Source organism: Quercus robur, chromosome 4 (genome assembly GCF_932294415.1).
Source record: "Quercus robur chromosome 4, dhQueRobu3.1, whole genome shotgun sequence".
Taxonomy (NCBI): Eukaryota; Viridiplantae; Streptophyta; class Magnoliopsida; order Fagales; family Fagaceae; genus Quercus; species Quercus robur.
Genome location: NC_065537.1, coordinates 52935584 through 53007350, shown reverse-complemented (window position 1 = coordinate 53007350; position 71767 = coordinate 52935584). Strand labels below are relative to the sequence as shown.

The 71767-nt window shown below is 34.7% G+C and overlaps 4 protein-coding genes across 7 annotated transcripts in view; 3 read left to right on the top strand and 1 right to left on the bottom strand.

Moving 5' to 3' along the window:
- The window catches only part of LOC126722966 (methionine aminopeptidase 1A-like), a 17154-nt gene extending 7870 nt beyond the window's left edge, over window positions 1-9284 (top strand). Inside the window, exons 8-16 of one of the 2 annotated variants that reach the window (XR_007654088.1) lie at window positions 6089-6140; window positions 6234-6275; window positions 6726-6787; window positions 6873-6971; window positions 7301-7374; window positions 7468-7566; window positions 7746-7811; window positions 7902-7990; window positions 8870-9284. Coding sequence is in view for 1 of the 2 variants with exons in the window: in XM_050426133.1 (XP_050282090.1) it covers window positions 6089-6140; window positions 6234-6275; window positions 6726-6787; window positions 6873-6971; window positions 7301-7374; window positions 7468-7537; window positions 7746-7811; window positions 7902-7990; window positions 8870-8947 (632 nt within the window). In the remaining variant the exon portion in view is untranslated. The remainder of the gene's footprint in view (window positions 1-6088; window positions 6141-6233; window positions 6276-6725; window positions 6788-6872; window positions 6972-7300; window positions 7375-7467; window positions 7567-7745; window positions 7812-7901; window positions 7991-8869) is intronic. The other variant, XM_050426133.1, reaches the window with a different exon arrangement.
- A 5984-nt stretch (window positions 9285-15268) lies between these two features.
- LOC126722965 (methionine aminopeptidase 1A-like) lies at window positions 15269-29821 on the top strand. 3 transcript variants are annotated; one of them, XR_007654087.1, is made up of 17 exons: window positions 15269-15639; window positions 16231-16281; window positions 17453-17638; window positions 18905-18980; window positions 19262-19309; window positions 19427-19471; window positions 20172-20271; window positions 21823-21876; window positions 23355-23406; window positions 23500-23541; window positions 25195-25256; window positions 25342-25440; window positions 28305-28378; window positions 28471-28569; window positions 28749-28814; window positions 28905-28993; window positions 29414-29821. XR_007654087.1 is itself a non-coding variant. In XM_050426131.1 (17 exons), exons 1-17 carry the CDS (start codon window positions 15566-15568, stop codon window positions 29489-29491), a joined length of 1266 nt encoding a protein of 421 aa, XP_050282088.1. In that variant the 5' UTR covers window positions 15270-15565; the 3' UTR covers window positions 29492-29821. The 3 variants fall into 3 exon arrangements, 2 of the variants coding, with proteins under 2 accessions (XP_050282088.1, XP_050282089.1); XM_050426131.1 differs by having other exon boundaries at window positions 15270-15639; window positions 28471-28540; XM_050426132.1 differs by lacking the exon at window positions 21823-21876 and having other exon boundaries at window positions 15271-15639; window positions 28471-28540.
- Window positions 29822-32999: 3178 nt separating this feature from the next.
- Window positions 33000-52927, bottom strand: LOC126722964 (tubulin-folding cofactor D). The gene is made up of 17 exons (XM_050426129.1): window positions 52627-52927; window positions 50748-51295; window positions 49632-49734; window positions 48596-48772; window positions 46112-46303; window positions 44997-45113; window positions 44800-44904; window positions 43812-43982; window positions 43495-43710; window positions 41032-41230; window positions 40250-40455; window positions 39931-40155; window positions 39268-39837; window positions 38917-39186; window positions 35681-35725; window positions 33813-33998; window positions 33000-33507 (listed from the first exon to the last, which is right to left on the bottom strand). The coding sequence occupies exons 1-17, from the start codon at window positions 52825-52827 to the stop codon at window positions 33220-33222; spliced, it is 3819 nt and encodes a 1272-aa protein (XP_050282086.1). The 5' UTR covers window positions 52828-52927; the 3' UTR covers window positions 33000-33219.
- A 14446-nt stretch (window positions 52928-67373) lies between these two features.
- Window positions 67374-70952, top strand: LOC126722173 (uncharacterized). The gene is made up of 9 exons (XM_050425322.1): window positions 67374-67799; window positions 68580-68769; window positions 68873-69006; window positions 69481-69593; window positions 69724-69970; window positions 70079-70234; window positions 70343-70422; window positions 70553-70602; window positions 70816-70952. The coding sequence occupies exons 1-9, from the start codon at window positions 67374-67376 to the stop codon at window positions 70950-70952; spliced, it is 1533 nt and encodes a 510-aa protein (XP_050281279.1).
- Window positions 70953-71767: the final 815 nt, after the last annotated feature.

The window sequence follows — 71767 nt, the reverse complement described above, 5'->3', positions numbered from 1 at the left end:
GTACCATGCTTGGTGTGAACCATTGTTCTCCAAAAGGACTACTTTTTCATAACATCTCTCCAAAGCCATTTACCAAATAACACCTTATCAAAGAGCATAAGATTCCACACTCCCAAACCCCCAGATTGCATTGGTTCACACACTGTCTTCCAATCAACCAAAGAATTTTGAACTCATCCCCGAGGCTACCCATATAAAATCCCTTTGCAACTTCTCCATATGATTTTCCAAACTAGCAAGAATCGGAAATAGGGATAAAAAATACATAGGCATTCTTGGGAGAGTACTCTTAATTAGTGCAACTCACTAAGAGGCGTAGGAAAATGTGGGAGGAGCTGACAGGACTGATTAGTTGGTGGGACGTGCCATGTTGTCTAGGAGGTGATCTCAATATAATTTGTTTTCCTTCGGAAAGATTAGGGCTTGCAAGTCATATTTAGGCTATGTATGGATTTTTTTTATTTTATCTCTCTTCATGGGCTAATGGATATACCTATGGAAGGTCTTTATACTTGGTCCAATACTTCCTCCACTTCTAGATTAGATCAGTCTCTTTTTTCTCTGCTCTTGGCGGATCACTTCACTCTATTTTCACAAAAAATGCTGTCTGGAGTACTTTCAGACCACTACCCAATTCTGTTGGAGGGAGGGAGTCATCGGAGAGGTAGAACTCCTTTTCATTTTGAAAATATGTGGTTGAGGGTGGAAAATTTTGTTGATAAAGTGAAAGCTTGGTGGTAATCCTATTTGTTCCAAGGAAATCCTAGTTTTATACTAGCTAAGAAATTGGCAACTTTGAAGTTGGATCTAAAAAAATGGAATGAAGTAGAATTTGGCAATGTCACTTTTAAGAAACAGCAGCTCTGGAACAAAGTGAATGATTTGGATGTTAGAGAGGAGACTCATCCTTTAATAGCTGAGGAAAAGTTAGAACAAGTTAATCTTCGTACTGATATTGAAAAGCTCACCCTTTTTGAAGAGATTAGTTGAAGGTAGAAGTCTAAGGTGCTTCACTTGAGGGAGGGGGATGCAAATACCAAATTTTTTCATAGAATGGTTAATTCTAATAGAAGAAATAACGGTATTGAGAGCCTTATGGTTGATGGAATCTTGTCTTCTGATCAAGGTATGATTGCTGATTGTATTACTCAATTCTTTATGAATTTATACTCTTGAGCAGCAAATTGTTCGACCTTTCCCAGAAGTCTTGGTATTTCCAAGATATCCGGTGATAATGCAAATTGGCATGATAGACCCTTTGAGGAGGCAGAAATCTTTGATGTCATACAGAATTTTAATGATGATAAATCGCTTGGACCGGATGGGTTTCCAATGGCTTTCTTCCAAGCTTGTTGGGGAATTCTCAAACCTGATCTTATGGCTGTATTTCATCATTTTTTTGTTAAAGGTCAGTTTGAGAAAAGTTTGAATGCAACTTTCATCACTCTCATCCCTAAAAAAAAATGCAGCAATTGAAGTTAAGGATTTTCGACCTATTAGTTTTGTTGGGGGAGTTTATAAGATCATTGCTAAGGTCTTAGCGACTAGACTTCACATGGTTATGGGAAATATAGTTTCATCTTCGCAAAATGCTTTTGTGAGGAACAGGCAGATTCTTGACCTTGTGCTTATTGCTAATGAGTGCCTTGACAGTAGAGTGAAATCTGGTTTGCCAGGCTACTTTGCAAATTGGATGTGGAGAAAGCTTTTGATCATGTAAACTGGGGATTTCTTATGTAGTTACTAGAACGGGGTGAGTTCTCTGCTAAATGGAGGCGGTGGATTTTCTTTTGTATATCTACAATTCACTTCTCTATTTTGATAAATGGCTCTCCTTGTGGGTTTTTTGAGAGTTCTAGGGGGTTGAGACAAGGTGACCCATCGTCCCCTTTGCCGTTTGTTTTGGTTATGGAAGCCCTTGGGAGGATGTTGGATAAAGCTATTCGTGATGGTCACATGTCAGGCTTTGGTGTGGGTCGTTTAGAGGGAAGATCTTTGGCAATGTCTCATCTCCTCTTTGCAGACAACACTTTAATTTTTGTTATGCTGATTTGGATCAGGTTTTTTTTCTCCGTATGATCCTCATTTGGTTTGAGGTGGTTTCTAGTCTAAAGATAAATTTGGGCAAGTCAGAGTTGGTTCTTGTTGGTATGGTGCATAATTTTGACTTACTGTTTTCTGTCCTTGGCTATAAACAAGGTACTCTTCCTATGAAATATTTGGGTCTTCCCTTGGGTGCTAAATTCAAGGATAAGACGATATGGAATCCAATTCTGGAGAAGATAGAAAGAAGATTAGTAGGGTGGAAACATTTGTACCTATCCAAGGGAGGTAGAGTTACTTTAATTAAAAGCACTCTATCTAATTTACCCATGTATTTTCTATCTTTATTTCCTATTCCTGCTGCTGTGGCTAACTGAATTGAGAAACTTCAAAAGAATTTCTTATGGGGTGGCATTGGTGATGAACCAAAATTCCATTTGGTTAATTGGGCTACTATCTACAGTCCCATTGCTTCGAGAGGTTTGGGGATAAGGAAGGTAAGACTTCTTAATGAAGCTTTGCTTGGGAAGTGGCTGTGGAGATTTGGGATGGAGAGGGCTGCCCTTTGGAGGCAAGTGACAGCGGTGAAATATGGCTGTGAATGGGGTGGCTGGTGTACTAGACCTATTAATGGCCCATATGCTGTTAGCTTGTGGAAAACTATTAGTCGAGGATGGCCTTCTTTTTCTCGCCACATTCTACATGATATTGGGGATGGGTCTAGGGTGAAATTTTGGCAAGACCATTGGTGTGGCGAAACATCTCTTGTAGTTAGCTATCCTGAATTGTTTCGATTTTGCCGAGATTAGGAGGTTAGTGTGGCTGAGATTATGAAGTTTGATAATGGAACCCTATTTTGGGATGTCAGTTTCTATAGGGGTGTGCATGCTCGAGAATTAGAGGCGCTAGCTGGTTTCATGGATGCCATATATGGTGCTTCGGTGAGAGGGTTTGGGGAGGATAAGATGTGCTGGAAATTGGATAGAGAGAAGGGCTTCATGATTAAGGATTATTATAGTCTCTTAGTGGGCTCTAATGACTATTCATTTCCTTGGAAAAGCATTTGGAAACAAAATATTCCTTCTCGAGTAGCTTTCTTTGTTTGGATTGCTACTTTAGGAAAATGCTTAACGATTGACAATCTACGGAAAAGGAAGGTTTGGATATTGGATTGGTGCAACATGTGCATGTGTAATGGTTATTTTTTTTTTTTGGCATGATAAGTGGGCTAATGTTGTTCCTCTCAAAATTCTTTATTCTCAGTTATTTTTGTGTTCAGCTAATAAGGAGGCTTGTATTTTTGAGGTGTTAAGCCCTCCTGTGGGTGATAATGACAGAGTGTGGAGTTTAAGTTTTCACAGGGACTTCAATGATTGGGAGTTGGCGGCTTCCTACTCCTTTCTTCATTTCATCCAAACCCGAATTCCTAGGGGAGGAGGGTGTGATAGGCTTTGTTGGGATCTTAATGGCAGTGGGAAGTTTGATACTCGGTCCTTTTATCATAAGATTTGAAATGTAGCTCCTTCCACTTTCCCTTGGAAAGGAATTTGGAAAGTTAAGTTTCTTAAAAGGGTGGCTTTTTTTATGTGGATAGCATCCCATGGTCAGATTCTAACTTTGGATAACCTTATGCTTCATGGTCACCCTTTGGCGAATCGTTATTGTTTGTGTTGTTGTAATGCAGAATCTGTGGATCACCTGTTACTTTGTTGTCCGATAGCTCATTCTTTGTGAATGTATATGCTTCAGTTGTTTGGGATGGAATGGGTCATGCCGGGTTCAGTTGTGGACTTATTATTTTGCTGGTATCATTGGCTTGGGAAGTATAGTTCAGATATTTGGGATTTGGTTCCAGGATGTTTAATGTGGACTATTTGGACTGAACAGAATCGTCAGTCTTTTGAGGATGAGGAGAAAACGGTGGTTTAGTTATTAGAGGATTGCCAGCGGACCCTCTTTGATTGGTCTCATTGTTGGGGCTATTCGGATTGTTCTACCCTTTTGGATTTTCTTTCCTCTATTAGTATAGATTAGTGGCTGTTTTTGTTTTTTGTTTCTTTCTTCCTTTGTTCACTACCATGAACTTTGTATGCTTTTTTGCTTTTCTTTTTTTAATAATATTCTCTTCTTACTTATCAAAAAAAAAAAAAAAAAGTGTAATGATTAATTGGTTGATCATCTTTTTCTTAATTGTCCGGTTGCAATGGATTTGTGGGCTATGGTGTTTGGAGTGAGTTGGGTTATGCCACAATCCGGAATGGGGCTTATAGCATGTTGGCAAGGCAGTTGTGGTCGTCATCGAAATGGGTATATATGGTTGATGGTTCCCCATTGCTTATTGTGATGCCTTTGGAGGGAGAGAAATAGTCGGTGCTTTGAAGATAAGGAGAGATCTATATCTGACTTGAAACTATTTTTCTTTAAAACTTTAATGGAATGATTGGCTGCATTGCAGAAGCAATCATTTTTATCTTTTCTTGATTTCTTAGATTCTTGTAATTTTTGTTTTTGATTGTTTCAACCTTTGTACACTCCTTGTGTACTAGGATGTTCCCCTTTTTTGACATCAATAAACTTATTACTTATAAAAAAAAAAAATTTAGTGCAACTCACCCACCCTTTGCTAAATAAGTCTTTTCCTACCCTCCTTTCCACCTTCTCCAACAACAGGTGCCAGATTGCTTTTGACTTAAATGATTATATCTTTGCCCCCAATGGTAACCCCAAATACTTAATGGGCAGAGTAGAAAATTTTCAACCTAATAAAGCAGCCAAGGACTCCACCTTAGCAGCCTCCCCTATTGGAACCATCTAAGATCAGATACAGCTTCAAAACACAGTAATACACACTTAAAATAGCAGAGCTGTTCAGATCAGTTTCACAGAAAATCAAAGTATCATCTGCAAATAAAAGACGAGAAACTATTGCAGAAATAGAAAGGAGAACATAGGTGTAAAAATGTTGGCAGAAAGATAAAAAAATAAAATAAAAAAGCCAAATGGCTTTAGCCTAATGGTATTGCATCCATTCCTCTAATAACATGAATGGGTCCAATACATGGTAGCAGTACAACTACAACAACGAAGCTTTCGTCCCAAATTTTTGGGGTCAGCTATGAATCCTCAATAAAGTACTTGCCACATGTATTCTTTTCCTCCATTGGATTCTATTTGAAGTCATACTCTTTGTTACTTCCTTAATTGATATGTCCTTTTTTATTACTTCCACTAACATTATATTTGGTCTTCCTCTACCTTTTTTTTTTTTTTTTTTCCGCTCTCTTAACTTGGTTCAACTCACTCTTTAAGTTTGAATTTGTAAAAACATGTGTGCATGTAATTTGCGGACCAAACTTGATTCAGCTGCAGGGCTTATATTGGCATTATGCTAACCTGGATTTGATCAGCTTTTGATTGGTTTTACTTTCTTATTTGATCTTTTAATTGTAGTAAATCAGAAAAGTGTTTCACTGTTTCCTGGTCTGACCAGCATGTTGGTCTGATGTCCATTTCTGGTTACTGTGATTTTTATGGGGGCAATGACACAGGCTTGCATCCATCATCAGATTGAATTGGATGATATGTCAATACCTTTGATATATGTTTGGCAATGCTGCCTGCTTTTTGCCCTCTTGTAAGATGGCTAATGCTTCTACTAATCTTGTGAGTTTTCATCATTGTATTAAATGCTGGAGTCCAAATTGGTTTTGTGAGTTCATTCTTCAATTACATCAGTAGAGCCACTCATGTAGACTACCAAAATTTTGTGGGTGATAGTTTGTCCGAATGCTTTGATTACTAGGGTTATAATCTGTCATGCAGAGTGGCATGTTGTTTCTTGTTTGTAACTGTTTGGCTGTGCCTGTGGTAATCTAGTGAGACACATGTAATTGAACTCATGGTGATCTGGCAACTTTTTTACGTGCCTCTGAGGGTAATTGTCTTTGTGTGGTTTTTTGAAGTTCTAGATATGGCAATGTGAATTTTTTAAATATAATTAGTAAATGCTCTGCTAAATTATTCTTGAAATTTTACTTTACTGCAGGAGGATATCCTTCTCCTCTCAATTATCATTTCTTCCCAAAGTCTTGCTGCACGTAGGTACTTCTTTGTGTACTCTCTTATGAAGATTCTTGGGATTCTATGGTATTGATCGAGGAAATCTACTTCAATTTGTCTATTTGTTGCAGGTCAGTTAATGAAGTAATTTGCCATGGAATTCCAGATGCGAGGTATGTGTGTATCAATCAGGTCAAATTAGTATTTTTTAGTCCTGAGTGAATTCCTATGCTTTTTCATGTCTCACTTCTTTGACTCTCTCTGCAATCAATTTTTTTGAAACAATAAACATCTAATGATCTTGTAATTATCCAAAAGTATGTTATAGTTTTCAGTTATGTTGTAATTATTCTTTTTTTATGGCTCATTGGTTAATTTCTTAGCAGACTGACATGTATTGCTTTTAGTTACAAGTGAGTACTTAGGATTTCATGTCTGGACATTTGTGGTATAAGTCATGCCATATTTTTGTTATATATAGAGTGATTCTAAGTGGGTAGCAGAACTGTGCTTTTGTGTATACTTTCCTTTTGTGAGCTTTTGTAGTCGGCTCTGTATTTCTCATTGTCTAAGTGTATTCTAAAGAAAACTTTCCTAAGCAGATTCTGTTTTATTTCCTACAGGAAATTAGAGGATGGTGATATTGTAAATGTTGATATATCTGTGTACTATAAAGGTGTCCATGGTACGAAACATCATACCCCTTTGAAATTAATTCAAATATTGCCAAAGAAGCTCTGTATTTGACTGATTGGTGACTCTTTATGCAGGTGATCTCAATGAAACGTATTTTGTGGGTAATGTTGATGAAGAGTCTCGACGGCTGGTTCAATGTACTTATGAAAGCTTGGAGAAAGCAATAGCTATTGGTATATTCAAATTATATACTTATAGACCTGGCTTTAAAAAAAAATGATAGACTTGATCACTGTAAAATTTGGCTGAGTGATGTCAGCTGGGAAGAAAGTGCATGGGATAATTCTAATTCTTTTATGGAGGGGATAATGGAAATTGACCTTGTTCTGGATATGTCTAGTATGCAAAAGCTTATAGGGAATACCAAGATGTTTGTAGAGATCTACCTGTTTGATCTGGATTTGCCGAATTTATTGTTTAATACCAATTCAGCAAAGACTTTCAGTCTTTTATGTTGTATTAGAACTTAAAATCTGATTTATGTTTTTTTTGTTAAATTCAGTGAAACCTGGGGTGCGATTCCGTGAAATTGGGGAAGTTATTAATCGTCATACTACAATGTCGGGGTTCTCAGTGGTAATGTCTGGTCTGCAATTGTAAGATTTTCCCTTTCTATTAAAATGACTTACGGTATTTAATAATTTCTTACTCTTTCTGCTCTATGACTAGGTAAAATCATATTGGGGTCATGGTATTGGAGAGCTTTATCATTGTGCACCAAATATTCCCCATTATGGAAGTATCCTAAATTATTTTTTGCTGAAGGAAGTATCCTAAATTAGGCAGGCTTTTAAGCTCACTATTTTCTATATCAGTTAGATACTTTCAATTTCATGGGAAATTAAACAATAAAGTGTCATGAACTCTCTTTATAATACTGTGACAACAAAGAATTCTATTGCTTCTTTCTTGCGTCATTTGTGCATTGGTGACCTTAACCCAAGCAGGAAATAAAGCAGTTGGTGTAATGAAGGCTGGGCAGACCTTTACAATTGAACCAATGATCAATGCTGGTATTTTGAAAATTTGTTAAATTTGTGGGTATAATAGTTGAAAATTGATGCTTTATTTGCTAGCTACATTTAAAGAAATGTTTTGAATAGGGGTTTGGCGTGATCGGATGTGGCCTGATGGATGGACTGCTGTCACTGCTGATGGCAAACGCAGTGCTCAGTTTGAGCACACTCTTCTGGTACATATGCATCTTTTACTTCTTTCATCATTGTTTTTTACTTTTATTTGGCGGTGGTAATGGTGATTCTTTTCTGATTTTTGTATAAGAATATAATTCAAAAAAATTAAAATAAAATAAAACTATTGCCAGCATCTGTGGGAATTTCAAGCTTGTGTAGTTGTGTTCTTAAGGACCGACACTTATATATCCCCTTATATATCGATTGACCATCTATTCCTTCATTGTCCTTTTGCTTCGGATCTATGGTCTATGGTTTTGGGTCTTTTTGGAGTTTCTTGGGTTATGCCACACTCTGTTTTGGGGCTACTGCGTTGTTGGCAAGGCAGCTTTGGTCGTCATCGAAATGGTTTTATTTGGTCTATCATTCCTCATTGCTTATTGTGGTGCCTTTGGAGGGAGAGGAATAGTAGATGTTTTGAAGATTCTGAGAGATCTATTCCGGACCTCAAGCTTCTCTTTTTTAGAACTTTAAGGGATTGGTTGCTTGCTTTGCAAAATAAATCTTTCCCTTCTTTTATTGTTTTCCTAGACTCTTGTAATTTTTGTATTTGATTTCCTATCCCTTGTTCACTTCCGGTGCACTTGGGTGTTTCTTTTTTTCAATATATCTTATTACTTATCAAAAAAAAAATATATCCCCTTAGTGCAATCATTTTGTCACCGTTGGAAGAAAATATGTATTGCTGCTTTAAGGTTTATGTGATTTTTGTCCAATTGATGGGATAAGTATGTTCATGACTGATGCTAATACTGGGAAAACTAGCTTGCAATGTTTTGGTGTTTTGACTGATTATTTGATGTTAGTTCCAACGGAGTTCCCAGACTGCCTAACGGACTCTTGACACCTTTTTATTTTCTTCCCATATGAACATTTAGGTGACACAGACTGGAGTTGAGGTTCTTACAGGGCGGCTGCCTTCCTCCCCAAATGTGTTTCCTTGGCTAAATGCATAATAGTTGGCAACTATTGGCAATTGTCTGTATGGTGAACCTGCATCCACCAATATCATGCCATCAGTGAACAATCACTGATTATTGATGGAGGGTTTTCTAGATTCCTACCATTTCCTTTTCTGTTGGATGCGAATGTGTTATTGGAAGTGTGCTTTGGTGTTTCACACCTTTTAAACAATCTTGTAATTTTTTTTTTTTTTTTTTTTTGATATTTTTTGTAGTTGCTAACTGGTGTTTGTCTTGGACCCCAGTAAGTTATTCTAATAAACATTTTTAATTTTTGGATAAATTGGGAAAAAAATTGTTTAGATTTTATGTTATTGCTTATGTTTTTACTTGTTTAGTGCATAAATGATTGTTGATTAAAGTATGTTAAAATATCAATGGGACCTGAAGTTTGAACATGGATAAAAAAGAGACTACCTTCAAACCAACAAGGATCTGAATGTCAATCTAATGCTCAACCATTTTGCCCTTCTAGCCTTAAAACTTTAGGTTTAGGTATTTTAAGGGAATTTTGACAGAGTTTTGGTAAGACTTAATTTTTATCCCCCTTGGATGTTGAAAATGGGAGTTTTTATAGGGGATATTGGTATCTAGGGTTTGATGACACATTTAGGCAACCAGTTGGTCAGGTTGGTTACCCTAGCATCTCATCAAAATGGAAATTGAGTGATTTTAGGCTTTTTGTCTAGAGAGTGCGCATGTCACATATTGGGTGCGTACGCATACGCACTCTTTGTTAACCTTGGCCAAATTGGGTCAAATTGTCTTTTAGGCTTTAGGCTTCAAGCTTCTTACCTATTTAATAATTGGGCTTGGGCTTAGACTGTATTGGGTCATGTTTAAGCTTGTCATTCTCATCGGGTTCCACACACAATGCTGTTCATTCTGGTAGCGATTTGATTTATTGTTATTGGGAATGGGGGGCTTGGATATAGGTCAGAACGAAATAGGTTGTCTATAGTATCTACCAAGTCTAATTTTCAGTCATGGACGATTATATGTTGTAGTATCTAGAGTTACAAGTAGAAATGGCCTAAAGTTCCTCATCATCAACAATGAAATCGAAGAAGGGTCACATACAAAAAAATATTGTCTATAAAGAAGTTTTCACAGGTCTTACTTAATCCTTGATACAACAAATAATAGAATTCCTACTGTAGGTCTATCCCACTTCTCCTATCATTTATTTAGTACTATTTTGGTCATTAATGTTAACATAACTTGGAGAAATTACATGTTATAATGTTTTATTTTTTTGGCATTTGTTAACTTAAAATTAATTTGGAAGAGTGAGATGGAGTAGAAGGATTAGTTTGATATGCTCATGCATTCTCTCTACATTTTTTCTCTCTTAACACTTTCATTCTTTTGGATCAAGACAGTGGAGGTCCTGCAGGTCTGTACCCACCTCTCCTATCATTTATTTAGTATTATTTTGGTCATTAATTTTAACTTAACTTGGTGAAATTACAGATTATAATGTCTTATTTTTTGGCAGTTGTTAACTTAAAATTAATTTGGAAGAGCAAGATGGAGTTGAAGGATCAGTTTGATGCTCACGCATTCTCTCTACACATTTTCTCTCTAACACTTTCATTCTTTTGGGGAAATGAGTAACAAAATTGGACACACAAAAATATTCGGATCGACTAAAAAAACAGTTTTTCATGGAAATGAGAGGGTGTTGTTTAGTAATTTTTCATACTTGTACAACTGCCACTGTCCTTAAAAATTCCAATCACCTAAAATTACAGTCATTAATATCAACATCAGTTATTTTACCTTTACATATACATAAAACTATTAGGTTGCTTATGAGAAACCGATTCTTAGTCATATATATTTAAATTTAATATTGAAACAACTGAAATTACAATCATTAATATCCACATAAGTTATTTTATCATTCATGAGAGTAAGGGAAGGCATAGCAATGCTATGGACACATGTTAATTTATTCGGTGGGCTCATCATTCGCTGATCATTGGCATGAATGGAATGTGTGGTTGCTAATGAAAACACAATAATATTGATTAAGACATGGCTAGGTTGGCACTTCAGAATTATGCAACACAAATCAAAGCAAATGGCTAGATTGCCTGTTTTTGTAGTATACGGCAGAAGAGTCATAAATCTTGGTACTTAGATTTGATGGCCATTGATATGAAACTCTATCACACACACACCTGCCTTCCTTTAATGTAGTATACGGCAGAAGGGCCATATAGTTTACAATGTAGATATCATTTTTTTAATAAAGAACAATTTGTAGACTTAAAAGGGTATTGAAAATGGATTTTTTGAATTAAAGACCAAAAGAATATGAACTACTCTTAACTACTATTATGGACTGGCCAACATAGAAGGGGACAAAATGCAAAATGTGGACTGGTAATTGAACTGCTATGTGAATCAAATGATGAGGGAATATAACTATTATTATCAATTCTAAATCAACCATGAATCCTGCAATATATTGGTGATACGTAACGCAACTTGAGTTGTAATGACATAACAAATATTAATTATAATAAGACTATCCTTAAAAAATTATCATGCGCAATGCATAGATCTATGACTAGTTATATAGAAAAGCTAATTTTTATGAGAAGTTAAATAAGTGTAATGAGATGTGTTTGTGACAAATCTTATGATCCAACACTAGCATTTCATGGACTATTTGTTCATGATACAATTTTTTTTTTTTTTTAAATCTAACTTTTGCTAATTATAACTTTTCCAAACAATTTATTTTCAAAAAGCTGAAAAATTAGTTATACAAAATAATAAATTCGTTATATATTGGATTTAATATTTATGTAGATGAATGAAGGTGTCTTTTTGAAAATTCAAATCCTTACATGGTAATGCAAAGCAAGCATACCTTTTTTATCTTTTTCTTTTTTTAATAAAGAAAACTAGGTGACAATGTTGATGCAAATGAATTATAAATTATTGTGATCATGCCCTAGCATTATCATGAGCAATGGTACTATTTTAGATGGAAATCCGTCTCCAAGCATTCTTCTATATCATTGTACCTATGATAATATGGACTGTGAATAAAACAAACTGATCATGAACAACTCAATCTCGACTAAGTAAAATGCTCTTTTTTTTTTTTATTATAAATAAGCCAAGTTTGAGCTTTAGTTTTAAGCTCATTTAATAAACAAGCCGAGCCTAAACTAAAAAATCTACTCACGAATAAGCTTGTGAGCTATAAGCCTTGATACAAAACAATTCAAGTATAAACTCATTTATAAGTTTATATGCGTTAACTAAATATACTCATTACACATATCTTAATAATAACATGGCTAACATGGGACCACTATTCATTACTTTAATTTTTTTTCCTTCCCTCTAAACTGACTAAGAACCATTTAGACTTTAGTTACATTTAAAAATAAATTAATTAATTAAGTGGGTCACATAATGATTCTTTCCCATCAATCATTTAGCGTAATGTTATAAAACATGCTAGTATTTTCTCATTCATAATAGTTACAAACAAGTATTTTTTTAATTCTCCACCATCTAACATGAATGTAAGAGCAACCACATCAGTTCGTGCAAATTTTCTATCTATTTTGCAAGAAAAAACCTAATTTTTCTATTTTACACATTCACTTTTACAAAACACTCATATCAGTTTATCTATTCTACACATTTATTCAATAAAATATTCATTCTTTGTACATTTTTTATTATTTCCTTCCCTCTCCTCCTCTCTGGAACCCTCTCATAGACCCAACACATGTCGAGGGGCTAAACACCTTGGGGAGCTTCCTTAAGTAATTAATATAACATATAGAGACACACTTTAACCTAAAAGGCCTAAGCCCAATGGGTATGTGCTCAATTATGTTATATTAATCACTCATTCTTCTCATCTTTATTCAATGTGGGACTTCACTCACATGTGTAACCCAACAATCTCCCCCTCACGTGTGAGTCTCTGCTTCTCTGTGGGCTTCAAGACCTCTCTATGGGCCATGAACAAGTCCTACTCACTCCCCCTTGCCTAATGGGCTTTTCACTTCATCAATGCATCATCCATGAGTCTCTCGTATGCCATCCATGGGAACCACGTGTCAACCCCACACGCACATCCATGGGAACCCCGCACGTCCATGTCCATAGGAACCTTGCATCACACCATTATTTAGCACCATTAGCAATATTCATTTGTTGGGCTCTTTTTTTTCTTCTCCAAGATCTTTGTGTGTGGGTTGTTTAGGCTTTTTCTTTCCCCGCTAGGTAGGGACCATGAACACCTCACCACCTTCGCCGCACACCACCATGGGCTCTAATACCACTTGTCGAGGGGCTAAACATCTTGGGGAGCTTTCTTAAGTAATTAATATAACATATAGAGACACACTTTAACCCAAAAGGCCTAAGCCTAATGGGTATGTGCTCAATTATGTTATATTAATCACTCATTCTTCTCATCTTTATTCAATGTGGAATTTTACTCACATGTGTAACCCAACAATACAAACCCAAAATCACCCACACCTAGCCACCCAGCCACCACCATCAACCCACAATCATCAACAACCATCACCCCACAGAAAATCCAAACAAAAAATCCAAACCCCACAGAAAATCCAAACAGTAAATCGAAACCCCACAGAAAATTGAGACCCCTAAACCCCATCATCAACGACTCTCATCATCTCGATCCTCTGCGGCGCTAGAGTTCGAGACCTCGGCCCCACACAAAAACCCCTTGGCACTAAAGGAGGGGCTGGAGCTGTCTAGGTAGTAACGAGCTTTGCCCTCCATGTTTGATCAATTCTTTGTCACTGTCTCTGTTTCCAAACGGATTGTTGGATCGGAAAGGCTAATCGGCGTTCCCAACTCACTTGCCACCCAAACTCGCCAATCAGACTCAATCCATGGCGCGCGAGATCTTCGCCGAGCTATTGTCGTCTTCGTCTTCAAAACCTGAGATTTTGAAGAAGAAGGAGAAGCTAATCGGCTTTGCAAAGTTGAGATAAGAGAAAGAGAGAGTTGTGATAAAATGAGAAAGTGAGAGTTGAGATGAGAGTTAGACGTAGGAGAGAGAAGAAATTATTAAAATAGTAAATACACAAGTTACAGTGACCGTACATATATGCACGGTCACTATACCATTTGTAAAATTATGCACAACTTTACACAACTTCACATCCACTAATGTAGGTGTTTTTTTGGCCAAAATGTGTAAAATGAAGGAGTTTTTGTATTATATCCACCAACTAACGTGGATGCTCTAAAAATTGTATTTTGAACAATTGTGTGTTGAAGTTGTAGACAAGGAAGGATGAATGAATAAATTTAATTATGTAATTTTTAATTTGAATAATGGCTAATCATGAATAGGACTAGACATATGATAAAATGAATAAATTAATTTTTTATTTTTTTATTTTTTTTTATCTTAATTTTAGAGATTTAAGCATTTAATAATATAATTATCTTAGATCTCAAGCTCAAAAGTATGACTTGAGGTCGAGTTTGAACTTAATATTAAGCTTGAGCTTGGCTTGACTAATTCTCAAGCCAAGCTCAAACTTTTTGACTTTCCCACAAGTTCAAGTTTAAACATGATTTTTAGGCTTGTCAAGCTAAGCATGAGCTTTTGACTTTTCCTAACAAGCCAAATTTAAACATGTACTATTCGACAAAACTCGGCTCGTTTGCAATCCTAGATGCTTAAGACAACTTTATACATTCTATCTTCCCTTGACCAATGGTATTGCCACAGTCTTATATATATCTATTGTGGGTGGTGGAAACCTTGAAGGGAGGACGTAGCAAGATAGTACCATGACTTCATATGTTAGGTTTGACATTGGCTAATCCACCAGATTAAGTCTGACACCTACACAAGTCTGGCACTAGCATGATTTATTTGATAAGAAATGGAGCTTTGCTGAAGGTTGATTGATGGGTCATGAGTACTCTTTAAACACTACCTAGGTTGTGTTTAAAATTTACAATATAACTAACTTGTAATCTCATGCATATACATAAATACACTTAAAGATACATAATATAATTCCTATATATATATATATATATAATTTAAATAGCATTGATAGTTATTTTTATATTATGTTGACTCCATAAAAAATAATTGTAAGGATATTATTAGGTAAAATGTAAATTGTCTAATTTTTTTTTAAAATTATTATGAAGCACTTTTTTTTTATGATTAATTTATTTTAGACTTTTGGTTTTTGTACTTAATAACTCACTTTGATGAATATTTATGGTGTTCATCATAAATTACCAAGTATAAAAGGTAAAATAAAAAGAAAAAGAAAAAGACCCACCTCCTTTCCCTCCGTGTCCATTTTCTCTTTCTCTGCAACCCTAGCTCTCTCTCTCTTTCTCAGAAAAGCTTAAAAAAGCTCTTTTGACCGTTTTGTCGTCATCACATCAGACGGTCCCCTGTACTTCTCCTCCAATCATATTCTGATTCTATTAATCACTTTCAGTCATCATCATCGTCAAGTGACAGTAGTATTTTCTGTATTTTGACCACACTTAATACTTTGTTTCACACACGAATACAAATTAAAACAACAACAGCAAATTAACAAAACCGTGAAAACGATGTCCGGTGGTTCCGATGTGGCCGATACCACTTCCCTATCCTGCGCTCGCTGTGGCAAACCTGCTCGCCTTCAGTACGTATTTGCAATTTTCACTCTTTCTTTTTAATTATTATTATTATCATATATCAAAAAGACTATTTTGGTTTTATTAAATTTATCAATGAATGCAAAGAACTTGAGAATTTAAGCTATTTGTATGGTGATTTTGGAACTTATGGATAGGTGGTATTAGGGGAATAGTGGCTGCCAGTTTTGCATTTCGTAGTGATAAATTTTATGTTGTAAGTGCCCGCCCGGTGATTAAATGAAGCCGGCATTACTTTTTTCAATAGTTTAGAGACAAAAATAGGGATGGAAAAGCTTTTTTCAATAGTTTAGGGATGAAGAAAGATATTTTTTTTAAGTTCTGAGGACGGAAAGTGAAACATTTTCAATAGTTTAGGAGTGAAAGATGAACTTTTGGTGAAGTTTAGGGACCAAAAAATAGTATTTTACCCTCGGAAAAATGATTTTTGGCTCAACTTTCATCTGTTTTAAAGGTTGAGGTTTCGATTTCGTTTGTTGTGTCAGATAAATCTTCCATGTGATTTTGACTAGAAATGGAATTTGGTTAAAACTCTTATGCACTGCCGTTTACGATTGACGTTTTGTTTTTGTTTATAGGTGTCCCAAATGCGTGGAATTAAAGCTCCCTCGCGAAGGTGCTGCTTTCTGGTGTGTAATCGTTTCCTGCTTTTGTTTTACTTGTATGAACATTTTTATGCAATATGTGCTTTGATTTATTGGGATAAATCAAATTCATGTTCATGCCCTTGGGTTATTGCTGTCCCTTGGTTTTGGTGAATAATGCTCATACTGTCACAAATACTGTTTTCTTCAGTATTAATATTTTGATTTGAAAGCAAGCATTAAGGGTTGTCTTTGACTGTAAATTCTGATTTCTTGAATCAAGTGTTTTATGGATATTTTATTTGTGAAAAATTGTGAGTAGAACTTGCCAAATGTAGCATACAGTAGTAGAAAGTAGACGAGATTGAGACTTTGTAGGAAATTATGAACTTCACAGTATTATGGGAACTTCATACTTCTTAGGTTTGGAACAAGTCATCAAACAATATGCGTATCTGTATGCGTCCAAGGCCATATTGATCATTTGAAAATAATGGGTTATCATTATATCTGAGTTGATTTTTAGTTACAAAATTCTGGCAGAGAATTGCATGATGGAAGGCTAATTATTTTGTGTATTTAAACTTGGTTGCAGCACATGCAGGCTGGCTCTACAACTTATACAGTTTATTCATTGAAACATCACATTATTTTATTGTGCTGGAAGGGATCCATTATTTGACATGTTCTGTGTCTCCTATAAAATTTTATCATGGCATCTGGATATCTGATTGAGACTAACTTGTCCAGTTGCATTAATTGTAGAGGGGGGGGGGGGTTTGAAATGAGCGGTCGAGTTCTATGACACTCCATGTAAAACTTTCAAATATTACATTCAAATGCTATGTATGGGATATGCCAACTTGGTCCATGATACTGGGTTGTGGAGATTATGCATGAATTAAGCATGTTGAGTTAAAATGCAGATAACAAGAGGTGTCTTATCTTGGTGGTAATATACAACCATCATTGAACATATTTTGATGCCAAAGAATTTATATGCTTACACTGTTGGCTCTTAGTTTCATTTCATATACTTGTATGTATTAATATTGGACACAAGGAGAAAGGCTTCTCATCAATTTCTTTCAATATAATTTGCACATTGGCCCTTTGACATCAACTAAAATAGTGTATATTCCTTTAAATTTGGACCTAATATGCTTTTTTGTTTTGTGTTGTTGTTGTTCTCATATTATGGTTTATTTCTTATCAGCACTCAAGATTGTTTCAAGGCTTCTTGGAGCTCTCATAAAGCAGTGCATTTGAAGGCAAAGCTGTCCTCACTTGGGACAGGTACTCCGCATGAACAAAATTCAGACTTACTTAATGAAGATTGGCTATATTGCTTGAAGAAAGGACAGGCTCGAACTCCAAAACTTCCCCATTTTGATTGGACAGGGTATTTCTCAAGGATTATGTCTGCCTCATATTCTACATACCCTTCTGTTTATTCGTCAGGCATTTATGTCTGATAATTCTGATGCTACATTTAAGCTGGATAGGGATTTTTAGGTTTCAACACTGCCTTTCCAATTTCCTCGTTCATTTAATCTCCTCTTCTTCTCTTTTAGATTTTTTTTAGGGTATTTTTTTTTTGGGGGGGGGGGGGGGGGCAATTATTCGATTATACAAATCTTCAAGGCTGTGATATCAGATAGAGTATTGTTAGCTGGTGATATATGACTGAAGCATCTGTTTGGTTCTAAGTAGTCTTAGATATATATATAAAATTTCCTAGATTTATTTGTAAATATTAGGACTTATATCTACCAATTACCTGAATAATGGTTACTAAGGAAAGAAATTTAGAAACTTCCACCATTATGTGACATATAGAGAAGATGGAAAAGTCTGCCAGCAGTAGATTATCAAAATTTTGAATAGGCGAAATCAGCTAGCAGCTGATACTTTTTAAGGGCAGTGTTCTTTATTGGAATTTACTGAGCTTTATGATAATAATTTTTTTCCTAGCTTCTTGCACCTCCTTGATTTTTGTTAAAGTATGCTTCACACCATAATTTCTTGTTATTGTCAAAGCATCTTGAAGGTGAAGGACATTAATAAAGTAGCCCTTTACATGGGTGGCGGTTATTGAAAAGATTCTTAATATGGACAATTTGAGTAAGAGAAGTATTTGTATTGCAGACTGGTGTTCTACATGCAAAAACAGTGGGGAAATCTACGGATCACTTTCTTCTCCTCTGCTTATGCATAAAGTTTATGGTCCTTGGTGTTTTGTTTGTTCGGCATCACTTGGTGGTGCCTAAGCGAGTGGTGGACTTGCCGGCGTGTTGGAAGGGGTTTTTGGTGGTCATAATTCTGCAGAAGTGCAGATATATGGGGTGCTATCCCACTATGTATTATGTAGACTGTTTGGAGAACAGATTTAATGTACTTTTGAAGGGGTAGAATGTTCAATTGTGGAGTTGAAACGGTTTTTCTTGCACTCCTCATATGATTGGATGACACTTTGAGCAGTCATTCTTTTTCTTCACTTGAGGAGTTTCTTGACATATATAACTTTAGATGATTTTTGTAGCATCCCTAGTACACTACCTGTTTACATGGGGAGCAAGTTTCTTTGGTTTTTTTTTTTTTTTTAGTATTTCATTACCTATCCAAAAAAAAAAAAAAAAAATCATGTCTGTGGTCTCTTATTGTGCAGGGAATTAAGGCCATATGCTATATCTAGAAGACGTGCTGTACCTGCTCATATTGAGCTTCCTGACTGGGCAGCTGATGTGAGTTTTTCGACTCATTTCTTTTTACATGTTGAGTATCATTTTTTACATACATATGCATGTCTTTTTCTTCTCACTAGAGGATTTTTTGTCCGCAAATATGGATTCACTCAATATTTTAGATGGACTTTGTCCTTGCTGATTTGATTGTAGTTCAGCAATTGCTGAAGCTGGATTTTGTCTTATCTAGCCAGAGTGCTGTGGGCACTGTCCACACCCACACTCTTTATATTGAGTCAAATGTGGTTTTCATCCAGCTTTTCTTGCCGTTTGACTTGTAGGGTATCCCAAAAACTGAGCCCAATAGTGATCTGCAGCATGTTGTTGAGGTACACTTGTACTTAAACTTTTTAGTGGAATTTAATGTGTAATAAAATTGGTCTTTTTCTTTTGTTTTAGTTTACATATTAATTCCTCTTTTATAATTGATGTATTTTGTTTTGAAGATCAAAACACCGGATCAAATTGAGAGAATGAGAGAGACTTGTCGAGTAAGTTCTGTTTGTAATTATCTCTTTTCTTATGACATCATTTTTTTAATGCATGCCAATATTGCATCATCGTCTCATCCTTGGTCTTCCTTAAAGCATGCATCATTGTTGACAATATACATGTATAGGAGCACTGTGTGCTGCATGCATCCTAGAAGACGAATTTTGCATAATGATTTGAGTCTTCATTATTGTTAAAATTTTATAATTTTGTTTATTGCTTTATACAACAACCAAGTTTGGTTTAGTCCTTTTGGTCGACTATGAATTTTTAACAGATTAGTCAGGGTTGGCAATATATATTCTTTCTACAAATCTATTTTATTTGAAGTCATACTCACTATTACTTCCTTAATTGACATGTCCTTTTTTTCCTACTACAAATGTTATTTTTGGTCTTCCTCTACCTTTTTCCACAGCCTTAAATGAGCCTTTTGTTTTTCCTCGTGCAAATTAATCTGTAAGCATACCAAACTAATTGTGTAATGCTCTTTAAAGATCCTATATCAATAACACTTTCAATATTTTCTAAGCAAATAAGGATTCCATTTTACTTCTTGTAGTTGTCTCTATTTTTTATTATATTTTGTATACTGAACTTGGGCATGTTTGAGCATGATTTGAAACCTTCGCTGGTTTATTAAACCCTGTTCATTCAGATAGATTCTCAATTTTGTTGTTTAAAAATCATCATCCTTAGATTGGAAGGGAAGTTTTGGACGCAGCTGCTCGTGTAATACAGCCTGGTGTGACAACTGATGAGATTGACAGAGTGGTTCATGATGCAACTATTGCGGCTGGTATGAGCTTTTTCATTCTTTAGAATATGTTAGTACTTTTATTTTTCCATTTTTTAACCCTTGAATGAAAATTTCCTTTTAAGCATGCAATATATGATTGATTAGATAATTTTAGCAATGATATGTCTCTCGAGGGGTACTTTCAGATATGATCTTAAGGGTTGTCATTATTTTTGTTTAATTTACCTTTGATTGTTTTTTGAAGAGTGAAACTGAGTGGGGATTGATTTGTAAAGTCCTCCATCCTATATGACAAGGGTGTGGTGTTTCTATCTTTATCTTTTTGTTTAATTAGAGATTTTTTTTGGTGGGGAGGGGGGGTGTTGGGGGATAAATAAGAAAAGCTTTATTAGAAAAATAAAAATGAAAAGAAATTATGTAGCGTTCTTTGTACGCAAGCAGTGTACTTGGATTCCTACAAGAGCATCACCTAAAAGAACAAGCATCTAAAAACTTAAACAAATTAGCCCAAGAATGGCTATTCCAAATTGCCACTGACAAAGAACAAATTGAGAAAATGTCTTCCTGTGTTTGTGGTGGGCTTAGGGTTAGGAGAACTTGTGATCTAGATTTAGAATTGTTTAAGAAGGATTATGGGATTGTAAAGAAGAAGAAAAAAGAGGTTTTTAATGGTATTTTAGGGGTTGCATACCTGTGAACGGTAAATTGGAGAAAGAAAAGAAGAGAAGAAAGAAAGAAAGAAAGAAGAGAGCCTATATGCTCAAAACACTCAATTTTTTATTAATCAACTCTACATCCTTCAAGTACATTGAGCACAATATATATAGACTCTTTCTTGTACTAGTAGTATTAGGAATCCTACGAGCACTAGTCGTAAACTAACCTATTTGAATTAAACCAAAGCCCATACACAAATACTTGTAAACTATATAATTAGTGTTGTTATACCTATAAAAAACAAAAAAAAAAATTAGTGTTGTTATAAGCGCAAAGTGCAGAGCGCATAGGCCTTGGGGCTTTTTAGAGCTTTTTTATTAAACGCAAAGCGCATTTTTTTGAGCTTTTTGTATTTTTTTTTTTTTAAATCCTAATTTGATTTTTAGCCATTAGATCTAAATATGTTTGATATAAGCCATTGATTTAATATATAAAAATTAATAGTGTGGTGTGCTACCATAAACCTAAGCCTACCTCTTTTATTATTTTAGATCTTTTGGACCACGACCACACAAACAAACACTCAAGTCAGACAATTATGATGGTCCCTTTCTTAATGAGGATGCTGATTATGTAGATTAGGAATGCATTGCATATTTGCATTGATTTTGTTAGGTAAGGATAACATTACTTAACATTCTAGTACTTTTTAGCCATTGCCTTTTTGGTTCTATACTTCTATTTTGATTCAACGATTTTTTGTAATCATGGCCATCAAATATCATGTTTGCATATATTTTTAAAGCATAAGAGAATTATATAAATGTAATTATATAAAATGTTTTAACGTAATTTATAATTATTAATTGATCACTTGATTGTTGTATTGACCATTAATAATTTTTTTTTAAATGTGCCCTTCACATTAATCAGGTGCGTGCTTGCACTTTGCGCTTAGGCTCCAGGAGGCATTTGTGCTTAAATGCGGTGCGCTCAGCGCTTTTAACAACACTGTATTTAATGCTTATTAATAAAATAAAACTAATGGCCCATAACTATGGCCCTTACCCAACAATTGTAAAATTACTAGATACCCCTGACTCTAGAATAACCAAATAAAATATAAAAACCTTAATTAACTAGGATGGACACTTATTCTTGGGCTTTGCCTTAGCCTTAGGCCTCCTAAGAGAATATTCTTTCTTTAACAATGCTATGGTTGCACCATCAACCACCCAATCGTACAAGGTGCACAGCAAGAAAAGTGCCCCTTTCAGCAAGCCAGCATGTCTACCGCCCTCCCAGGCCTGGTCCAATGTAGGCCAAAGAGACAAAACACCAAGGACCAAAGCAGTACAACCAAAACAGTGAAGCTTTAGTCCCAAATTTTGGGGTCTGCTATGAATCCTCAATAAAGTACTTGTCACATGTATTCTTTTCCTCCATTGGATTCTATCTGAAGTCATACTCTTTGTTACTTCCTTAATTGATATGTCCTTTTTTATTACTTTTATATTTGGTCTTCCTCAAACCTTTTTTTTTTTTTTTTTTTTTTTTTCTCGCTCTCTTAACTTGGTTCAACTCACTCTTTAAGTTTGAGTTTGTAAAAACATGTGTGCATGTAATTTGCGGACCAAACTTGATTCAGCTGCAGGGCTTATATTGGCATTATGCTAACCTGGATTTGATCAGCTTTTGATTGGTTTTACTTTCTTATTTGATCTTTTAATTGTAGTAAATCAGAAAAGTGTTCATTCACCGTTTCCTGGTCTGACCAGCATGTTGGTCCAATGTCCATTTCTGGTTACTGTGATTTTTATGGGGGCAATGGCACATGCTTGTATCCATCATCAGATTGAATTGGATGATATGTCAATACCTTTGATATGTCAATTCTTTGTTTCTTGACCGTTGTTCTTTTGTTTCCTGATTTGTGCCCCCATAGCACATCCCCAGTGTACTCGGTTTGGCAATCTTTTTATTATTAATAATATTCTTACGTTATTTATCCAAAAAAAAAAAAACTGCTGCCTGCTTTTTGCCCTCTTGTAAGATGGCTAATGCTTCTACTAATCTTGTGAGTTTCATCACTGTATTAAATGCTGGAGTCCAAATTGGTTTTGTGAGTTCATTCTTCAATTGCGTCATTAGAACCACTCATGTAGACTACCAAAATTTTTTGGGTGATAGTTTGTCCGAATGCTTTGATTACTAGGGTTATAATTAAGACTGTCATGCACAGTGGCATGTTGTTTCTTGTTTGTAACTGTTGGGCTATGTGTGTGGTAATCTAGTGAGACACATGTAATTGGACTCATGGTGATCTGGCAACTTTTTTACGTGCCTTTGAGGGTAATTGTCTTTCTGTAGTTTTTTGAAGTTCTAGATATGGCAATGTGAATTTTTTTTACATATAATTAGTAAATGGTCTGCTAAATTATTCTTGAAATTTTACTTTACTGCAGGAGGATATCCTTCTCCTCTCAATTATCATTTCTTCCCAAAGTCTTGCTGCACGTAGGTATTTCTTTGTGTACTCTCTTATGAAGATTCTTGGGATTCTATGGTATTGATTGAGGAAATCTACTTCAATTTGTCTATTTGTTGCAGGTCAGTTAATGAAGTAATTTGCCATGGAATTCCAGATGCAAGGTATGTGTGTATCAATCAGGTCAAATTAGTATTTTTTAGTCCTGAGTGAATTCCTATGCTTTTTCGTGTCTCACTTCTTTGACTCTCTCTGCAATCAATTTTTTTGAAACAATAAACATCTAATGATCTTGTAATTTTACCAAAGTATGTTAAAGTTTTGGGTTATGTTGTAATTATTCTTTTTTTATGGCTCATTGGTTAATTTCTTAGCAGACTGACATGTATTGCTTTTAGTTACAAGTGAGTACTTAGGATTTCATGTCGGGAAAAATGCCAAGAGACCTCCTAAACTTTAAAATAGTGGATAGAACACCCCCTAAACTTTTATTTTGGCCAATTTTCTCCTTGAACTATACAAGCCTGCCAAATAAAGGCATCCGTTAGTCTATCTGTTAAGTGACTAACGGAGCTCACGTGCATATCATTTATTAAAAAAAAAAAAAAATTCCAAACCGATTGAGAGATCCCAACAATGGCGACTCGTTTGAAGAGGAATAGGAAGAAGCACGGACTTGTCGCATCATCTTCAATGCTGAGTCCACCTACCTTGGCAATATAACCATCTTCGTAACTACTGGCTTCTTCATTTAAATCGAAAGATAAGCACATTTGTGAAGACACTATATAGATGTGTTTTCAACATGTTCATCACTTCTGTCACTCTTTTCTTCATCATAATTCATAAGCTTCTAATCCTTCTGTCATGGCTACTTCAAAATTATTTATATCACTTCCCAGAATTGAGTTTCTTTTTCAATTGTTCTATTGCTGAAAGAAAAGAGAGTTTCAAATGATGTAAACTTGTTTGATGCCATAAATAGTGAGCGCCAGACATGGCTGTATTGGCAAGCACAGGAAGCATCGAGGAGGTTGCGGAATTGCCAGAGGTATGCACCACCATCGGATCATGTTCGACAAGTACCATCCTGGGTTTTGGCAAAGTCTCAAAGCCCAAACCAAAGCTTCTTTATGCAACTTCTCTCTCTAAACCCACAGATCAGCCTCTCTCTTGAACTCAAAGATCAGCCACCATGGCTGACTCAAGACCGCTACCACCACTGCCGGCTGTGGCTCCTAAGACCAAGCCATCTCTCTTCTCTAGCTTCTCTCCAGCAATTTCTTTCTCTTTCAATTTTCCCTCTCTAGCCAATCTGTAGCCTCCATAGCTAAAAACTCTCAAGCTCTAGCCTCTCAGAAGTTAAAACTAATCCCAAATCTAATCTCCACATCTCAAACTCTCTCTCCCTCTCTTAAAATTAATCCATGGATTTTTTTTTCTTTGATGTAAATGAAATGCACGTGTGTGTTGTGTTCCGTTAGTCACTTAACAGAAAGACTAACGGATGGCTTTATTTGGCAGGTTTGTATAGTTCAAGGAGCAAATTGGCCAAACTAAAAGTTTAGGGGGTGTTCTGGCCACTGCCTCAAAGTTTAGGGGGTCTCTTGGCATTTTTCCCTTTCATGTCTGGACATTTGTGGCATAAGTCATGCCATATTTTTGTTATATATAGAGTGATTCTAAGTGGGTAGCAGAACTGTGCTTTTGTGTATACTTTCCTTTTGTGAGCTTTTGTAGTCGGCTTTGTATTTCTCATTGTCTAAGTGTATTCTAAAGAAAACTTTCCTAAGCAGATTCTGTTTTATTTCCTACAGGAAATTAGAGGATGGTGATATTGTAAATGTTGATGTAACTGTGTACTATAAAGGTGTCCATGGTACGAAACATTATACCCCTTTGAAATTAATTCAAATATTGCCAAAGCAGCTCTGTATTTGACCAATTGGTGACTCATTATGCAGGTGATCTCAATGAAACGTATTTTGTGGGTAATGTTGATGAAGAGTCTCGACGGCTGGTTCAATGTACTTATGAAAGCTTGGAGAAAGCAATAGCTATTGGTATGTGTTGGATATTTTAATTAAGTAATACATGAACTCTCTCTCTCTCTCTCTCTCTCTCTGGTTAAGTGTTTTGGCTGGGACCTAGTTGAAACACTGGTACTTAGAAGAGGTGTCAGTGTTTCTATTATTCAAGTGTAAACTTGAAGCCAACTTCAGTAAAGATTAAAGATTGATGTCTGATAGGATTATGCTGATGGCCTGTTTTGTGTGCTTGTCAACCTTGATAAATTTAGCAAATCTTGGAATTAAAACTGCATTATGCTACAGTTTTTAGGGACTGATTAAGTCTTGTACATGAATTACAAGGGTCATTTATCTGACCAAGTCTCCAGATTTTTTTTTTTTTTTGATGATTAGTGGGGTTCCTTGGATTGTTCATCCATTATAGAGTTCCTAGTTTCTATTAGACTAGCCATTTGATTTTTGTACTTCTGTTTTCATTGTTCCTTTTTGTTCATCATTGTGAACTTAAAGGTTTTATTATTTTTTATTAATAAAACTGCACTAATTACCTATATATATATATAAAAGGAACTTAGTGTAAAAGTGATATACTAATTGAAGAAAAATCATGAAAAAGTAGAACTATCATTAATGTAAGTAAAGATAGAGAGGACTGAGCTGATGAAGCAGGCCGCCACATACAAAGTATGCAGCAAGAGCAGCTTCAGATCCGTTGGAGAATGTTCAACCTCCTCAAGTGCTCTTCGATTGCACTCCCTCCTCACCAACCAAAATAAACACAATGGCACTGCACTCCAAATCGTGTCATATCCTGTCCCAACATAACTTCCTTTTTAGCTGGCTAGGACTGCAGTGAGATTAGATGGCATAACCTATTGGACTCCAAAAAGATAGAATAATCAAAGACCATAGCTCACTAGCACAAGCACAGTGAAGGATCTAATGATCCACTCTCCCCAACTTTCTTACACATATAGCACCAATCATTAACACAAACCTTATGGAGTGGAGATCTATGATGCATGGACGCGGCAAAATGGGCGCCGCACCCGCATCCGACGCAGCGACGCCCAAGCGATGCCGCTGCCCACGCGTTGGTGCCGTGTCTGAGTTATTTATTTATTATTTTTTTTTTTACACGGATTCCCGCCTCATATTGGCCAAATCGGATCGTATCGACCAGCAGCCAAAATTGACCGAAACAGGCTGAAATCAGCCTTGAATCATGCTGGAACAGCCAAAAATCGGCTTTGAATGAGGCCCAAACATCCTAAATCTGTCATTCAATTTTATTTTGAATATTTGTTGCTTCTTTTGTGTTTTGTTTTGTGTTTCTTGCCTTCTTCTTTCTTTGTTTTGTGAACCAAGGACATATAATGTGTTTTTTAAGAATATTTTAATAGTAAAAATTTATAGAAAATATAAATAAAAATATTTTTAATAATTTTTTAATCGCCGCACCCCGTCGCACTTGCACCCTACTTTTTCAAAAATTGCCGAGTCCCGCACACACACCCGCGCTTCATAGGTGGAGATTATCAATCATTAGGACCTTACCCAATGCAGCAGTCCAAGTGAAAAAAGCAATCTTGGTTGGAACCTTAACCTTCCAAAAAGCAATCTTGAGTGATGTCTATTCTGTTCCGTTTTGGAATTGTTATTGTATTGGAATTTGGAAGGGACATTATGGAAGGAGAAGAAATGGGGAGATCTAGAAAGCCATTCCTTTGTGTTTAATGTGGTGTTTTTGGGGAGAAAGAAATGTCTGTGCCTTTGAAGAGAAAGAAATGATCCAGGAGAAGTTGAAGTAATGATTTTTGAAGACCTTTTTATGATCGGACTTCGACTTATACCTTTTTTAGAACACTCTTCTAGACTTCCTAGATACTTGAGCTTCTGTTAATTGTTATTGTATTTTTTTTTTTTTTTGAATTTTCTTTTACATTTTTATTGGGCTGTCCTTTGTATACTCCTTGTGCGCTAGGGTTCGTCCCTTTTGCACTTTTTTCAATTTTTTTTTTTACATAAAAAGAAAATTTTATTTAAGAAAACAAGAAATGGCCTTAAACTATATAGGATGTGTACGAAGGACCTCTTAACAATTACATTCTAAAGTTTTGAGAATTGAGGAATCCCTGAATGAATTGTTAATTTGGTACATCTATGAAAATTCATAAAGATGGTGTGAAAAGTGTATTGATCATTGTTCTAGTTGACAATTATATTTATCCTTTGGTGGCAAGTTAAGCCTGTGACTTGCCACTAGCATGGCATAATTGACCTGCTAATGCCTTGGACTGGAAGATCACTTGGTTGCTCATTAAATTTGATTAATCAAATTCTTTTTTAGTGGAATTTGATATCTTGCTAGCCATATTTTGGGTATCAATGAGCAATCTTGGTAATGGATGCACACTCCCTTTTTCTATTTATTTTTATATCTGGCTCTTCCTTTGTATATTACTTCTGTACTAGGGCTGAATTCACTTTTTTGTGGTTTTTGGTGATATTGTTACATATCAATGTTTTCCTTTTAAAATTATACTGCTTTTTTGTTGTGTATGTAATATTCAAATTATATACTTATGGACCTGGCTTTAAAAAAAAAAAAATGAAAGACTTGATCACTGTAAAATTTGGCCGAGTGATGTCAGCTGGGAAGAAAGTGCATGGGATAATTCTTTTATGGAGGGGATAATGGAAATTGACCTTGTTCTGGATATGTCTAGTATGCAAAAGCTTATAGGGAATACCAAGATGTTTGTAGAGATCTACCTGTTTGATCTGGATTTGCCAAATTTATTGTTTTATACCAATTTGGCAAAGACTTTCAGTCTTTTTCGTTGTATTAGAACTTAAAATCTGATTTATGGTTTTTTTTTTTTGGTTAAATTCAGTGAAACCTGGGGTGCGATTCCGTGAAATTGGGGAAGTTATTAATCGTCATACTACAATGTCGGGGTTCTCAGTGGTAATGTCTGGTCTGCAATTTTAAGATTTTCCTTTCTATTAAAATGACTTACGGTATTTAATAATTTCTTACTCTTTCTGCTCTATGACTAGGTAAAATCATATTGCGGTCATGGTATTGGAGAGCTTTTTCATTGTGCGCCAAATATTCCCCATTATGGAAGTATCCTAAATTATTTTTTGCTGAAGGAAGTATCCTAAATTAGGCAGGCTTTTAAGCTCACTATTTTCTATATCAGTTAGATACTTTCAATTTCATGGGAAATTAAACAATAAAGTGTCATGAACTCTCTTTATAATACTGTGACAACAAAGAATTCTACTGCTTCTTTCTTGCGTCATTTATGCATTGGTGACCTTAACCCAAGCAGGAAATAAAGCAGTTGGTGTAATGAAGGCTGGGCAGACCTTTACAATTGAACCAATGATCAATGCTGGTATTTTGAAAATTTGTTAAATTTGTGGGTATAATAGTTGAAAATTGATGCTTTATTTGCTAGCTACATTTAAAGAAATGTTTTGAATAGGGGTTTGGCGTGATCGGATGTGGCCTGATGGATGGACTGCTGTCACTGCTGATGGCAAACGCAGTGCTCAGTTTGAGCACACTCTTCTGGTACATATGCATCTTTTACTTCTTTCATCATTGTTTTTTACTTTATTTGGCGGTGGTAATTGTGATTCTTTTCTGATTTTTGCATAAGAATATAATTCAAAAAAATTAAAATAAAATAAAACTATTGCCAGCATCTGTGGAATTTCAAGCTTGTGTTCTTAAGGACCGACACTTATATATCCCCTTAGTGCAATCATTTCGTCACCGTTGGAAGAAAATATGTATTGCTGCTTTAAGGTTTATGTGATTTTTGTCCAGTTGATGGGATAAGTATGTCCATGACTGATGCAAATACTGGGAAAACTAGCTTGCAATGTTTTGGTGTTTTGACTGATTATTTGATGTTAGTTCCAACGGAGTTCCCAGACTGCCTAACGGACTCTTGACACCTTTTTATTTTCTTCCCATATGAACATTTAGGTGACACAGACTGGAGTTGAGGTTCTTACAGGGCGGCTGCCTTCCTCCCCAAATGTGTTTCCTTGGCTAAATGCGTAATAATTGGCAACTATCAGCAATTGTCTGTATGGTGAACCTTCATCCACCAATATCATGCCATCAGTGAACATTCACTGATTATTGATTGATGGTTTTCTAGATTCCTACCATTTCCTTTTCTGTTGGATGCGAATGTGTTATTGGAAGTGTGCTTTGGTGTTTCACACCTTTTAAACAATCTTGTACTTTTTTTTTTTTTTTTTTTTTTTTTTTTGTTGATATTTTTTGTAGTTGCTAACTGGTGTTTGTCTTGGACCCCAGTAAGTTATTCGAATAAACATTTTTAATTTTTGGATAAATTGGGAAAAAATTTGTTTAGATTTTATGTTATTGCTTATGTTTTTACTTGTTTAGTGCATAAATGATTGATGATTAAAGATATGTTAAAATATCAAATCTTTTTGTAAATATTGGTACAATTTGTCAAGCTTAATATATATACTGTTGTAGTACATATGCTAGGTTAGAAGTAATTAATATTCATTGAAAATTGTTTTATAGTATTGTTTTATATACGCAAATCCTCAAATTTTTTTATGGCCTCTTCATGGACAATTTCATAGCTTTGCCACTATATATAGATTATAAATACATACTTTAATTCACCACTTTACAATATTAAACAAAACAATAAAAATAAACCCAATAGCCAACCAACCCATTCAATCTGAATGAGATTCAACTCACCTATTTACCTAAATATTCACATGTATAATTATAAATCATTCAAACCTCTGAAAGGGCAATTGAAAGATGTTTTTGTGTGACTTGAAAAAGGTTTGGGGGTGATTCTTAAAGCCGAGGAATTTTGTCGTCATTTTAGAGGCTTTAAGTATGTTACATGATCTTCATTGGTTTTGGAAGTTATTTTTATTAGTCTGGTGACTTCTAAGGAGTTCAAATCTTCTGTCTCATTTTTCTTACTCTACTCTATATTCTACCAATAAAAACTTGTCATGTGTTCATCTAATTAATTAAATATTATAACCAATAAAAACTTGTTATGTGTTCATCTAATTAATTAAATATTATCATTAATTAATAACAGTAGTATTAATAAATCAATAATGATAGTATTTAATTAATTAGGTGAACATGTGGCAAGTTTTTATTGGTGGAGTATAGAGTGAAGCAGGAAAAGTGGTACAAAAGATTTGGACTCGGCTTCTAAGTGGTATTTTACTCATATTGAAAACATTAAAGGTGTTTTGATCATTTTAAGGTTATTTTTGTCATTTTGTAAGTTAAGTATTTTAGCCATTGTGAGGGTTTTTGGTATATTGTACAAATTTTGAAGATTTTAAGGATATTTTTATCATTTTAGAGGTTTTTTTTTTGGGATATTTTTGTCTTTTTAGATGTCTTTTTGGAATATTCTTATAATTTTGGTTTTTTATTTGTTTTTGGAGGGCGGTATTTTGTTCAATGAAAAATGTTTTCAACTTGACAACACCCCCCCCCCCCCCCCCTCTCTCTCTCGGCACCACAAATGCTTGAAAATGAGGAAACATAGTCTAGAAAATGTTTTTGCTTTGAACTAATGGAGCTTGTGGGCTCACTGTCATACAAGAGGCGTTGCTTTTTGAAGTATACCAAGATTGAGTGGACCTGATAGGTGTAGGGTTAAGAGTTGTCACCCGGTTGAAGTCCAGGAAGAACTTGGACTCCTTGCAGACCTTCAAACCAAACTTTGGGTTTGGAGATAGGAAGTAGGGGTTGATGATACCTTTGTGTCAATGGTGAGTGTGTTTTTTTTTTTTTTTTTTTTTTTTTTTTTTGGGATGGTGAGTTGGATTGAGTTTTGAATAAATTGGACACATGGCTTCATATTATTGAAGAGATGACTACTAGGTATTACTGATGTGGTTGCCAAGAGAAGTGAATAATGTCTCCTATAGTAGTAAAATACTAATAAAATTTAATAAGAAATTAACAATAAAGTGTTGTGAATTCTCTTTATAATGCTGGGACAAAAAAGAATTATATTGTTTTGAAAACACCCCCTAAGATTGAGTGCTATGATGCGTCATATCACACTATTTATATTCTATAGTCTGGATTGAGATTTATTATAATACTTAGGGTATTGCACCTGATGCAATAGCAATGAATGGTTGAGATTAAAAGTTGAAAAAAACAATTTTCAATCTCAACCATTGAATAAAAAAATTAAAAATTAGTAAAAAAAAGTTAAATAGTAAGAATGATAAAAATTTATGTGAGAGAGAGTAGGGTAATTGTACCTGGTGCAATACCTTAAGTATTAAGGTGGACCGGATCTAAATCCCTATAGTCTTGCCAAATGAGCAGTAGGTATTGCACTGCAATGTAGTTTACGTATAGCAGTAGATAGTCAAGCATCATTTTTTGTCTTGCAAATCATTTCATGACCGCTCCATTAACCAATCAAATACAAGTCTCCCTTTTCTATTGAGCTTCTACTAACTTTGGAGGTGTATATATGTGTGCGTGTGTTTGTGAAGTTGAACGTTAGAGACAAAAAAGTTTCAGTTGGCTTGGTGTAAAGTTGGTCTAACCACTTAAATAATAAAGTTCTATATATTGTTTCCTAAATTTCTTTATTCCTCGCTATTTCTTTTATTTTACATTGTCTATCGCTTTGTGCTTGCCTCATTTATATGCATTGGTGACCTTAACCCAAGCATAATAAAGCAGTTGGTTCTTTATTTGCTAGCTACAACTAAAGAAATGTTTTAAATAGCTATAAAAATTTATATTCCTTTGTATAGTTTATTTAAGATTGTATCATTCCCTTATGATGCAATAAATAGGTAAAAACTTGTCTTAGGTTGAAATGATTAGAGACCAACTAAAACTATTGAACAATTAAGTACAAATTCTTTAAAAATAGAAAGGTCACTACCAAAAAGTGCAAAATACTACGAGCCATAAAAAAATTGACAATGGCGTGGTCAAAATACAAGAATAATGCTTTAGGGTGAGAGGAAAGGCAACAATATAGAAAACTATTAAAAGAGAGAACAGACGTGTATGAATACCTAATTTGTATATTGCTGTGTGTATTTCTGTACATAGATGGACAATATATATAAGCCTAATGCTAGTTGACTAGAGGGGACAAAGGATCCTTGATTGAGACTAAAATCAAAGATTTCCTGTGACTTTAACATAAAGCTTGATGCAAAATGCCTAATTAGCTAGCTAACAAATAACAATGCCACTAACCTATTGATGGATTCCTTACTACAAATTGAACACCATCATGTATTTAGGAAAGCTAGCCAATGTGCTAATGCATTGGCCAAGTTGGGTTCTTACCCTCCATTTTTTATGGGGCTGGTACCCTTTGAGCTAAAACTCATTGGCGATCACGATTTGTTCATTATTATCCATTGAGTAGTTAACTGCTGCAATATAGATGAAACATGTTATCATGGGATACTTTCATTTCATCGCAACAAAATTGGATGGCTGGAGCTTCGTCATCCATTCCATGGCAGTTGCATTAGAGAACACAGGGCAAATATTACAGTGACTTCTAACATGCCACCAAGCTTTACGTTGCATATACCTCTCTTAACTTTCATTCTCAACAAATCAATATCTTTAGTTGTACCTAAATATAACTTTGGCAAGCACCTTTAAATTTCCATATATATTAACTGGGCCAAAAAATAAGAAAGGTTGAGAAGTTACAAGAATACGAGATTTAATAAAAAACTCAGCTCATCAAGAGGAAAAAAAAATCAGAACCCAATTGAGTCAACTAATGAGGAATATGATGCATTTTCATCAGTTGCTGGAGTTTTCTTCCTGCCATCTTTGTTTGATACTCCATTAGTCTTGTGAAGTAGTCCCGTTTCCAGACCAGCCATATTGAACAATTCTAATCTTTGGTGCTTTGCCACTTCTATGTCACCTTCCCAGCAAGTTTCGGAAATTATTTCAAGTGCTTTCTCCATAACATCCTCTGACACAAGATTCTCATTTTGCAGGAGGACAAGGTAAACTTGTTCAGCAGAAGCTTTCCGAATCTGGGTTATAATAAGAGGTAAAATAGAACCAAAAAAAGGGTGCAGAACTAATAAGCAACAGTCCACATTAATAACATATAGTTAAGTTGTTTTATAGATACTATCCCCTAGAGAGAACAAGAGTGAAAAAAAAAAAAAAAAAAAAAAAAAAAAAAAAAAAAAAAAAACAAAACAAAACAAAACAAAACAAAACCTAGTAATAATAATCTAAGCAAGGTGCTTCCATAAAAGACAAATTATATTCTAAATGCAGGATACTTGGATTTATTAATGACTAATGCTAAAACTTTGAGAGCACCACAAACCTTAGGATATCGATGGCCAAGGAAAGTGAGAAGATGAGAGAAGGCCTTAGAGTTGATAGGTTCGGAAATTGAAGCAATATATCCTAGTATAGCAATTCCTGCATATAACTTAGAGAAGTCCTTTGATCCCTTCAATTCCACTGCCAGTGAATCCAAAACACCAGCACAGAAAATTGGAGTATGAGCCTGGAAATTGAAGTTGGAGATGAGGTCAATTCAAAATGTGTTCACACCAAATATTTATAAGAAAGGAAATATAACAATTCACAAGGGAACTATAAGTCATGTTTTTAATGGTTTCCATAATACATATAAAAAGGGGAATATAACAAATACACAAGGGAATCACAGTCATAGTTTTATTGGTTTATATGGTACTAAGGGTACGTTTGGTATTAGAATGTTGATTACCTGGGGAATAGGAATGAGCATTACCAACCAACAAAAAGCTAGAATTGAATAACTATTTTTATTTATCTGTTTAGCAATAACATATGAATAGAATCCTAAATCTACATTACACAACTTGGTACATCATGATAAGATGGTGGAATTAAATTATACTCTTGTCACATTTCCTTAAATAACCTTTTATAATAATATTTACACTCTTTGTGGGCCTTCTTAACTTCCTATTATGTATAATTGAAATCGCATAATTAATATAATTGTCTTTTATTCAAAATTAATCTCCATAAATAATAAAAAGGAAAAAATTGACAGCATATAAGTAACAATTTCACTTGAATCTCACGGTGACATATAAACAAGCATGATTTTTTTATATGTTTCCTAAAATGTTAATACATATTTAAATTTTAAATTAATACTTTTTTCTCCTGAGGAACCTACTGCAAAGATCTCTAAAGATCTATTGCAATATTAGAGCAAAGACCATAAAAACCAATAATTACAATATAAATTAAAAACCATTGCAACCAATACTTACATAATGTCATATTTTATTGAAAAGAAACATTAATCTTATACAATTGCACTATTACGGACACCAGATAGAGACAGAAGAATGATAGATTTTAAGGGGAGTGGCAGCCAACAGTGCGATTTTGGGATCTTTATTTTTGGAGTTATTATGTAAGTTATGTTATAGGATAGCTATTGTGGACCTTTTGGTAAGAAAGAGTTATTTCTTAATTTAGGGGAACAGATATTCCCGTAATGAAACTGCAATCAAACTCAATACTTATTCCCTACATGTGCACCAAATGATTATGTATAGCGGACATCAAAACCACCATAGAAAGAGAAAAAGAACAAGAAATTTCTTAGTCCTTTATTATTTAAGAATTTAATAGATAATGAAAATGCATCATCTCTGCTGAATCCAGACAATGGGGTGATTAGCATCATCCCAGAACCTCCAGTCATTTCACCTTTGTAAACTTCTATGCAGGTATTTGTTAGACAAGATCAATTCACCCATCTTGATGAGAGAATAGACAACATAAAAATTACAGTGCTGCAGAACACAATCTGTTAATAAGACACTCAGCTACATGGTATTATTCATCTAATGCCCCTCTGCATTCAGATGGATGTGGCAGACTGCACCAAGAACGAGAGAAGGAATACCCCAAAAAAAAAAAAAAAAAAAAAACTGGTGGATGATGTGTGCCATGTTTTGGAAGATGCAGTACAGATTGTAGTTGCTAGGTTACCTACAAATTATGGCTATCCAGATCTTCATAGATATGCAATAAAACATCTACTGCTGCTAACATCAATAGATTATGATATAAATTTCCAGCTCTGATGCAGGGGGAACAAGACAAGTAGATGAAAGTAAATGAAATACTAACAGCATCAATAAATTGGGCAAGGGAACTGAAAGAGAAGTGTAAACTAACCTCCATATTTAAGAATATCTTTTTGCTGAAAAAAATCTCGATGGTCTGAAATACAGAAGACTGTCATTTTAACACAGCTTCAAAAACAAGGTTTAAAAAGTACAGAATACCAGAAAGGAGATTGTTTGAGAAAGAAATTCACATACACATACACCAGCACACACACATATATGTTACATATAAGCAACATAAATTGTAAGAAAATACAAACCAAGGGTGTTTATCAACCTATAATGTATAGCAGTACCAAGCACCTGAGTAAAGTATATACAAAGAAAAGAATATAACAGAAAAGTATTATAAGAAGTACATACACAAACATGAAAAATCCAGCATTACCATGGCTAAGTTTCACTGAACGAAAGCTACAATTAAAAACGTGAATAAATCATTGAGAAATAGGATGTTTCTAGAAGGATTAATATGATTAATCATCACAAAGAACTTCTTAAATTAAGAGTACTGAAAACTTTTTTCTAGTAGAGTACAGCACAGATTCTTAAGTGATAAGCTACCTTGGAAATAGATTATTCTGGCACTGATATTTGCTCTGTTTGTCTCTTATTATTAAGCTATCATAATGTCCATGATTTCAGAGCACCTCAATGATTTCCTACTTGGGAATGCCTTTGGGGGCTCATTACAAGGCAACGTCTATATGGAACCCCATATTAGAGAAGGAGCAGAAATTAGCTGGCTGGAAGAGGTTATACTAGTCTAATGGGAGGCCAACTTACTCTTTTAAAGAGTAAATTATTGAGCCTACCAACATATTATCTCTCTTTATTTACTATTCCCAAGTCTTGGCTGATAGATTGGAAAAAATACAAAGGAACTTCTTGTGGGAGCTTTGGATGATGAATTCAAGTATGTTGGTGGCATGGTATAAGGTATGCTCTCCCACTGAGTTTGTTGTTTGGGGATTAGAAGAATAGGGAGCTTTAATCAAGCATTACTTGTGAAATGGTTATGGCTGTTTGGGCATGAAGCCACTCATTTGTGGCATCAGGTCATTGTAGCCAAATATGGTGAGGATAGAGGGCGATGGTGTACAAAGGCTAGTAGAGAGATGCACAGGTGTGGGTTGTGGCAAAGCATCAGAGCAGGTTGGGATAATGTTTTCCCACATGTAGATTTTGTGGTTGGTGAGGGCAATCAAATACGGTTTTGGTATGATCCTTGGAGTGATCATCTTCCTCTAAAGGATATATACCCTGATCTCTTTGATTGCTTAGCGGATAAAGATTCTTCAGTCTCTGTGTTAGACCCCCCATCACAAGTGACAATGAGAAGTTGGAATTTCAAAGGGATTTTCATGATTGGGAGACTGAGGCAGTGTAGTATTCTTAGATTATATTTATACAAAATTGCTTAAGGGGCAGGAGATATGTGGAAGGTGACTAGGAGTGGTAAATTTGATGGTTGCTCTTTTTATAATGCCATCCATGGTACTAATACTCATTTGTGTCCATGGAAGAGTATTTGGCATGCTAAGGACCCTAAGAGTGTTGTTCTTTTTGTGGTCAGCTACATGGGGTAAGATTCTCACAATTGACAACCTCATAAGAGGGGATTATTGCTAGTCAACTGGTTTTGTATGTGTTGGTGCAATGGAGAAATAGTGGATCATCTTTTGATCAATTGTGAGATTGCTCATACTCTATGGAGTGAAGTATTTATGATTTTTTTTTTTTTTAATTATCAAAAAAAAGTATTTATGATTTTTGGGATTCATTGGGTGTTGCCGGACAAGGTAGCATCCCTTCTCTTTGGTTGGCACAACTGGTTTGGGAAACATTCTTCGAATGTATGGAATTTGGTGGCTGCTTGTGTGATCTGGTTAGTGTGGAAGGAACGAAACAGTTGCACTTTTGAGGAGATTGAGAGACCTATTGATCAATTGAAGTCTTTGCTGCTCTGTACCTTGTTTGATTGGTCTAGGAAATGGGTTTTACTAGTTTTGTACTTTTAATTTTTGATTTCCAACTTTCTCTTAGATTTTCTAATTGATTTACTTGTACTTTTCCAAGGTGCTTTATGTTCATCATTGCAAACATAGAGTAGCCATTTTCATTTTCAATAAAATTCTATTACTAATAAAAAAAAAAAAAAACACTAGATGCTCTGTCCATGCTCTTGCTTCAAGGCATTAATTTAAAAGATACCCTTCCTCCACTCTCACTTGCTCCTGCTTGGTGTTCTGGTCACCCCACACCCTGATCTAAGCTTTCACCCTTAGGCAAAGTGTTCTGGTGGTGAACAACATGATCCTGATGTAGTGCAAATTAGAGAACTTGTCTAAGTACTCTTGTTGTGGGTTAAGGTTTAGGAAGATTTATGGATTTTGGGTTTAGAACCCTTCAAGAAGAAGGGTTAGGATTCAAAACAGAAAAGATTTGATTTATAATTGAAAAAAGAAGAAAAAGAAACGGAAGTAGAACTTTTTCAAAATCTGTGAAAAGTGCATGAACGGTATCCATGAGAAAAAAAGAGGGGGGGGGGGGTGGGAGGGAAGGAAATAAGAGAAATGGAGGAAAGCCCTATGGCCAACATGCCTCAATGCTCAAAATACTCAATTATTTTATCAATCAATTCCATCTTGTGTGTGTACATTGAGCACAAATATATAAAGACTCTTTCTTGTACTAATAGTATAGGACTCCTAGTTTGAATAGTAAACAACAACCTAATAAAATACTAACTTAGACCCAAAGAAAATAAATCCTAAGATACTAAGGATCTCCTAGAAAATTATAGACTCAATTAAACTACCAAAATACCCTTTTACTGATTTGCCCCTGACTACAAAATTGACCATAACTAACAAAATAAAGACACATAATTAGACCTTTAAAACCACATGACATGTGAACATCGTAAATTAATTTTTTAATAGGTGAATTTGCAAAGTAATAGCAAATCAATCTTCTATGGCTAGATTAGATACTCCCTAAATGAGATTAAGATATAATCTGTCTACTGCAGGAAACGAGTGGGCTTAAATCAGGAAACAAGATCATCTACTATTCAGTTATTTATGGATTTTGTAGCTTGCAATCAGAGCAAGCCACATCATAATACTGTTTAATAATCCAATGAACAAAAGCTGTGGTGCATTATTCTAGAACTGCAACATTGTAGGTGACTTAATCATAGAGAACAAATTGTGAACAAGAGCCCATCATTAATATCTCTATCATCAAGTTCATGTTTTCTATCAAGACCATGGATATTACCTTCAAAGTGGGTACAATCACCCTATCACATCTTTTGTACTGTTGAAGAACCCAAAGGATATCAGTAGATAGCTTGAACTCTCTGGATCTTTTCTCATTGAGGTCTTCAGGTTCAACTGCTTGAAGAAACTTTAACAATGCTGAAATTGATGCCTTCTTCAGAGATTCTTGCAACCCACCAGTGGAGATAACTAACCCAGATAGGACAGGTCTACTATAACAATCATATTGAAGTAGCTTCACAAAACGTGGATATGACAAAGTGGGTACCTACAAGCAAGTACAAAATGGTCTTTATGTCAAACTCAACTAATTTTCCAAGTACACTATAGAAGAGCTGTGTATACTTACCCCCCATTTTATATCTGTATCATTAGGAACAATTTTTTCTAGCTTTTCCCTATAAGGTATATAAGGAATATAGATTGTTTTGTTGTACAAAATCCTCTGGAGAACCTTTGCAGCTGCTTCTCTTAGTTTATCCATCTTTTCTACAGCTTGCTTACAAACTCCTCCAACTATGATGGAAGCAAGATTTGCATCAAAAAGTGAGTCCATCTGGTTAGTTTTGACCATATCACAATCAGGCAGCTCTGATACAGAGGATTCAACTTCATCTGATTTTCTAGCAGAACCAATGGAATCTCTCTTACAGAGGATATATATACATTTCTCAAGGCCATACATAGCAGCCTCACGGACCCAAGAACCCACATCACCTCTGTTATCAACAGAATAGTCATCTAGAGCTTTAAATAAACTCATCATCACTTCATTCTTAATCAGAAGAAATAGAGACAAGTCATCCTCCCAAGAATGGATATTAGAACCTTCTCTAGCCTGAGTTAGTGTCTCACACGCTGATATGAGTCCTTTTACAGCATTTACGCGTGCTTCAGCATCCCTATTGTCAGGGTTGTCCTGTACATAGAAAATAACTTATTTATGTTATTCATTCATTAGTTCTGTAACAGTGGAAATTTCAATGACAATTGCAACTTCTATTAACTGCACCTCAATAGCAGTAGCGCTACAAAGTTTCAAAAGCACATCCCTCCACCTTTTAGCCAAAAGCTCATAAGGCAAAACACCAAGAGCCAGGGAAGATCCTCTTCTAATAGCAACATTTTGATCAGTCAACAATTGCAGGTACTTGGACGATATATCACCAGTACCTCCAGTATCAGCAGCAACCATGTATGCTCCAAAAAAGTGTTTCAGAGCATTAATAGCAGCATTCTGTTCATCATATGGCAAAATTGGTTGACAAATTTAAGGCATCACAAAAACATACAAGGATAGACAAGATAATCCCATGTTAAAAGACAACTACCTGAATCTGAGAATTGGGATGTCTCAAATTCTCATTGAGAGTATCGAGAAGAGTTCGTTTTATCTTTTCAGGAAAAGACAAATGAGATGAAGAGATACATTCAATGAACCGAGAAACAGCTGCACGCATTATTTCTCCACCCTTTCCACGATAAAGTCGTGCTTTCTCGATAGCAGGAACTACACCAGCAATACGATGCTGTTTTTCTATAAGAGAGAAATTGGACAAAGATAATTATAAGCTTAGATACAGAAGATGACATACTACTGACAGCTGAAAACAGCTAACAAGATAAACTATTAAATTTAAATTTTATGAGCTTTCCTTAATTTAGAGCGCACAATTATGTTTTCACCAAGATCACTTTGAAAAGTATTTGGTGTAACAAAGTCTCAAAGGTTGCTTAATTTTTTCGGACATGGCTTTGTGAAAATTTTAAAAGTGGATCATTTCATTAAAAGGAATTTGATCCTTGCAGATTAGTGCTGTATGTGTAAGTCTAGTGGTGAATCAATTGAACATCTCTTATTTCATTGTGGTATTGCTAAGGAGCTGTGGTCCTTTGCTTTCTCTTTATTTGGAGTTTAAACCCTAACCCTTCTTCTCAAGGGGTTCTAGATCCAAAATCCACAAATCTTCTTTAGCCTAATTTGTCGTATGTCAATTAGACAATAATAAATGTAAGGCTCATAAACACAAGTGTGTAACAACTATTTTTAAGTTCTACTTGCACTCTGATTTAGATCAACTAACGTAAGTTAAAAAAAGGTAAGAGTACGAACCAGAGGAAAGAACATAACCACATTGATGTAGCGCCAAAACAAGTTCACCAGCAGCTAAAGTTGCACCATGGCGCATGCACAAATCAGATGAGAGAGTACAAGGAAGTATTTTATCCACTACAGAGTCTGCAAAGTATTCAGGATCATATTTGACAAGAGCAGAAAGGGCCTCTGCAGCAAGTTCTCTCAAGCCTTTCTCCTAATGACATCAATCACGAGTAATTTATGAATTCTTTGAACTATTATCTAACAAAATAAGAATAATGATGACAATCATGGTACTATATGCCAACAATATTTCCATGTGATCTGTTACTGTAATAAATTTTGAATATGATTAGAAAATAACTTCAACAACTACAATGTTGCCATAAGGAAGGAAAAAAGGAAAAAACAAAAAAACAGGTTTAGTGAAAACAGAGAAGGTGGAGGATTAGGGATCCAATCTCCTAGTCCCTACAAAAAAAATTCATGTTCTTCCTTCTGGTAAGGAATGATTACAAAAAAGAAAAGAACAGAAAAAAGGTTTATGTATATGGAATATGCTTGCCCATAGTTTTTTTCTTTAATTATATTTAATAGATAATTACATGTGTATCTAATGGGTCTTGAACCTACAACCTTACCTAATCCTCCACCTTGATCTTACAGAGTATATTGGCAATGAACATATCCAAATTTGACTTTCAAGGAACTTAAGGTTGTTTAAGGGGGCGGCAACATTACAATAATCCTCTCCAAAGAAATTTCGATAGGATGGAATCCAACAAACAGCCACCCAAATGAATACATTTGAAGCTGTATACGGCCAACCACCTCCAACAGTGCATAATTACAAATATGTGTCCACCGCAGTCGCTCAAGTCGAAGAAACATTGTGTGAGTGGGATGCATGAAACAAAATTTAAGGGCAGCTCAAAACCATATGAAGATTAATTCCAATTGGCACTGACACGAGCTGGAGTTTGAGCCAGGAGATTTGGTCTCTCTCAAGATCCAACAGTGCCAGCAATTGTCAATTCGGGTTCATGACAGTATGAAGCTATCTCCAATATTTTATGGGCCCTTAAGAGTCCTAGAGTCCTTGAGTGAGTGGGAAAGGTGGCTTATCGCTTAAAATTGCTGCAGTAGTCATGGTTGCATTCAGTATTTCATGTATCCCAGTTAAAGAAGCAGCTCGGACAGGCGGATCACATGGTCGATGACCAGCCAAGGGTTGATGACAAAGGTTCTGTGACATAAGAACCCAGATGGATTATTGATTTCTGTTGGATTCAACATGGGTGAAAGGTGTCACAAGAAGAAGCATTAGTGCAGTGGGTTGGCATTAGCAACAATGACACCATCTGGGCAGGAAACAATTGGAAAGGGAGAAGTTTAAAGGTTATAACTTGTAAGCTTGGATTTAGTGCTACTGTGTACCACATCTGGAAGCTGAGAAATGTTATTCTACATGAGGGATGCATTCACTCTGAGAGACATATAACAATATAATTTTTGTCATCAAAAAGCAACTAAGAGCTAGAATTGAGTTCACAAAATTCATATTCCTATACTGATGAAACCAGACTACCAGAGAGATATGTTGTAGATGGGGTTTCAATGTTAGTTTCTGTCATTTAGGCCTAATGCTGGTTAAACTGCTTAGATATTTTGTCAGCTTGCCTGTACTGTGTTTTTGTTCTCAGGGTCTTTCAATGAAATTCACTTGATCATCCCAAAAATAATAAAACCATCATTGTCTTTCTAACGTTTCATTTTAGTCATTTTTAACTGTTAGGCACTTCTGCAATTTTTTGGTTTCTAGACATGGCTTGGCAAATTGATTCATTGGGTCTTTGGGTTTTGATTATGTTATTAGGTTTTAGTTGTGAGTTTAATTATTTAGTCTGGATTTAGTTATCAAAGCCCAAGTCCTAACACAACTAGGCATTAGGATATCATTTTTTCTATTCAAGCGAAAGAATATGTTTTCTAAATTTTGAGAAGTTATAAAGTTTTTTGAGATTTGTTTGATGCAACCATTCTCCAAGGTGTGATGTTGAGGAAACCCTAGGTGTAATGCTAGAAATTTATCTTTCTTTTCTTCATCCCTAAATTTTCAAAAACTTAAAGCCTTACAGCCACACATTGATTTGTCAGCTTTAAAACCCTAAACCACCAATCCATAAAATAGCCCTCCACACACAAAATAAGGAGGGAAATTACTATAATTGGGTTATTGTTCACAGTCCTGGGAACAGCAACCCAAACCTTAGTTTTTCTCCTTTATTTGATTCCCAGATCCTACCATTCCTTTTCACCCTTTATTCCTTTCAATTTTCCAGCCTTTTTCCCACCACAACCTAATCCTAGCTGTCTAGAACTTCCTAATCTAAATTGGCTTCAGTCCCCTTTGTCTTTGTCATTGATATTTCAAATATACAAAGCTAAAACAATGCATGAAAAGAGGTTTGAGCATACCCAGTGACAGATCTTGTTGTCCAGCAGTTCATCCACAAACGGATAAAGATATCCCTCATATTGAGCAATACAGACAGAAACATGAAGGTAAGAGTTTACTCGCGAAGAAAGTGAAAAATAATCTGCAGTGTTCACAATATCAATGCCATGTGGGTAATTCCCTTGTCTTCCAACATTCTCCTGGAAAGCAGCAGCAGCTGCTCTTCTACAGTTAACCTAAGCATCAGACTTTAAAAGATTTAGCGATGGTGCTATCAAAAACTGAAAGAATTAAAATCACATAGCTAAACAAAAATGTTGAAGCGACATTTCAGCACCTCACGGTCATAGCTAGCCACAGTTAGAAGATGTGGAGCAAGCTGTTCTAATATGGTTCTCATATCTTCATGATAATATGCACGCCCAAAGGCCCAACAAACATAGGCAGCAGCATCACGCACATGAGATCCAACACTATGTGGACCCCTTCGAATATCATAATGAAGTGCCTGTTAAAAAGATTAATTTATCAGTACTGATGTTGCAATATAGGTATCTGTGCCAAGGTTTTTATCTCTCTGACCTTTGAGTCTTTAGAAAAAATGTCTTGTGAAAAATATAAATCAAGAAAGAGCAGAGACATTGAATAAGGCAAAGACATGTAAAAGCCAATACAACATCAAATTTCACCACAATATCAAATTCATCTATTTTGACAAGAGCTTTTCAAGAAAAAAGAAAAGAAAAGAAAAAAAAAATCATTGACACAATAACAAGGACTAGAACTATTAACCATAACTAACAAATTGGTTTGAGGATTGGAGTACAATGTTTAGACAAATTTGAAAGCATAGAACACTATTCCTTTTTTTTTTTTAAAGAAGTATAGAGCACTATTCCTTGATGAAATTCTACAGAAGACTAACTGCAGCACACTAGAGTTAAGAACCCAACCGACTGTAACATAACTTTATACTTCAATGTCTCTTACATTTTTTCCAGTCTGAACCAATCTGGAAATCAAAAGGAATTAGCACCAAGCGGACAAACACAAAAACTAATTTTAAATGGAACTTAAGGTCTCGTCATCCAGTGAGAAAACTTCTTCAAATATGACATCTTCAGCAGAAATAAATTTCATGACATTCTACACTTAATACTAATATGCCAGACATGGATGAGTATATAGGAAAAGGAAGCCATGTCTTAATGAACTAAGTAAAACAATATCCATATTCACAGAAGAAGAAAAAACTTCCAGAAATTATATGCTTTAAGAAAACATCAAATTCACTGGTCTTAGTTTTATGTATATATAGGTACAACCTTCACAACAACAGGTACAACTTTGGGAAGACTTATAGGTAAGAGCAATCCTCTACGTGCCAGTTCAGCCAGTGCTAAGCAACCTCCATGCCATGATCCATCACCCTGGAAATATACGACATGTCATCACAACTCTAGACATAATTTGTATTCTCATGGGAAACAAGTTGCAAAAGAGAGCAACTGCCCTATTTTACCTCGCCTGGTGAAAACAGCTCCAAGACAGATGAAAGGACCTCTTCTGAAAGCACAGATGTTAGACGTGAAGTTATGCGGCCTATACCTTTTGCAGCAGACCAACGCACTACAGTGTCCTGCATTACCATCACAGCAATGTCAAAATCAGATCAGCAGTATAAATCTATAAATAAATGATGAAATTAATGAATCATGTAGAACATAAGATTGCATTTAGAAATAGTGGAAGAAGGAGGTAGAAAGGAAAAGTAAATAATGCAAAAAGGGGAGGGAAGGATAGTTCCCTTGTTCGGATGAGAAGGAAATGTTGGTTGGAATGTACTCATTGTAACTCTCTGTTTGTTTTCTGCCCAGCCCCATGGGAAGGAAAAGTGGGATGGAATGTACTTGTAACTAGAGATGTCATTGATCCAATTGAAAGGAATACAATGCACTTATTCTTGCCTTTTTGCAGCTATGTTATATGATTCAACTAAATTTAAGCATTAATTTGCTTTATACTATATCTGAATAATTGCTAAAATGACTAATATGTTTTGCATCTGCACTATTTTAAAGTTCTCAACCATATTTTTTTTGGGTAACCTAAGGAACCTATCTAAAAAAGAGCCATTTGGACTCACCTCTAGCCAGTAAAACCTACAGGCAACTGACCCCACCCACCAGAACCAGTTGTCAAGTAATCCAAGGGCAAATCCCTAATGTGCTAAGCAGTTTATGCTCATGCCCGGGAGCTTTAAAACTCTCAACCATTGTCAGTGTTTAGTTGCTCTCATTCTCTCTTCCACAGTTTCACCCCTTACACTTCATTCATATGGAAATCAAGTATCAACATACAAATTGACTATTTATCACACGATAATGAGGAGAATCAGTATTAAACTATATCCCCAAGTATGAGAAATAATAGTTCCAAAGTACCATCTTAAAAAATCTGTACGATTCTAGTATGTGAATATGTATGGGAGATCTCATGCATCTACATTTAGACCAATCAAGATGGCAGGAAACTAGAGATCAGCAAAGTATGATTTCAAAATTTCCACTATTGGGAAACTTAGTCTACATCAGAAAATAATGAAGTTCACCACAGATTCTCACCCTTCAGACATACCGTATCTTTCAATCCAGAGAGCAACATCTCAATTATCTCTTCTACAATATCTGGAACATCCATATCTTCATCTTGCATGTAATCTGAACTTTCTTCCAAGTTAGAGGAGTCTACATCTGGACCATGACTGCATTGATCATTTTTTCTGGACGCAGGCAAAGAAATATTCTTTCCAAATGAACTAGCTCTGCCCTGTATGCATGGTGCAAAGGTAACAAAAGTAGCATTTTATTTGGAAGCCCAGTACAGGTTAACTTATAAATTACAACCTTCCAAAAGAACATCACAACAGATTGGCATTAAAAACAGATAAACCCAGAAATCAACTAGCATACTAATGACTCATTTGGTGCGTAGTATTTTCCTTCTTCTTCTTCTTTTTTTTTTTTGCGCGGGGGGGTGGGGGGCTAACATAACCGGACAAACCAAGGACAGGATGTGAGATAATATTACACTACCATCAAGTGGATCCTTCAATATTCTTGATAATGCCAACAAAATAAGTAGCATAAAGTGAGCAGAAAAAAAAGGCATATAGGAAAGGAGATAATTAATAACACAGAAAGAGGCGTGTCTAAATACACATTTGTACCAGATATGTTGATGAGTCATGCTGTGGAGGAATCTATTCCGCTGTGGGGGCCTTTCATCACACTTTGGAGTCACAGAATCCTTCAAAAGAGGATGGGGATAGGATGAGGTGGAGGTTGAAGTCGAAGGGGGATTTTGACATACAGTCCTTTTACGGTGCTCCGAGGGGATATAGCTCTACTATTTTTCTATGGAAAAGTATTTGGGGCATGAAGGCTCCACGTCAAGTGTCTTTTTTGTTTGGACAGCTGTGTGTGGGAAGATACTCACATGTGATTATTTGAGGAGAAAGGGGCATCACAATTGTGGATTGGTGCTGCCTATGCTGGTGTAGTGAGGAGAATGTTGATCATCTCTTGTTGCATTGTCACAAGGTTTATCAGTTATGGAGTTTTTCTTTTAGTTCGTTTGGCGTTGATTGGATTTTAACCAAAAGGGTTATTGATTTATTGGCAGGACGGAGAAACTAGTTCGGAAAGCACTAATTGAATAGTTGGAATTTGGTATCACAATGTGTGATGTGAATTATTTGGAGGGAGCGTAATAATTGTATATTTGAAGATATGGAGTTTACCAGGGATCAGCTTCTATCTTTATTTGCAGGAACTGTATTTGATTGGTCTTGTGCATGGATTTACTTCTAGGGAATCTATTCCGCTGTTCATAGATTCTTTTCTTCTTGTACATAATTTTTTTTTCCTTCCAGTGTTCTGTTGTCTGTACGTGTGTGTATATATATATATATATACACACATTGGCTACTTCATCTTTCTAATGAAGTAGTCTTTTCTCAATAAAACTTTTCTTACTTATCAAAAACAAAACATTTCTACCAAAAATAGAACATTAAATAAAACAGTATTTAGTTCTGTAATATTGTTAAAAACTTTCCAAAACAAAAAAAAAGGCCCAAATAGCAGACACCTTTAACTTTCTACTCAACTAACAACATTTTAATATATATTCAGTAAAGAACTTGATGTCGATCACATAACAAGACTTAGTTCTGTAATATTTTTGAAAAATTTTAAAGAAAGGAGGAAAAAGGTCCCAGATGGCAAACACCTATAACTCTTTGCTCAACTAATATTATTTTTATATGTTTCAACAAACAGCATGCTATCAATCATATATGGCACTGAGACAATACTGACATGCAACAAAAAAGCACATTTTTCTTTGACATTTTGTAGCCCTATTCTCAGTATACATAGGCCTTCTGTTTGTACCCTTTTTTTTCAGACAACATTGGGAATCTTTCTAAAGAAGAGCCCTTTGGGCTTGCCTCTAGCCAATAAAACCTATGAGAAACTAACCCCACCCGTTAGAACTAGTTGCCAGGTAATCCATGGGCATTCACCCTTGATGAGCTAAGCATTTTATGCTGTTATACCCAAAAGCAGGCCTTCTGTTTGTACCTCTCTCTTTAAAAATTTAAAATTCTAGTTCCATTACCCCACCAAAGAAAAAAAGGCTCAAAATGGCTTATCTATTGATAAATACATATTTGAAGACACCAAATGCAAGTTTTAAAGAGAGCTAAGAATGTAACATTTTGTATCCATCAATCAATTTATGCAATACCAAATCCATTCTGTATCCAAACCTCCTGTTCAAGCCTGCCAACACCTCCATCACCATCCTAGGCATCAATTGAATATGACCCAAATAATAATAAAAATTCATAGTGAAGCAAACAAGAAATACAATTATAAACTCCAACTTCAAAGCAAATAACAACCAAAGACATACACAGCTAACCCAATGGAATGAATGGCAAAGCAAACAAGATATTAATATCTTAAAACGTTGCTATATGCAAAGAAAACTCAATCCTTCAAGGGAGACAATAAGGTTTAGAATTAGAATAATCAAATCTTCAGCATGACTAACCACATAGCGCCACGAAGGAGACCGATGAGGGAGACAAGTAAGCCCAATCCGCTGAGTTAACTTCACCAAATACTTGCGAAGTAAAGGGCTCTGAGTTGCAGCACTGGACTTGATTAATGCTGAAGTGTCCTTCCAAACCATTGGAATCACATCAAGCAAGAGTTTTCGACCACCAGACTGTCTACAAAAAATGATGCATAAGAGATGCAAGTACTTGAAAAGGCAGATTTTAATATTGGGCATCACTAGAATGAAAATAAGAAAGGTGTAGTGTATAGCTCTGGATATTATATATCAGAATGATGTCTTAATTAATTTTAGAAAAAAAATGAACTTAGTGTTGCCAACTTAAGGAGAGAATAAACATCACATTCAACATATTTTGTTAGCAAAGCAAAAACTGTTGCAAGCATCATTTCCCACTCAGATTCAGAGACGTCAGTGATTTTATTGATTGAATGAACAAAGATGAAAACCATAAGTTAGTTGGGGTAAAACAGGAGGAACAGAACATCTATCCATGCAACCCAAGTTTTAAACCAGTGTGTAGCTGCAAGTCAGAGTCAAGCAAGGATTCCTGGATGCTGTTTTTGTCAATTCCAGCTAGGATCATCATCATGGAATTTCAAACATCCAGGTAAAGGAACTACATGCTATGTCATGGATGGTGAAGAAAGCAAGCCTAATTGTTTAAAAATAATCTGCACTAGGTTCCACATAAAACAACATACAGTAAAAGTTGTTTATTTGTTCTTTAAAAAAGTAAAAAATTGGGAGAGCATTCACAACAAATGATTTGAAAATTCTATTTTGGACTTCCACACTTTATGACAGTGACTTTCTAGTATATCATTGATATGTTACATATGAACTCAGTGCGTCTTGAACCCATGATGACCTTGCCCTTACAAGGGAAGGTGGTACCATTTGAGCAAGAGCTCGTTGGCGAAAGATTCTTCAGTCATTATCTTTTTTTATGAGTAAAAGAGGAACTTTACCATGGAATGCTATGAAATGAAAAGAATCAAAAGCAAACCTTGAAAATAGAAGCCAATGCTTCAACAGCACCAAGTACCCGGAAGTGATTCAAGACATCATCAGTGACAGAAGATAGGACTTCATGTGTCCATTCAGTGAAGCTGAAGAAGTTACAAAAAGAAACATGTAAGCTTATGGAGAAAAGTAAAATTCTGTACCAAACAAAATTAGTTGGAAAAAGGTTTACAAGCACACAGCCCAAATAAACCAAAGGAGAAAGTATTAGTACATAATCAATACAACATGATAATTACAAGATACACTTTTATACAAGGACCTGACTCCAAAAACCAATACCTAAATGTGAAAACGTGTCCACTGAAAAAGGTTCTTTATAAAAGTTACCATAAGAGGCAAAATAAAAACAAGAATTTATAATGTTTTTTCTTTTGTGTCTGGAATATTAGAAGAAATGGATTGCTGTTAAATTATGCCTTTCGGTATTCGGTGGGTCTTGCCTGGCTCTGTGGTGGAAGTATTATTTTGTTGGAATTATTGGCTTGGGAAGCATAATTTAATTCCAGGTTGTTTGATGTGGACTATTTGGAACAAAATCGTCGTTCCTATGAAGATTCTGAGAAGACTTTGGTTGAGTTAAAAGGCTTGTGTCAGCATAGCCTTTTTGATTGGTCTCGGTGCTGGGGTTTTACAGACTGTTCTTCTCTTCCCTTTGTTTAGTTTCCTGATTGCTGTTCTATTTGTTTTCTGTTTGTGATTTGATGTTGTTCATCCTCATGAGGACATTGTATGTCTCTTTTTAATTATTTCATCAATAATAGTACCCATATTACCTATCAAAAAACAAAAAACAAAAAAAGCCATCAATAATAATCGTTTCTGTTTAAAGGCATAATGAGCCTTGCTTGGCTAGTATTTTATTGGAAAGTCAAATGATTCACTAATCCCTATAGGTATAACATTATAAGACACACAACCCAAACCATCACTAATAATTGTTTCTGTTTAAAGGCATAATGAGCCTTGGTCAGCTAGTATTTTATTGGAAAGTCATATGATTCACTAACCCCTAAAGGTATAACATTGTAAGAAACACAACACAAGTCAAATTGGCCAAATGCTTCAACAACATTTCTATAAGCATTATGATAGATACCTCATAAAGACCTTTGGCATATCTGGACGTGTGAGAAGCTTTGAGAGCAGCAATCCAGCTATAGTGCGCATGGGGCCAGCAGTTGAAAGGTAATCTTTAGAAAACCCTATTATCCTCAATACCAGGGGGGCTGGCTCAAGTTCACCCAGATTACTGTTGTTTGCAATACTAGTATCAACGGTGGAGATATCAAACGGAACCAAAACTAGTATAGAAAGCCACAAAAGTATTACACATTTTGCCTCCATCTCTCCTGTACTTTCCTGCCGTAATGATGTCACTGAATTTGTGTTGTGGCACTTCTCTAATAGAGATACAGCTAGTTCTAAATCAGAAACTTGATGTGGAAAGAACTTGATAACAGCCTTGTATCCACAAACTGTGACCAGAGAATAAATAATGATGCATATAGGCTTGATTATTTCAAGAATTTCTTTTGAAGCTACCCCTAGTTCAATTGTTTTAGTACGGATAATGAGCATCAGAGGGGAAACTATACTCTCCAGGTAAGGCTCAAGTAATTGACCCTGTTCCTGATACTTATCCATCTGCAGAACCAGTAGGGAAATATTTTAAACTAAAAGGAAAATAGTTTCTTAAACAATAGAAAATGCATTGCATAGTATTTAAGGTCTTGAACATGTAATTCAAACATATAGATACCAGGGGAAAAAAATTAATTAAGGTGTCCAACGTATCATTTTCTGTTCAATATTAGAAACCAAAGCACAACCTACACATATTGTAATAGCAAACTACATGCAAGCTTCAACACGAGAATGGGGTGTTTGACATGAAAACTCTCATAATATAGAATGAGACACCATTATAGATTTGTGTGAACATATTATATGTGCAAATTTTTTGCATCTGCACGCATGCATAGATTAGCCATAGAGAGCTGTAATTCAAGGATCACCAAGCCAATAAAGGAAACAAAAAAAACTCATTGTATATTATGAAGAAAATACAGTGAGACCATAGGCATCAGAAGATTTGTAAACTACCAAATGGAAAATCCCATGGCACCTCTGTGTTTTTGGAGGGTACAGTAGCCAATAGCCACTATGACCATAACCATGTATTTCAAGTTTTTTTATTTTATTTTATTTTATTTTATTTTATTTTATTTATGATGTAGGAGAACTTCACTTAGATTAGTTGCATGTCACAACGCATACTCTACAACTATCCTCACTGTTAATCAAACTCCTACATGCAATTGACCCCACCCACCCAAACCAGTTACCAGGTACTTTTCACCCCTAACAAGCTAAGCAATTTATCCTAAGTTTTTTTTTTTTTCCCGATTACTTAGAGAACCTTTCTAAAGAAGAACCCTTTTGACTCGCCTTTAGACAGACAACTGACCCCACCTGCCAGAACCAGTTGCGAAGTAATTTTAGGGACATTCACCTCTCACGGGCTAAGCAATCTACACTCATGACAGGCATTCAAGTGTTTTAATCTCCAACATTAACATAATTAAAACTAAAGACTTAAGATTAAAACGCTTGAAACACATGATTCTAATCCCCAGAGGCAGCATCAAAGAACCCCTCCAACAACAATGCCCATTTTTTCGCATATAAGCGCGAAAAATACTATAAAGGAAATACATTTGACATGTTTTAAGTCATTTCAAAAAAATATAGATTAAATTAGGCCTAAAACAGAGAATGCAATGTAAAATTAATAGAAAAAAAGGCATGGAACACAAAGAAACTTCCAAATCCAAAACTAGAACAAACAGCAGAGGTGTCACATTGTGATCCTAAAAGTTCATTCCCACATTTATAAACATAATATATATTCAGAACAAACACAAAAAGCATCAATCTGAGCGAAACAAAAAATGCGTCTGAGAGAGAGAGAGTACGATGGATCGGATAGTGTAGACAGAAGAAGGGTCGGTGACGCGGCCATGGGAAACGATGTCGTTGAGAAGGGAGCTAACGAGCTTCCATTCAAGGAGGAAGTATTTGTAAAGGACTCTCTCCTTAGAACCGAGCTCATCATCTTCTTCTTCTATGTCCTTCACTGCCATTTCCATTTCCGTTTTCTCTTCTTCCAAAGCCATGAGATTTGATGAGAGAGCTTCTTTCTTTCTTTCTTTCTTCTTCAATTCTCACTTCTCAACAAGTTTTGTATGTATGTATGTATGATCTGAATAGTAGTAGTAGTAGTAAAAAACTTGTCATTTCCTGATTTTAAAGCTTGAGGCAAACTTCAGCCATCTCATGGGGCCTGTGAATGACCAAAAAGCCTCACTTTTACAAGCCCATGTACAAATATTTTGCCAATTTTGTTTATGAGCCCAAAATCCAAATATTAAAAGAGAGCTAGTTATTACACATTGGTGTGTATGAAGTCCTGTGTGCATTAGTTGAAATCGTGTTTTCAAGATTATAACGGAATGAAAATGCAATTTCGAGATTGTTTGTATGAATGTGTGCAACAAATGTTAATGAGCACTAAATACTGTGGTTTTAAAAAGTGGAACAGTCAAAGAACCAAAAAATTGTTTGGTTTTCGGTTTTTCTAGGTGAACCACCAATTCGATCTAGTTTTTAAAACCATGCTAAATACGAATAAGATGAAAAAAAGGTTGGCTTAACACACACAAAATGATGTTGTGAGGTTATTATTTTCTACTTGAAAGAAATGGTAAATTACAACAACAAAAAAATAAATAAATAATCTCCTTTGAATTTTAGGGGAATGACACTCTAACCAAAAACTTAAAGGTCCGTTTGGTTGGAAGGGTAGAAAATTGGGAAGATAGAAAATAGAGAAGAAATAGAAAAGTAGAAGGATAGAAGAGGTTTAATTTTCTCTCATGTGTGTTTGGTTGGGATGATGGAAAAGTAAAGAGATGGAAAATCATTGAGAAGAAATTTACAATTATGTCTCTATTAAATAAAACACATTTTTTATTAAAAAATTGTGTAAGAATGCTTCAATTTTGTTTATATATATATAAGAGCACAAGCCAAAGGATCCAAAATGGATATTTTTTTAAAAGAAAGAAATACATAAAAATAAAAAGACTAAAGAAGAAAACCAAATGATAAAAAAAAACAAAAGGATTTACGGAAAAAAACAAAAATTAAAGGAATGAAAAAAAAAATAAATAAAAGGCCAAAGAATTTATGACAAACCTCATGTTCACGTTGCACATGGGTTTTTAGTCTTTTTCTCCATCTGGAGTTTCCCCTTCCGTTTTCTCCTAATTTTGGGAAGAAAGCATTTTGGTGGGCCAGATGAGAAAACACATGGACTTCACTAATATTGTTTTCCTCTCTCCCTCCAACCAAACACCTACTAAAAATATTTTCTCTCCACTTCTCTCTCTCTCTCTCTCTCTCTCTCTCTCTCTCTCTCTCTCTCTCTCTCTCTCTCTCTCTCTCTCTCTCTCTCTCTCTCAGCCAAATGGACCCGTTGGGAGAATGAAAAAGTGAAAGAATAGAAGATATATGAATGATAATATATATATATATATATTAGAAGGATAAAAGATGTTCCAATTTCCCTCATGTATATTTGGTAGAGAGAATGAAAAAGTGAATAACAGAAAATATGAATTGAAAACTTCCATTTTCTATCATCTATTTTACATCCTCCCCTTCTTCCACCCAACTTGATAGAACATAATGGAAATGACGCTTCCTTTCCTTCGTGTTGAAAGAAATCAATGCAATCCTTCCATTAATAACAATATTAGAATATTCCAAATATAGAGAAGTTGGTAAAGTGTGTGTACTTAGTGTAAGAATTGTTGTTATGTGAAATTTCAACACATATGCAATGAATTTGTGTAATGTTATATCATTTTGTTGTTAAGTAGAGTTTTTTTTTTCTTTGTAATTGTGGGAACCATAACTCAACCAAAAATACTAGGTCCATTGGTCCAATATGGGTCTTAAAATGAATACTCAATTGATAATTTTTTATCTCTAGATACTGAGATTTACAATTTAGATTTAGGATCCATTTGGTTGGAGAAGTAAAAAATTGGGAGGATAGAAAATGGGGAAAAGATAGAAAAGTAGGAGGCTAAAAAAGATTTAGTTTTCTCTCCTATGTGTTTAGTTGGGAGGATGGAAAAGTGAAGAGATGAAAAACTCATTTGTTTGGTTGAGAAGAAAAAATGAATGGATGAAAAATGTAGTTTGTACAAATTTACTCTTATGCCCTTATTAGATAAAATAAAATAAAAGTAATAAATTAGAGGAATAAAAAAGGACGAACCAAAAAAAAAAAAAACTAAAACAAATGAAAAAAAGAAAAGAAAGGAAGATAAACAACAAATGAGTAGCAGAAAAAACAAAAACCCAAAGGCAAAAAAAAGGGCAAGAAATCAGGCATAGGGACTCTCTCATGTGATAACTCTGCACAAGGGGGCTTTTTGGACCTTATTTTTTGTGTGTGTTGGTTTTCTTCCTAATTTGGGGAGAAAATATTTTGGTGGGCCGGAAAAAAAATACCATGGTCCTACTAATTTTCTTTCCATCAACCTCCCAACCAAATACCTCAATAATTAGGTCATTTTGAATATACACCACTATAAGTTTCTTTAAAAAACTTTCTTCCCTCTCCCTATGTGTGTATTAATACTTAGCATTCTCCCAAAAAAAAAAAAAAAAAAAAAAACCTTGTTGAGGTCTAAAAAGTTATAATACTGTACCAAGGCCCAAAATGGCACAATGAGTTGAACTCCATGAAAAATAATAATAAAAGACTTGAGCTCACAACAAGAAAAAAAGGATGGTAGGCCTAAATCCATTAAAAGGATTTAAGCCCAAGACCTATGAAGGGATAGGCCTTAGGGCCCATGAAACGAAGGGAAGAAAGGAAAAAACTCAGCCTGCCAAGATCAGAAAATCAAAAAGGAGTCCAGTAATAAGAACTGGGCTTGGATATCCAGGGACTGCCAGGAGCTCGGAGTCCTCGGGACATGCAACAAAACTAGGATGAGATTAAGATAGCTTAAAAGGAGTGCCAAGAAACACAAGGAATGAAGAACAGATACGTCCTTATTAGCCATCCAATGATGCAGAAAGGAATCAGAAAACTTGGGGACTAACAAGTCATGAACAAAGGGCTGGTACCTCGAGGAACCCAGAAAGAAGAACCAGAAATAGAAGTAGCTGGGAAAACCTTCAACCTGGCAGAGATGGAATCGGTTTACTCGGGAAAAATGACAAAAGGAAAGACAGCCAAAAAGCTGAATCTAAAAAGATGAGGTGTAGAAGTCTTGAAGGAAGAAAGATTAGAGGTCAGCTCTCTAGGGACATCCTAGAACGGAAAGTCAGCAAAAGACTTTTGGGGAAAAAGCACCAAAAAAAGAAAATTATAAGAAACAAGAAAGGGACTAGCCACTAAAGTTGCTGGTACAACATTGGCTCTGGTACCTAGGTCAGCAAAGGAGGGGAATTAGTGGTACCCCAGAACCCTAGAATGACATTATAAAAGAGGGAAGCAGTCAACAGTGAAAGGGTATTTAGCAACAGTGAATCAAAATAGAATCATTGAGAAAACTCTGTCAAAAAACTCAAAAAAAGTAGTAAAAGAAAGAGAAATATCGCCTGGTATCCTAAAAAACAACCACTATAGAACATACTAGGATTCAAAGAGATTTAAACTTTGCAAGTCTTAGAGGCTTAGAGAGCCATCTAAGTCTATAATTTTTGAGCTTATTTGAACCATGTAACACGTCTTAGTGAACACATTATAATTCACAATTAAGAAAAGTAATGAAATATCTCACATTATTCTAAGGATCCTTAGCGTTTATTTTGTGTTTTTTTTTACTACATTGCTCCTTTACTGTTTCTTGCTATTTTATACATATATATTTCTTGTTTGCTAGTTTGTATGTATTGTAGGATTCTTGTTCTGTGCACCACTTGATTTGTAATCAGCCCATTTAGCTGCAATGAACCAAGCCCAATCCCTTGAAACAACAACTAAAAGGCCCAAGGTCCTTGCTTCTACTTGGGCCTGGACATTGTCTGAAAAAGGACCCTCACACACCTTAATAATTTTCTTTCCTTTCTCATTTTTTCTGCATTTTTTTTCCATCTTCCCTAATCTACTCAACCAAACAGACCATTAGAGTTAACATTTTTAATTATTTAATGATAAAATCAAAAAACCACAATTTAAATAAATTAATCTTTATTCAAATGTTCTAAAAAAAAAAAAATTTATTTAAATGAAATCCAAATTATATCGTCACATAAAATAAAATTTTCATTGTTTTTTCTTTTAGTTATAATCTAAAAGAAAAAAGGCCAAAATACAAAACTTACCTTCTAAATTTCACAACTTTTCATTTCAGTCCTCTAAATTTGTATTCTGTCATTTTAGTCTTATAAATTTTAATCATTCTCAATTTAATCCTCCATTAAGAGTTCGTCAAATGCTGCCGTTAACTTATTTAATATTTTTTTTTAAATGTTAATTAAAAGAACCAGAAATTATCATTCGATGGCTTGTTTGGTGTGGAAGGTGTCGTTCTTTCCTTCGATGCCTTGGCAGATGACGCGAGTGTTCTTGTCCATGAAAACTACTGGTGGAGGACGCGCGGCCGCATATTGCTGAGTATGAGTCCATGAAAAAGAAGCAGAAGCTCTAGAGATCGAGCCAATCAACTTAGCAAAGGCTTGGTGACCCATCTAATTCTAATCTTTCTTTCACATTTTATTGCAAAGATTCCATTTGCGTCTAGTGTCTAGTGTCTGCCTTGCCTTCCTTTGCTACTGCTAGCTCTCTTTCTTTACTTGATATTTTGGTGGGTGGGGTTTCAATCATGTTTTCTTCAAAAGTGGGGAGTGATGTTCTGTTTTTTTTTTTTTTTAATTAACATTTTAAAAAAAATTTAGAAATAAATAAATATTAAATAAATTTCAGTAAGTTAATGGTAGCAATTTACAGATTATTAATGGAAGACTGAATTGATAATGATTGAAATTTAGAGGACTGAAATAACAAAAATTAAATTTTTAGAGGACTGAAATGAAAAGTGGTGAAATCTAGAGGGTGAGTTTTGCATTTTGCAAAAAAAAAAAAAAAAAAAAAAAAAGAAAGAAAGAAAGAAAGAAGGGGGGAATGTTTTGACTCTTAGAAACAAGATAGGCAAAATTAAAGCAACAGCATGCAAAAGTTAACGATTCGAAAGTTAATAATAGATTGAACTTTGCTTTAAAAAACATAGAAAGAAAAAGATAAGATCAACTATAATCAATGCCTGTGATTTATTCACATTTCACTATGAACAGTGAAACACTTCCAAGATGGAGTAAATTGGTTGGTCGTGTCTCTTGGGATTTAGCCTTTTTCTTAGGAGTTAATTGAGATTATTAAGAACGATATGCAGCGCCAAAGGTAGTTCGGAGGTACTTCGGAATAGACAATAATAATAGTTATTAAGGTTTATGATATATTTTTTTTAAAGATTGAAAGGTTTACGATTTTCTAGAGGATATTTTAGTGATAGGTTCTATAGGAACTGGACAATCCTATTTGGTCAAATACCTAGCGGAAAACTCCTATGTTCCTTTCATTACAATGTTTTTGAACAAGTTCCTAGATAACATGCCTAAGGGTTTTCTTATTGATGATAGTGACAATATTGACCGTGACCTTCATATGGAGTTGGAGCTTCTAACTATGACAAATGTGCTAATTATAGATATGATGCCGGAAATAAACCGATTTTATATCATCCTTCAATTCGAATTAGACATTATGTACATTCCTAATTCCCCATTCTCATTCTTTACATTTCTTCCTTACAGCTTGGCCTATAGTAGGTATTTGGTTCACCGCTTTAGGTATCAACACTATGGCTTTCAACTTAAATGGTTTCAATTTCAACCAATCCGTAGTTGATAGTCAAGGTTGTGTAATTAGGCTGATATTACTAATCATGCTAACCTTGGTACGGAAGTTATGCCTGAACGTAATGCTCATAATTTCCCTCTAGACTTAGCTTTTGTCGAAGCTCCATCTACAAATGGATAAGACTTAGGTCTTAGCATATATGAATTATTGAAAATAAATAAGAAAGGAGCAATGTCAACCATCTTGATAAAACAAGAAGTTGATTATTGCTCATTTTTTTTTATTAGCCCTAATTACTCGTCTTTTCTTTTACTTTTTTACTTAATAGAATATAATATAAGCTTCCTTTTAAAAAAAAAAAAAATTAACTCAAGATACGAAAACGTATTTGAGTATCCTATTTGACTTATGTAGTAATTTTTATTATATATATGTTTTTATCAGTGAAGTTTTTATTTATTTATTTAAAATAAAAAAGATAAAGCTTTTAATTTATTTTTTGACTCTTATCTTTTATCTTATAAGAAAGGGAAACAAAACAAGAGGAATGGTAGAAATTGAAATTTTAGTAATTTCTACTACATATAGGGAGTGGGGGATAGGGGTGGATGTAGCCAAGTGGATCAAAGGTAGTGGATTGTGAATCCACTATGCGTAGGCTCAATTCCCGTTGTTCGCCCATAAAAATAAATAACATAACTCCTTATTTATTTATTTTTTATAAAGACGAAGAAACAAATTCTATTTTCTCTTTTATCCTATTTACTACGACAATAAAGAATCAAATTATCACTATATTTATTCTTTTTTTACTTCTTCTTCCAAGTGCAGGATAACTTCAGGGGGTTGCGGGTTTTTTTCTACCAATTGGGGCCTTCCCTTCACCACCCCTATGAGATGGTCTATAGGGTTCATAACTACTCCTCTTACTACAAGACACTTACCTAGTTAAAATTTAAATTCGACTCTACCCAAACTTTTTTGGTTCACCCCAACATTACCCACTTGTCCGACTATTGCTAAGCAATTTTTGGATATCAAGTGGACCTCCCCAGAAGGTAATTTTAATTTGGCCGATTTCCCCTTTTTTTGCAATCAATTTTGCTACAACACTTGCTGCTTTAGCTAATTGTCAACCCTTTCCAAGTGTGATTTCTATGTTATGTACGGCCGTGCCTAAAGGCATATCGGTTGAAGTAGACTCTTCTTTTTTATCAATCAAAACATCTTCCCAAGCTGTACAAGCTTCTTCCAAAGCATACAGCTTTCTGGATGTAAATGATGATATCTATATAGATGGATCTTATATATATATATATATATATATATATATTATAGAAGTACCACATGAGTAATATATAGGAATCCAAATATGCCAAATCAGTAATCTTATGATCTTCTACATCCTAGGTCTTCTTGTTCCTTCATTTGGCTTATGTTCTTCATGTAGCATTCAAACCAAATGACTCTATGAAATTACGTCAATACTTCCACATATTATGGGTAGCGTACGAGACATCTCTATTTTCCCCCGGGAGAATCCTTAGAATTACCACTTCTTAGCTTTCAATTTGCCCCTGAGCATCAAATGAAATGTGAATAACTCATCCTCCTCTCTTTGAAACAAGGGGTGCTTTTGGTTTTGTCGGTGCTTAAAACAATTTTGTCTTCTCCATATTACTATATCTCTAGAGTCAATAATTTTATATGAGGAACTATTGAACTCAATCACTTGTTGTCTTTACTCTTCAGTTTTCTATTGAGGTCTATCTTGTAGATGTACTCAAATTGGATTGGTGATTGATTTCTAGGTCTCATTGTAAACCTAATTGCTTACTTCCAATTACATAAATCAATAGTTCAAACCACACTCAAAGGTGGGGAATTTCCCATTTTTATAGGAACTTATGTACTAGAAACAATGGTATCTGTTAGGTTCTAAGGAATTAGGAACTAATATATTAGAACTTTAATGCGTAATGTTGGTAGACCATGATCAAAACATTTAGTCTAGATTTAGGCTACTCAAAGTGTGTTTTTGTGTAAAGTTGGATTTGAGTGTACTGTAGGATTTATTGTGTAAATCTGCAAGGCTTGATCGATCGAAAATTAGACTCGATCGATCGAAGCTTGTGTAGATTGTTTTTCTGCAGAATTTCCCAACTCAACCCAAGCCCATATGACGTGTAGGGTTTTATGTTTTGCCTTAAGTATAAAAGAAAAAAATCCTAGCCACGTTTTAAGGATGTTGTTTATGCTGTATGTGTGAATCTCTTGTGAGATCTAGAGGTGTTTGTCTTCATACATACTTAGGGTTATCAAGATCGAGATTGATGTCGAGAACTTGGTGATCGTTTCAGTTGCTGCATAAAGAGCTTAAAGAAAACACAAGTGGGAGTACTTGTGGTTGCTGTGAATCTAAGAAAGAAGTAGTCCATGAACTCGGAGCTGTCATGTGGTCGTGGTAATACGTTTTTTGCTCGAGGTAGCAATAGGATGTTAGTGGTCTAAGTTGCTATTGTAAAACTTCAATTCTTTCATAGTGAATCTATTTTACCTTAAGAATAGCTAGGTTAAATCCTCCCCAAGTTTTTTATCGGTTTGGTTTTCCTAAGTTATCATATCGTTGTGTTCTTTATTTTTTGCACTGTTTCAATGATATGATTTATCTGTGTTAACCTCAATCTGTATAATTTACCTAAGTTAATCACTTAGCTAAATAACTAGGTTAATCTGGTTGCATTTAAGGGGTCTAAAAACGTACAGTATCTCTAATTATAGCCCCTCTGGCCTCTGGGATGTAAAATATATATTTTCTCACCATCCCCATAGTGTATGAGACAAATGTATGCATTTCGATTAGGGTTGTATTCTATGATTACGATTCTACCATATATGTCTTTTTCATTCCGTTGAAAATCAATTTTACGGTATAGACGTTTATGACCTCCCTCTTTATGCCCCGCGGCAATGATTCCTCTGGCATTATGACCTTTACTACAATGATGCTGTCTATAGATCAAATTATTTCGTGGATTGGATTTCACTTGACTGTCTACGACTCCATTGCATGTGCTCGAGGTAGAAGTTTTGTATAAATGTATTGCCATGCTATTAAGTATTTTGATTTAAATTATATGTCCCATAATTGGTCTCATTCTTCTACCATTTCCTGAGAGTCGATGACTATTCATAGCTATTACCTTGACACCAAAGAAGTGTTCGACCCAATGCTTTATTTCAGTCCTAGTTGATCCTGATTCGACATTAGAAGTATATTGATTTTTACCCAATAACTGAATACTTTTGTCTGTAAATATTGCATATTTGATTCCATTCATAAATCTATTTTCTTCCCTATGAGTCTTAGTCTTAATAAGAATGCTAGTTCTTACTGTTTATATGTTATGATATGAATATAACACACTAATTTGTTATGTAGGAATGATGAGATTCCATTGATACATAACCAATTCCAATAGACTTATTGAAGGGTCCCATTGGCGTGCATCCAGTGGGAATTGAACCTACGAATTTGCCAATTATGAGTTGGGCACTTTAACCATTCAGCCATGGATGCGCGGGGATCCTCGTACATGGTGAATAACCAAATTCCAATTGAAATGAAACCTTAGGATAAATCAATGAAATTTAGAAGGACTCAATGAAAGGACATCAATTCAAATCATGGATTTTCGAATTTAAAGAGATATTGAGAGAGATCAAGAATTCTCACTATTTCTTAGATTCATGGACCCAATTCAATTCAGTGGGATCTTTCATTCACATTTTTTTTCCATCAAGAACGTTTTATAAAACTCTTGGACTCCCAAATTTGGAGTATCTTACTTTCACGCAATTCACATGGTTCAACAAGCAAACGACATTTCACGATCAAGGGTGTAGTACTATTTGTAGTAGTGGCCCTTATAGGAACTGGTAGTGTCTCATTGTACCCATTAATTAATGATTAGGATAATATTAAGAAAGCTAAGCAAGCTAACCCAATGGGGTTGGCCGAGTGGTTGGGCACTTGGTCTCAAAGTAGCTGTTTTGGGTTTGATTAGGAGTTCCCTAGTTCAAGTTCGGGCACCAACACTTTGAAAAAACTTCCTGGGCTAGCGATTTACCCCATTATGGGCCCACCCGTTGCGAACAGTGATTAGTCTTTGGTTGAAAGGTTTGAGGAAACATTATGGGAAACCAAAAAAAAAAGAAAGCTAAGCAAGCTAATGCATTGCTGGTATGGTCTTCCATAAAGACTGATTAATTTCTCCTAAATTAGTCTTTCTTATCCTATTTTTAGGATAACGAATGAGAATGCGCTAAGAGTCACCAATCACGCCTTTTGTCTTGTAAGATAAATAAATAAAGGTTTTCTACCTTGTGGAACAAGCCTTCTTCTAACGTTAAAATCACAAATGCTAGCTCACACACCCTAGAAAATAATAATAATAATAATAACTAACTATTTACATATTATATATATATATATATATTTTATTATTTATTTGAGAATCATTTACATTATATTTTCAATACAAGAATCCTAGAGAGAGAAAAAATAATAACGAACTATCTACATTATATTTTCAATACACAAATCCCATATCGACTTACTCCATTTCATTTAATTTTTTATTTCGTAATCTACATTACTTAACGTCACTTGTTTTATAAATTAAAGCTTTGAGAACCCCTTTTTGTTTTCTTGGTTAAATGTTTGAACTTACACCATTTCATTTTTTGTTTTTGTTTTCTTGGATAGCTTATTTGTTGTCAATTTATTTTACTATTTAGTTTATTTTTGCTACTATTCATGGGTTCCACTGCACTTTTTAGTACTATTTATAGGTTCTATTGCACTATTTCAACTAACTTTTACCTTTATCTACAATACTTTCAGTAAAAAGTTTTCAATTTCAGCCAAATAAGTGGATCTTAAACAGACACTAGTGTGTTTGGCTACAAATTAAAAAGCCAGCTTATTTTACTATTCAGCTTATTTTTGATACTATTCATGGGTTTTACCGCACTTTTTGATACTATTCATAGGTTGCACTGTATTATTTCAACTAACTTTTATCTTTATCAACAATACTTTCAGCAAAAAGTTTTCAGTTCAAGTATCAATTGCTTAATTTGTCAATCTATATTTACAACATACTCCATTAAGTATATCTATATATACCCAAATTTTCATCTATAACCAAAACCAATTAATAGATGTCTAAATTTTGTCGATGATAAAAAATAGATGAATTAAAAATATGAATTAGCTATCAAAAATGAAAACTAATGATTAAGGTTGCACTTGGCATTGGCTGAAAAATTCAGTTATTATTTTTTACTATTTAGTTTATTTTTGTTATGATTCAGTATTTTTTTTTTTGCGAAAGTGATTCAGTATATTTTTGATACCATTTAATGGGTTTCATTGCACTTTTTGGTATTATTCATAAGCCTCACTATACTATTTCAGTTAGCTTTTAGTGTTATCTACATTACGTGTCTGTTTGAGAACAACTTATTTAGCTGAAACTAAAAACTTTTTATTGAAAATACTGTAAATAAAGTAAAAAGGTAGCTGAAATAGTACAGTTGAACTCATGAATAGTATCAAAAAGTACAATAGGACCCATGAATAGTAGCAAAAATAAGCTAAATAGTAAAAAAAGTTAGTTTTTTAAACCAATGCCAAACGTACACTACTTTTAGCAAAAAATATTCAATTTCAGTTAAATAAGCTGTTCCCAAACAGACTTTAAGAGCAAATATTTATTTATAACAAAAGCTATTGTATGGTTTCAATTAATTGAACTGGTAAAAATTTATGTTGTCAAATGATAAACTTGTGATTCAATCTTGTTTAAACCAAAAAAAAATAAAATAAAAATAAAGCTTATTAGTGCCTTAATTAATATGATCTTAAAGGGTGTTTATCATGTAGCATAGACCATAAACTCAAGTCTTATTGTACTTAAATAAAAAAAAATGATTAACATAATACGAAGATCGAAATCCTAAAGCTGTTACTAATTTTATTATAAAAAAATTTACATTGAAATAAGAAATAATATGATGGGTGACATATTAAAAAAATATAACAAATAAATTTCTTAATTACTTTATTTTGTTATAAACACAGCGAAACAAAATCTCTTCACTTCTTTTAGAATTGAACAAAGAAAAATCCTTCATTACATTTTGTTTGAAAACATAAAGAGAATTCCCTCTTTCTGTCAAGAGTTAATATCGTACCGAAAATTGTTTCGATTTGAGTTGGGGGAATAAAATATTTATGTACTAGTAAATACCGGCATAATTATAATATTAATGAATTTAATAGTAAATATATTATTTGCATGTTTATAAATTTAATTGTTTGGTAAAAGTACATGTAATATATTATGGATCTTTAATTCTTTCATTTTATATCTAAACCAATAAGCTTAAAAGTTTTTTTTTTTTTTAAATAATAATAAAAAAAAGAAGGAAAGAAAAGACCATGAGACAAAACAAGACAAGTAGGGGTGTGCATGGGTCGGGTTGGGTCGGGTTGAGGGGATTTTTTGACCCAACCCACCATGGCGGGTCAAAAAAAACCCAACCCAACCCAACCCATCACATAAGTCCAACCCAACCCAACCCAATCCAACCCAACCCACATGGGTCGGGTTGAACCCATGGGTTTGAAATTTTTTATTATTATTATTAAATTGAGTATAAAAAAAAAATTAAAATATTAAAAAAACCTAAAGATTAGTATCAAGGTAACTCTTTAAAAGCAAACAATACTAATGACTAAACAACAATAGTAATTTATTAGGATTTGTGTGAACTAATTGGCTTTTATATAGGATATGAAGAACTGACTATTTAAAAAAATTTATTAATTATATTGTGGGGGCCGGCCCAAAAATGATGGGCTATTCCAAACTCAGGCCCGTCCGAGGAGCGTACTATCCGAGGAAGAGCCTCGTATGCAGCATTACCCAATCCTAGCAGCTCCAAGGAAACCCGTCCGAGAAGTAATTCGTCCTCGGACATCACGAAGCCAGACGAGAAACTCTGCTCAGCCATTTCAGCTCACCTTCCCCAACATATAAAACGAATTAAATTCAAAATATCTCACGGAAGGCTACCACCACATTAATTGCGCCCCAACCACCCTCTTGGCCGCATTAATGAGGAAAAGACTCCTGAACAGTACCGCCTTGGCCTCTGCAACTCACAAAGGGTTTGATGAGGGCGTCTGATGGGACAGGTGCTCGAGTGGATGCTTGGGTGACTAACAGGTGTAAGGCTGGGATGAAAAGAAGAAAAATATATAATGTAGTGAAGTCCCTCAAAGAAGGGACGGGAGAATTGTAAGAGGGACAAAAGAAATAAAATCAGACTTGAGGAATCCTTCTTTGCGTTCTTATTTCCTTTCTGCAAACAGTACACTACATGCATTAGACCTGCTAGTTTCATTGAGGTCAAGCTCTTTAACCCATTCTCTACAAGTATTTATTGTGGGTTGTGCTTTGGGCCAAGGCCTGATCAATAGAAGTTGGGCCAGGAAAATCGTGCAACTACATATATAATATATTATATATATATATTAAATTAGTATTAGTAGAAGGAACTGAGGAAATACTGTTCTACAACTGTTTTTTTTTTTAAATTATTAAATATATAATATATATTTAAATGTATATATATATATATATATATATATAAAAAAGTTCCCTACAATTGATTTTAAAAAAATTATTAAATATAAAAATATATTTTAAATATATATTATATATGGGTGGGTCGGGTTGGGTTTGGCGGGTTTGTAATTTTATGACCCAGACCCAATCCAACCCACCATAAAATTTTTTTTTGTAACCCAACCCAACCCATCAAGCCTTAAAAACCGACCCAACCCGACGGGTCGGGTTGGGTTGGGTCGGGTTTGGTGGGTCGGTGGGTTTTCTGCACACCCCTAAAGACAAGACAAAAAATTAAATAAGAAATGGTAAATAATACATAGAGAATCAGAGATGGTCACGTTGAGGGAGTAAAAAATTATTTAAAAAATTAAAAACTTGTGGGTGGAAAGTGGAAACCCAAAAACTCAAAATTCAAAAAAAAGCCAACCCATCCTGCCGTTGGAACTAAAAACAAGCCAGCCAGTCATTTTTATGTTTTTCATGTCTTCCAAGATTTTATTAAGTTTTTCTCTGTATACACTTTGCGTTAATGGGTTTTGCTTAGCACAGGCTGGTATCCATTTACTGGCCAGAACCCACTATTTATTCCGGGAAACGATCCCGATATAGCATGTATTTCAACTAGCACGAAATTAATGTGTCTCTGTACAAGTCCACCTGCGGGCTGCTGGTACGGCACAAAATTGACTCATTTGTTTTTTGTTCAAACAAAATAAAAAAAAATATTATCACAGACATGGTACACATACATAATACACACACATAGTACAGAAAAAGTAAAGAAAAATATGACTTGAAGTCCAAATTTTTAAGAAGGCGACAAAGTCAACATGAATTTTTGTTAAAACCTTATTCCCTCAATGTTATGTGTGTGTTTGATTCTAAAATAAAAAAAATGACAGTGAATATGCTAATTATAAATTTATAAAAATAACCAACTTTGAATGCAAAAATCCTGCAATTATACTGGGATCAACTCAAAAGTTGCATATATATAGTTCTTTTTCACATAAATATATATGACATCGAGATTCCCATTCAAGCATTGCGTTCGATTCCACTGCATATCATTATCATGGCCATTAGAACTCATAAATCATCACAGGGAGCCCCATGGCTTCCATGTTTGCTTATTCTATTGCTCTTCATTACGTTCACTTGTGCTTCACCACCAACGAGACCGAGGCTCGGTGTACTAGGAGGACACAATAATCCAAAATATAATGTACACAACCCATCTCTAACTGCATCTGACTCAAAAAAAGATTATCAAACGTTCTATTTTGATCAACCAATCGATCACTTCAACTATCAGCCCGTAAGCTACAACACTTTCCGGGAAAGATATGTCGTGAATTTTAAGCATTGGCGTGGCGCCAAGGCAGCTGCTCCCATATTTGCATATCTTGGAGAGGAGTCTTCCATAGACGATGATCTCGGTGTTATAAATTTCATGCCAGAGAATTGTCGCAGGTTTGGTGCTTTGGAGCTGTACATAGAGGTGAGTCTAAACAGATTGTTAATTAATTAGGAAAACTTGATTCATATGGCTTTATATATGTGTGTATAAATAGATATATACTCACGATAAGGAATCGCTATGAGAATAACAAGATTGCTGGAAGCCTAGAACCACTCTTAAAATATTACAGGTAAGAAAAATATAATCATAAGAATCATATATGCAAATGAAAAAACAAACCAAAAATAAAAAGGGTAATCTTGCAAATGCTTGAAATCTTGTGAGACTTTACAAGGCCTGTTTGGTATGTGATTCAAAACAATAGTTTTTAGTGTTTAAATACTGAAAACTGTAATTCTAAAAGAGACAACATGTTTGGTAAGGGTGTTTTTTTAAAAGTATTTAGGTAAAAAAAAACACACACACATATTAAACACACAATTATATTTTTTCACACATTGAAACATGTTATTTGAAACATAGTACTAAACATATTTAAATTTGCTTTATGAATACTGTAAACACATATTTTCACAACATTTTTTAAATCACAGTTTTCACATTATTTTAAAAAACGATACTAGAAATCTCCATTCAAATGATGAGTTTCTATCTTTACTTGCTTCAATCACTAGATTCACTACATTAAAAATATGATTCCACTGCTGTTGATAATTATTTAATTATATAAAAATAATAAAATTGTACCTCTATTGACTTTGAAATTTTTTTCTTCTTTATTGGAACAAAGTTCATCGATGGCAATCCCATCATGGAAATATATTCCAAAGTTGTGCTCCATAACGATTTTTCTTACAGCATCGCTTCTATGGTGAATCAATCCCTACTGGATTTACAAGAGAAGAAACATTGAAAAATGCTACCATTCGCGGATACTTTAGCTCATCTCAAGCTCTGGCAGATTATGCAGAAGTAATTAGAAGCTTGAAGAAAAATTTATCAGCTGAGTCCTCTCCAGTTATAGTCGTTGGAGGATCTTATGGTGGAAGTAAGTCTTATGAATATTAGAAATTAAATCTCACTCAAACTAATTAAATCTCATATATTAATCTCACTTCCTAATGTTTTCCACTTTTAAATTTTTCCAACAGTGCTTGCAACATGGTTCCGCCTAAAGTATCCTCATTTTGCAATGGCTGCATTTGCCTCTTCAGCACCCATTCTTTACTTCGAGGACCTCGTACCACATAATTCATATCCTGTTGTTGTTACCAAGGACTTTCAGGTTAAAATAAATAGTTTATACTCTATTTAATTTGAACCATATTTTATATTTTGAGATAAAAATTCCGTTTTAATTTAATCTAAGTGTTTGTATGTGAAACTCTTTTTTAGAGACTTGAACTTGACTCTTGTCTTCCCTTATGTTTGTGGGGGTGACCATCACGCAAAAGGTGTGCGATGATAACCGTATACCTTATGTTTAAAAGGCTTTAACCTTGTACCAGCAAATTCATATTATACCGTAGTTACCAAGGACTTTTAGGTTAAAATCAATAGTTAATACTTGAACCATAACTTATGTTTAAATGGGGTTAACTTTGTGCGAAGACGATCTGTAGTTCAGTGGCATAGTCGAGTCTCCTTTTTAAAGAGAACCATATATAATTCAAATCTCCCTCTCGTACCCGTAACAATTGAATTATCTTTAAAAAAAAAAAAAAAAAAGTTGACTTTGTTTGTATTATGGATATTGCAGGAGGCTAGTTTGAGCTGCTATAATACCATAAAGCAGTCATGGTCTGAGATCGATAGAGTTGCTAATCAATCAAATGGTCTTTCCGAACTCAGCAAGAAATTCAAACTTTGCAAGTAATAATACTGAGTTCTTCATTTGTCTTCATATCCCATTTGTTTGTTACCCTCATACTACAATTTACGCTGATTTAATTTATTGGTCTACATTTTCATCTTATAATTGTATTGATGAACTTACACATAGGCCATTGAAGGATGCATCCGACTTAAAGAATTACTTGAACACTCTGTATTCATCTTCAGCTCAATATGATAGACCTCCAAAGTATCCAGTGACTGTTGTCTGCAGAGGTATTGACGGAGGAGCCAATGGAACCGACATTCTTGGCCGAATTTTCTCCGGAATTGTTTCTTATTATGAGAAAAATAAAGAGTGCTATGATTTAGGTGATTTCTTTTCAACAGAAACACTGAGTGGTTGGGACTGGCAGGTAAGGCACTTGCATTTATCAATTTTTTTTCCTTCTAATTTAATCAATTTCACAGCTTCAACAATTGCCAAACTTGATTGTAATTAAAACTCGCCTCGGCCTTTGTAGACATGTAGTGAATTGGTTACACCAATTGGGAATGGCCCGAATGAAACCATGTTTCCTGCATCACCATTTGTTTACGAAGAATATAGGGACTACTGCGTGAATAAATTTGGAGTCGAACCTAGGCCCACTTGGATCACAACTAATTATGGTGGTTACGTATGGCTACTCTCTCTCTCTCTCTCTCTCTGTATAAGTAATGAAAAAATAATGTACGTGATTTTTTATTTATTTAATTATTTTTTGTTTCTCAATGTAAAATTGCAGCATATAAAAAGGGTTCTCCAGAGGTTTGGTAGCAACATCCTCTTCTCCAATGGCCTACGTGACCCTTATAGCAGTGGAGGGTAGCTTTTCAAAAATATATAATCTTTTTTTATATTTTTGGGCAAAAATGTTGATCCTTTTTTCTGTAATATTTGGTATTTAGTTAGCTTGCACTTACAATGATCTCATTATTATATATGCTAATTTCAGGATATTGGAGAACATATCAGATAGTATACTTGCTGTGTTTACAAAAGAAGGTAATTCATAATAATGTATGCAATAACTTCACAATTTCAAATGAGATATCCACATTTGAAACATGAAATGAATGACGTGATTGGAATTATTGCCCTAATTTAGGGTCATAACAGTTCCGCTGAACTTTTGGACCCCTTAAAAAGTCTAAGTAATTATCTTTTGCTAGACTCTATTATAGAACAAGTTTACTAATATAAAGTTGATTTCTGCAGGGTCTCATTGCCTTGACATAGTGCCAGCTGCAAGTGCAAACGATCCAAAGTGGTTGATCGCACAACGAAAACAAGAAGTTAGGATAATCGAACGATGGTTTAACGAGTACTACGATGAGTTGCATAAGTTTGGTTAGAAGTTCACACGTAATGCTATTCATGGATTATGAAGTCACCAAAAATCAGATTCTGCTTTTAGTGTGGAGCAAAGATTAACCGCAGTAGTGCAGACTTGATTAATAAAGACAACATTTAAATATATATTAGAATAATGATTATCATACGCATCATGCATGCATGTACCCAGTTAAAATAATTGTGAAATTGTCATTTCACAATTATAATTAAAACTGTGTTATTAATACACGATTTTACGTGTGTATGTTTCTATAACTAGTTGTGTATAACTTCTATATCATGAGTCTTAATTTTTTACACAACTTCTATATCATGAGTCTTAATTTTTTTTCCAAGTGAATTATGTCTCTCTCTCTCTCTCTCTCTCTTGTGTGTTAGGCTTTGTGGAGTTTAGTTGTGTTTGATTTGGATTATGACCCGACTAGAAATAAAATTGTTACGGTTTTTTAATGGGAGTTTTTCTAAGGTCTAGTCCATGGAGGGGAAGCTTGAACCGATAGGCCCAAGTCGGAGCTTAGGACAGAATAACTATTTGTAGCTCATTTGTAGACCATTGTGAATCCTGTGTGCAAGATAGAAAACTATTATTTTAGAGATTAGGGTTTTGTGTTGCTTTTTTGAGAGAAAACTGTATTGCCGCATTTGGTATTTTTTCATGTGAATAGTGAAATCCCTACAATTTCGTGGACGTAGGTAAATTGCCGATCTATGTAAATATTGTCTTGTGTGATTGCTTTTTTTTTTTTTTTGGCATATATTTTTCTTTATTTTTGAATGTCATAACTCTAAGAATTTCATGTATATTCCCTTTAAC

What these genes read in the sequence shown, in the direction of transcription:
- LOC126722964 (XM_050426129.1), bottom strand. Translation starts at nt 52,827, where the DNA reads ATGGCTTTGGAAGAAGAGAAAACGGAAATGGAAATGGCAGTGAAGGAC. An exon ending in CATTGGCTTCTATTTTCAAG is followed by an intron (nt 48,773 to 49,631) that starts GTTTGCTTTTGA and finishes TTTTGTAGACAG; the next exon opens with TCTGGTGGTCGAAAACTCTT. An exon ending in TGGTTATGTTCTTTCCTCTG is followed by an intron (nt 40,456 to 41,031) that starts GTTCGTACTCTT and finishes TCTCTCTTATAG; the next exon opens with AAAAACAGCATCGTATTGCT.
- LOC126722173 (XM_050425322.1), top strand. Translation starts at nt 67,374, where the DNA reads ATGGCCATTAGAACTCATAAATCATCACAGGGAGCCCCATGGCTTCCA. An exon ending in CTTTGGAGCTGTACATAGAG is followed by an intron (nt 67,800 to 68,579) that starts GTGAGTCTAAAC and finishes TTTTTCTTACAG; the next exon opens with CATCGCTTCTATGGTGAATC. An exon ending in TGAGTGGTTGGGACTGGCAG is followed by an intron (nt 69,971 to 70,078) that starts GTAAGGCACTTG and finishes CGGCCTTTGTAG; the next exon opens with ACATGTAGTGAATTGGTTAC.
- LOC126722965 (XM_050426131.1), top strand. Translation starts at nt 15,566, where the DNA reads ATGTCCGGTGGTTCCGATGTGGCCGATACCACTTCCCTATCCTGCGCT. An exon ending in ATCTGCAGCATGTTGTTGAG is followed by an intron (nt 19,310 to 19,426) that starts GTACACTTGTAC and finishes TTTGTTTTGAAG; the next exon opens with ATCAAAACACCGGATCAAAT. An exon ending in AGTTTGAGCACACTCTTCTG is followed by an intron (nt 28,994 to 29,413) that starts GTACATATGCAT and finishes ATGAACATTTAG; the next exon opens with GTGACACAGACTGGAGTTGA.